Raw genomic sequence first — 72,089 nt, 5'->3', positions numbered from 1 at the left:
TTGGTCGATGAACTGAATGATGTATCAAACCTTTTGTCAAACCTTCAAGGGATTTTAAAATGAATTAGTTTTATTTTTCTGATTTTTTTGATATATAATTGTATTTTTAAGATTTTAAAATGAATTAGTTTTATTTTTCTGATTTTTTTGATATATTATTTGTATTTTTAAGATTTTAAAATGAATTAGTTTTATTTTCTGATTTTTTTGATATATAATTGTATTTTTAAGATTTTAAAATGAATTAGAAACAAAATAATATAAACTTTAATAAAATATATAAGTACAAACAAAATAAAATAAATTTTGATAACATAAATAAAATTTATGAAACTAAAATTATCAAAGTATTTTCTGTTCAAAACATTATAAGCAACCTCTAGTATTTTTGAAACTAAAATTATATAAAATTGATTCAACTAAAATTATCGAAGTATTTTCTGTTCAAAATCATTGAAAGCTAAAAGAATTTTCATAAAGAACTTTTTTTGTTAGAAACTTTAATAGCAAAAATAATTTTCATAAAGTAAAATAAATAAGTAATTAGAAACAAAATAAAATAAAATAAAATAAATAAGTTTTTTGTTGTAAGTAGAAACAAAACAAAATAAATAAAGCAAAAAAGAAAACAAAAAACAGGCAAAAAATAAAAAATATGCCACCTACTGGGCGACCACGGCCTGAATACGACTAGAAACCCATCGACGGGCCAGGATTCAGGCCCGCAGAAGGCCTAGTAGGCCCATCAGGCATAGCAGTGACAATTAGGCCCGTAAGCCTGCAATGGAGAGGAGCTCAAGAGAGGAGCGGCAGTGGGGCTTATAAACCACTGCGCGCCCCTCTCAACTAGCGAGGTGGGACTAAACTTTCGACGCGGGCGTAGCAGCACAATGCCTTTAGTCCCGGTTGGGGAGGCGGACCGGGACTAAAGGGTACCCTTTAGTCGCGGTTGTTGTCCCCAACCGCGACTAAAGGCTCTTTCTGCGCGGGAACGAAAGCGGCGCCAAAACCCTTTAGTCCCGGTTGGGGAGGCGGACCGCGACTAAAGGTACCCTTTAGTCGCGGTTGGTGTGGCCAACCGCGACTAAAGGGTACCTTTAGTCGCGGTCCGCCTCCCCAACCGGGACTAAAGGTATGTGTATATATACTGCACTTAGCAGTTTCCGCCACTTCCCATTCTCCTCTCTCGACGCCGAAGCCCTGCCCCGACGTCGATCGACGCCGAAGCCCTGCCCCGACGCCGACGCCGACGCCCTGCGCGCCGCCGCCCCCGTCCCCAGTGAGCGCCGCCGCCTCCCGTGCCCTGCCCTTAGCGCTCCGCCGCCGCCGCAGCGTGCCCCTGCCCTTGCCCGCCGCAGCCCCTGCCCTTGCCCGCCGCCCGCCGCCCGACGCCCTGCGCGCCGCCGCCCCTGTCCCCAGTGAGCGCCGCCGCCGCCCGTGCCCTGCCGCCCGCCGCCGCCCGCCCGCTGCCCTTGCCTGCCGCCCGCCGCCCGCGGCCCTGCCAAAAGAAACCAAAAAGAAAGAAGAAAGAAAGAAGAAAGAAAAAGGAAGAAGAAAAAAGGAAGAAGAAAGAAAAAGGAAGAAGAAAAAAATAAAACAAAACAAAACCAAAAGAAAGAAGAAGAAAAAGGAAGAAGAAAAAAAGGAAGAAGAAAAAAAGAAAAAACAAAGAAAGAAGAAAGAAAAAGGAAGAAGAAAAAAATGAAAACAAAACAAAACCAAAAGAAAGAAGAAAAAAAAGAAAGAAGAAAAAAAGAAGAAGAAAAAAAAGGAAGAAGAAAAAAAGGAAGAAGAAAAAAGGAAGAAGAAAAAAAGAAAGAAGAAAGAAAGAAGACAGAAAAAGGAAGAAGAAAAAAAGAAGAAAGAAAAAGGAAGAAGAAAAAAATGAAAACAAAACAAAACCAAAAGAAAGAAGAAAAAAAAGAAAGAAGAAAAAAAAGGAAGAAGAAAAAAAGGAAGAAGAAAAAAAGAAAGAAGAAAGAAAAAGGAAGAAGAAAAAAAGAAGAAAGAAAAAAATGAAAACCAAAAGAAAGAAGAAAGAAAACCAAATGAAAACCAAAAGAAAGAAAAAGAAAAAGGAAGAAGAAAAAAAAGGAAGAAGAAAAAAGGAAGAAGAAAAAAAGGAAGAAGAAAAAAAGAAGAAGAAAGGAAGAAGAAAGGAAGAAGAAGAAAGAAAGAAGAAAGAAAAAGGAAGAAGAAGAAAGAGGAAGAAGAAAGGAAGAAGAAGAAAAAAAAGAAGAAAAAAGGAAGAAGAAAGAAACCAAATGAAAACCAAAAAGAAAAACAAAGAAAACAAAACAAAATACTTGGCAGTGCTCAATAATCTTATTTTTTAATTCCTCCTCCTCTATGTCCCCTTAATCTTATTTTTTAATTCCTTTATACTTAAAGAATTTTTACTACATGCAGGAGTGACATATGGCGGACGATAGAGCCGAGCCGCTTAGGGATCCGGAGGCTGAACGTTATTTAATGGGCATCATCAACAACGAGATTCCTTATGTGCCGGGCTCAGAATATGAGCAAGAAGAGGATGTAGTCTCTTCTTTTCTGAACCTTGACGGTGGAACAGAGATTGTCGATGATCAAGAAGGTGAAGGAACGGACATTGTCGACGGAGGTCAACCGTCAACAAACGACGATCTCGAATTGCAAGTAGCAGCCACCTCCGGCGAGGTATATATATACATTGAGCCTCTCGTGATACAAACTTACTGAAATGTGAATACATATGTATTAACGCACGCGACTCTCTTTCTTTTTTTAGCCCTCCGGATCGAGTACGACAAAGCGTGGCAAATCCAAGACGATGAAAACAGGAGAAACATATGCCATTGAGTTTGTCAGTGAAACCGGCAAGCCCCTACAGCACACCTCAAAGTTTATCAACCAATGCGGAGTCGTTGTTAGAGACAACGTCCCGATCACCGTCCAGGAATGGAAGGAGCTAAAGAAGGCACGTCTTGGTTTCAGTTTTGTCGACAAGAGAACGAAAAAGGATTGCTGGAGAAAGCTTATGGAACATTTCATTCTACCTCCGGAATACAACAAAGTCGATGAATTCGGTAACGAGGTTCCGGGTGGACGTCAGAGGAGGAGGCTAGTTAAAGAGTTCGCTCTTCAGAAGATGGGCGAAGCATTCCGGAACTTCAAGAAAAATTTAACCCGTGACTATGTCAACAAGGGCAAGACTCCGGATTTCAATGGACAACATGAGAAACTGAAAGATGATTGGCCAGAATTTGTGAGGCAAAAGCAATCGGAGCATTTCAAGGAAATATCGAAAAAAATAAGGATAATGCGAGTAAGAAAAAGTTCCATCATATTATGGGGCCAGGAGGATACCGCCTTTCGGAGCCTAGGTGGCAGAAGATGGAGGAGGACCTGAGGGTGCGAGGAATCCCTCTAGGTACAGAGGGATGGGACCCAAGGGCCAAAAGCTGGTGGTACGGGCATGGGGGATCGCTAGACCCGGAGACAGGGGTGTGTGTTCACCGGCAGAGACAGTTTGCTCCCACCCAAGCCCTTATTGACGCAATGACCCAAGCTCAAGAGGGCTTGATCAAGTTCAACAGAGAGAAAGACGCACTGACAACAGCCCTCGGGAATGATGAACACGGAGGACGTGTACGAGGCAAAGGCAAAGTTCCGTGGAAAGTAGGGTTTTCCCAGGACAATGACCCGTACTGTTACAGAAGCCGTAAGAGAAAGACGGACCGGGATGCAGATCTTATGACGAAGTTTGCATCGGAACTCCATGAGTTGAAGCAGACCGTGCATGAACTAGTAAAAGAAAAATCGGCTGCAGGGCCGCATGAAGATCATGAAGCGGATCGCGGAAGCCAGCAGCGGAGAAGCAGCGTGGCTTCCACGGATGCCCCGCCTGGTGCTAGTGCACCGATGATCGAGATTCGTGCACCGGAGCCTCACTACCCCGTGGATGATGTAAAGGAGATGAAAGAATGTGATCTGCATTATCCCGTGGGGAACGTTTCCACGAAGGTAGCTAGCGGCAGTGCTTTACCCTGTACACCTGGAGCACTCCACCACAACAACCCCATTGCATATGGCTATGCTCGTGTCACGGTGGAAGACATAGTCCAAGGGTTTGAGGACCTGGAGATTGACAAACCTACACCCGAAGGGGAGAGAAGACTTGGAGATGTCAAGCGCCAGATCATTCTATGGAAAAAGAAGTACATAGTGTTTCCAGGCGAGGCGCCAAGGCTAGCAAGTCCACCCCCCTCCGATGGTGGTGGTGGTGGTGGTGGCGGTGGTGGCGGTGGTGGTGGTCGTGGTGGTTCACCTACACCTCCTTCACGCCATTCGACGCCGTCCCCCGATCCACAACCTCCGGTGGGTACGACGCCCCCCAATCCTCCTCCGGCGGGTACGACGCCCCCCAATCCACCTCCGGCGAAGAAGCAGAAGCAGGCGGACAACAAGGAAACCCGCTCCTGGACTATTAACCCGGACCCTTATGTACCTAAGACCACAAGGGTACCGGAGCCATCACTGAAGCCTCTCCTCCCAAGGCCTGGGGAACTTAGTGAAGCTGAAACCAAATTGGCCGCGTCTGCTGATTATGAGAAATGGAAGGCGGATATGAAGGCGATAAAAGAGCCTGAGCCCAAGCAAGTATTCACTGAGAAGCAAAAGAAGTGGGCTAAGGATCTTTTGACGACACCGTCCCAAGCCGAGCTGAATATGCCTGACGACTATGGACATGAACTTCGTAGGCAAGCAAAAATATTGAAGGAGGAGAAAGAAAAAGTAAAAAAAGCGGGAAACAAGTTGACCAGCTCGGGATGCAGAAGAAACAATCGATCCCCCCGCTCATAGTGAAAGCCGGTCCGGAAGAGGACCCCGAGATCATAGCAGCTGCGGCAGCACTTGGATTGACTGTAGCGAGTGCCATGAAACAAGCGTCCGAGATGGGTTTGACTCTTCGTGCCTTCTTAGGCCTTGAGGATGCGCCAGTATGTGAGATAGCATTACAATATGTGCGGAATGGGCCTCTCGTCGAGCCTGCGCGGGAAAAGAGTCTACCACCACAAATGTGAAATCTGCTACGTTGGCCGACAAAGAATATGTTTATGCGGATGTTACAGATGAGCATCACACCAAACGGTACTCTGTACAAGTTCATATGAGTGAATTGTTCCAGCTGTTCAATCTGCACGACCTCGACAAATCTATGCTGAGTTGCTACGTTCTGTAAGTGATTTATTTCTACCTCATCTCGTTCTTCATTGCCTGCACTATATATATATATTGTCCTAACTATATTGTTGCGTACGCTATTATGCAGATTGAAGATTTGGGAATGCAAAATAAGAAACATCCATGATGTTGGGTTCATTGACCCACATATCGTTAATGGACATGTGTTACAACATCACCCCGAAGACGTGGACAAAGACTTGTACAAGTTTCTTAGAAAGCATCAACTCAAAAGTCATATTCTATTCCTTACCATTTTGGGTGAGTCTTTCTCTCTTGTGCCCATTCTCTTTTGTTTACTCCATGCATGGTATGTCTAATCGATGAGTTATGCATGACTGTGCATGTAACGTGTCCGCAGGTTCCACTGGATTCTGCTAAATATTGAACTTCACACCTCCAGAGTTCTAATCATGGACTCTATGGATTCGGATCCAAAGCGTTGGGCCGACATGAGAAAAATGCTGCAGCAGTACTTATTTTCAATCATTTATGCTCTATATCGATCGGTCTCTTTCGTTCATTTCCTAATATCAGGTAACTAATAACTCCCTTGTTCATTTAATTTTCTTTGCCATGTAGGGTTTGGAGACAGTTCTCAGAAGAAATTGTCGGTGAATTCAAACATGAGCTAGATTTCAGAAGGTTAGTTAATGTGGATAAGCAGCCACCGGGGACCAATCTATGTGGATACTATGTTTGTGAGAACATCCGGAGACACACCTCTGAGCGGAAGGCATCGGATAGCGTGCGGAACGCGACGGATAACTTGCGGAGGAGGCTTAGTCCAGAAGCTCGCTTCCGACCAATTCAAGAAGAATTAGCAGGATTTTTCATGAGGGAAGTCATCAATCCTAAAGGAGAACACTATACCGAGGACGAAGAAATTTATATGCATACCCGAGATTGAAACTTGTTCAAAGTTGTATATGGTCATCCATCCTAATTGTGTATGGAAACTTGTTCGAAGTTGTATATGGTCACCCGAGATTGAATATATATTATATATTCCTCTTGAATTCTTCTTGTTTGAAATTTCATATGCATGTATATAGTAGCGTAGAATATGTGTACTGAAACTTCATCAAAATTAAAATAAAACACAAAATAAAATATAAAAGAAATAAAACACTCCAAACTAAAAAGAAACCAGGTTTAGGGGGGCTAAAACCCTAAACCTGCGGAGGAGGCCTTTAGTCCCGGTTGGCCACGAGAACCGGGACTAAAGGTCCTCCGCCCCGACGGACCACTGGCACCCACGTGGACGGGCCTTTAGTCCCGGTCAGCCACAAGAACCGGGACTAAAGCCTTTAGTCGCGGTCCGTAAGAGGCGCGACTAAAGGGGGGGTCTTTAGTCGCGCATATTTAGTCCCGGTTGCACAGCCGGGACTAAAGGCTGTTGCGAACCGGGACTAAAGGGCTTTTTTCTACCAGTGCCACCTACATCCCCTACCGATCTAGGGTTAGTGCAGTGTTGACAGGAAGCTCCGCCACCACCTCTCCTTTTCTCTGCCACTGCAGCCGCCACAACACACACACACAGGCTCACACCACCGTCACCGTCCCGCCATGGCCAACAGCGTGAGTTCATCAACCCAAGGTGAAGGTAATACCCCATCTGATCCCGCAACTACCATGGATAACCAACACATGTGATCCCGATGGATCTAACAATGGTATTAGAGCCTTTCTTGTGTTGATATTTTCGGTAAGTGAACAAAGAAAAGAAAGTTTCCTCCCCCCGCCCAAGAACCCTAACCCCAAAAACAAAAAAGAGGGGAAAAGAAGGGCAAAGAAATCTCGCAGTACAGAGCGCCGCCGCACCGGCCGCGCCGTTCCTCTCGATCCCGAATCGCATCGGCATGCTGAGGATCCGGGAAGAAGAACAATACCCCGAGAGGGGAAAAGAGCACCGCAGCTAAACCGCTCGACGGCGGCGCGCTCACCACAAGGGGAACGCGCAACCGGCGAGGGGGATAGCAATGGCGCCGCTGCAGGACTGCTCCGCCGTCGCCGCGGGCAAGGGGAGCACAGAAGGGCGCGGCTACGCTTCTCACTCTGTCTTTGTCACAGATGGAGAAAAGAAAAAGGGGAGGAAGAGAAAGCGCGGCGCGGTGGCCGTCGCCGCCATCGCCGGCGGCCAGGCGCGGCGCGGTGGCCGTCACCGCCGTCGCCGGCGGCTAGGTGCGGAGCGGCACGGTGGCCCGGCGACAGGGACGGATTCGAGCGACCGGGCGAGAGAGGCGCGTGGGCGGAATGGCGCTAGGGTTACGGGAGCACGCGGCTGCACTCGGTTTTACTCGCCCGATCTACGCGGATGGCCGTCGGATCGAGCGGCGCAACCCCCCAACGGGCTGATGGGCCAGTGTAAAGCAGGCCATTGGACCGGTTTCGGGAGGGGGACAAGCCGGCAGCCACGCGCAAGCCAAACGGGCTCCGAATGGCTGGGCCATTTTCGGCCAGCACAGGAAGCATTTCATTTTTGTTTTTTGTCCAGAGTTTTGGGCAAATTTCACATAGTTTTCTTTTTTCTATTCAAATTAATCCAACAAAAATCTATCTAGAAAATAGCAAAGTAACAGTAAATAAAAGTTTCTGAAAAGAATAAAGTTCATGAATTTTTTATTCATGTTTTTCCACTACAAATAAAAATAAAAGTGCTCTTTTAAAAGTGAATAGAACTAAAGTAAAAGATTATATTGTTGCTTCTCTAATGCATTTTTGAACCAACCAGTTAAAATTGCTTAGAGAGTAAAAGAGTACAGAATTGTTTCTGAATAGAATATTGTAAAGTTTCCGCTGCAAAGTAAAAGTTTTATTCTCCAATTAAATTGGAACCAACAGGAAAGTTTAATTGGAAGAACTGTTCTTAGCAATCTTTTTCCCCTGCGGGTGAAATAAGATGCAGATAGTTTCCGCTATGACAAAAGAAAGGTATTTGTTTTAAAGTTAAAATTTGGTATTGTTATTTTCTGACCAACGTTGATGATAACAGTACTATAATTCTAGGAGTCTTATGTTCAAAGCTTAAATCTCTGATAAATTTTGTATCAAAGTGTTCAACCTTCAGAGAACAGATAAAGATCAAGAAATGCTCTTGAGCAAGAGAAATGTATATTTCTTGTTCCCGTTGCAATAAAGCTGATGATGATGATGATTTCATAGCAAAGTTGTTTAATAGAAATACTGTCATCACATTGTTTATGAGTTATATGCATTATCTCCTTTTTCCCCCAACGGTGATATGGAATTAATGTAGAAGGATGATGTTTTATTCTAATTCTGCCCAATGGTGATTTAGAATATAAAAGAATTTTTTTAAAAGTTTAATGTGCATATTTTTTAACCAGACCAACATGGGGTTCTTTTTATGCTCATTATTGTTGACTATTGGCTAATATTTCTCAAACTAAAAGTTTTCCATGCTTTCATTCGTGAAAGAGAATGGCTGGGTACTTGTCACCCGAAAGATGACCAAGAAAGGTCATAACGTGAGGGAGTATGTTCTGTCTAAAGAATGGCTTCAAAAGAAAAGAGATAGATCATTGAGAAGTCTTGGTTGATGAATGTTTTCATGTACCCTCTATGAAGAAGATTTTTCAGTCAACATGATTTGAGATGAAACAAGCAACATGCGTGTTTAATTTGACCAACGTTGGATCAAGCATGTGTGTCAAAGAGCATTCTGATATATTCCTAATTTGATGATTGAATATGCAGTCAAAAGAGCCAATTCTGGCATTTATGTCCCTTACAAGGAATTACCCGCATGGCGAAAAAAGATGATTATGATAAAACCCGCATGGCGGGAAAAGTCTGGGAAAATGCCTGCGTAACTGGGTAAAGTTGACATAGTATTATGTCAAAAATCCTGTATGGCAGGAGAAATTTTGGCAAAGGACTTATCCTGTATGACAGGAGAAAGATATGATGACTCGTGTGCGTTTAATGTGTCCCACTTTGGGAGAAAAGTATGGAGTAGCTCTTATGCTTTCCTATTATCAACCGTACACCTTATGTGTAACGGTCATTAAGCACTCAATAAATTCAAGAGATTAAAAGTTACAAATGAACCTAAAGATAAGAATGATATGCAAGTGTGACTTGCAAAAGTACTAATGATAAAGAACTCTGTTGAGTTTCTGAAATGGAATGAGGAAAAAGTACTCCCATACCAGTTAACAGACAACTTCATTTTGTATGAAGTAATCAGATAAATGAAGTAGATAATCGAAGTTTCCTCAATTCACATGAGTTATAAATGATTTTTCGAAATTGTGGTAGAAAAATTCTTGCCACATTTCAAGGGGGAAGAAAGAAATATGAGATAAATTAAGAATTATGAAACTCCCCTATACTTTAGATAATGTGATGCACATAAGGTGTACGTCTGGAGGAGTACGACAGTCATAATAATACCCCTAAAGAAAAGAAATAACTGTATTCCTGGATCTTTTACAATTTCGAAAGCAGACTAAGGAATACTAAGACGGTGCTTAAAGTGCCATAAAGAAGAAAATTTTAACAGAATAAACCCAAATAATAAAGTTTAAAGATACCTCATTTTTAGTGAAGATGGAGTAATCTAGGGGAGCATGGTATGAAAATACCTAAGACTCGAATAGATTGTATCTGGGGGAGCATGTTGTATGACCTATACAACACATGTTGTTAGCTCTATAAAGGAGGAATGAGTAAACATGGATCTTGTGATAAAGGTCCCTGTAAAACCTATTGCCACATGGAAATGAAAGACTATATAATCAATTTGCCTCTTGGCAATGACAGAGCAACAACAACCCCATATGAAAGAAGTGTCAGTACCTGAGACACAAATGGTCTCAAGGAATGAGAAAATTAGATACTTCTGATTACTATAAAGTCTATGTTAGTGAAATTCAAATGGAGGTTGATCCCACCTCATTTAAAGCGCTCAATAGAGCTTTGAGAAGTGTCTGTTTGTCTAAATGACAAGAGACTATGTGACATGAAAAAAAATTGGTGAATCCCGACGATGTTTGTGACTCATAAGTAATTTCCAATGGAGCCAAAACAATAGGCTGTAAAGGGTCTACAAGGTCAATATGACTCCAAAGGAAATATGTAAAGATGTAAAGCGCGACTTAAATCGAAAGATTTTGTGCAAAGAGAATGAACAAATTACAATGAGTGTTAGTGGCACATCATGATCTGAGTTACATCAGATGAAAGTAAAGAAAACAAGGGATACTGCTTCAAGAAGTTTTTATGGACTAGAGCAAGTCTCTAGACAGTGGCATTTAAAGTTAAAAGAATCAGATGTTATTTTGGGTTAAAGAAAATGAGAGGACAATTGTATTCATGCAAAGTTATAGAATATGAAATTCATTCCAATCCTGTGCATGTGGATGACGTCCTACTTGCTAGTGGTCATGTCAATCTACTGCAGGAGGAGAAAAGAAGTTCTTGTCCTCAAAGCTCAAAAGAATGTTCTTGGTAGAGTGTCTCTCGTTATAAGTATCGAGATTCACCAAGAAAAGAATAAAAGGGGGTATTAGGAATGTCGCATGGGCATGCTAAGAAAGGTCTCTAAAGTATGCATGCGAGAAAACCTACGCCTGTTCTTATAGTCAAGGGTAATGGAACTGGAAACTTTGGTGTTCCAAAAGGTGATGAGAAAATATTGAAAATGGATATGGTGCCATATGCTTTAGTTGTTAGAAGCTCAATATATTACACAGTTCATGTATCCGGGTTGTTTTGGCAATGTCCAGTCCATATATAGATCACTGGAATAGAGTCAAAGATATCGGCCTCATGCTGAAAGAAATAAGTGCTCTAAAAAGATTGTGAGTACAAAGACAAGACTTGTGAAATCTATAGCGAAATCCACAATTGTTGCTAACTTTCACACTTGGAGTTTTTGTGTGGAAAAGTTCCAAAGAATGAGACAATTATCATCATTGTGATGCAAAAACATGTTATAGCTTGATATGAGGCTGAGGGACAGGCAAAATGGTTAAGGATACCTGTACCTGGAGTTGATAATGGTTGACAACAACGATAACCATTTTAAGTTTTTCGCTCATATGACAACGAGTCAAGTGTTGATGCCAAACACACTGACACAGAGTTATGCGTTGTAAAGGAGAAAGTCCGGAATTTTGTAGAAATGCTTGAAGCATAAAAAGCAACAGACAAGTGTTTGCAGATCTGCTTATTAAAGGCTTACCACCCAGTGTGTTCGGAGAACACACAGTCGGCATGGGTTTTATGGTATAGTATATGATTTCCGGACAATAAAGGGCTCAAGGTTATAGTATTTGTTTCAAAACAGAAAGGTACGTTGTGGCTGTCTGATTCTATCGGCAATTGAGCTGTGACGATGAAACATGTTCTATGTATTGATCTGTTATGAAATGAGTAAAGTAAAAGTATAAGGTCAAAAGTAAAAGTTGAGATTAAGGGGGAGAATTTAGGATGATCTCCATCGTGTGGGCCCAACGGCCCACCGGGCCCTTAGATCCGCGCCCTGATCGGGGGCGCTCAACCCACTATGGTTGACAGGCCCCTGTCACCTGCACTATATAAAGAGGTGGGGGCCGCGGCTCGCAATATGAGGTTCGTCGCGACGCCGTACACCCCACCTACATCCCCTACCGATTTAGGGTTAGTGCAGTGCTGACGGGAAGCTCCGCCACCACCTCTCCCTTTCTCTGCCACCGCAGCCGCCACACCACACACACACACACCGCCGTCACCGTCCCGCCATGGCCAACGGCGGGAGTTCATCAATCCATGGTGAAGGTAATACCCCATCTGACCCCGCAACTACCGTGGATATCCAACACATGTGATCCCGATGGATCTGACAATCCCATGTCATCAGCTGTCTGGCATCTTTTCTCATTTTGTATTAGGCTTAAGCTTATCGTGTTCGAGCCACCGCGTGGAGGTACCCCGGGTGAAGTCCAAGATATTTCTTCCGTAGTTCGATGTGATCCACTGCAACCCAATCGCCAAAACTCTCAAGGAGGGAAGAGGCAAAGGATGAAAGGATTATACGATCTAAACGTGTGTATATTTGGTTTGGTACATTGCATTCTGATGAAGCCAGCCGAGAGGGACACTTATTATATGGCACGACATTTCAGTCAGTTCAAAAACAAGCAATACTTCGTCGACGACTGTGGTGGCCCGGATATTACTGGCAAAGACCTTGAGAAGCTTTCTTTCACGTGTTTATTATGAACGAGATCATCTCGATTGAAATTTCTTTTGCGCAAGCTTGATGCAGCAGCTGACCCCCCGTTAATTCAAACACTAAAAAAACAGGCACCCAGCTGCAGCGCCCCTTCCAACGGGTGCCCGCGCGCCAGGACTGTGAGAGATCATCCGACTTAACTCGCCCAACATAGATGTGAGCCCCATATACAAGTTGGCTCCTTCATTTCCTTCAATCCTGGTGCATCTCACTTCTAGACGTTCGATCGCACCCTCAAACCACTTCTGACACTTTTTTTTTTGCGAATAAACCACTTCTAACACTTCATCAACATCCCCATCAGCCATCACTTCTTTCATCTGTTCATACTTTTCTATCTTATTAATAAAAATGGCAGCGCTTTTGGCGTTGTTACAAAAACAAAACAAAAAACATCCCCATCGGCCTCTTACATTGGCCACGCTCCATTCCAGTTAGCAAAAAATAGAAGTCCCTAAATTCACCATGTATGGTTCTATTTTTAGAGGGTGCTTGGATCCAAGGGATTTATTTTAGTCTGACTAAAAATAGTCTCTTTAAGAGGCTAAAGTTCCAAGCACCCCTGACTAAAGAGGGGCTAAAACTAGTTTTGAGACTAAAAAATTTTAGTCTGGGGTACCCCTACTAAAATGTGGATTAGTCCTCTCTCTCCTCATTTAACTCCTCTCCTTTAACACATGCGAGTTCTGGATTGGAGGGTTTGGAGAATAATAAATGCTCATTAACTTGATTTTAGTCTTTTTAGTATTTGGATCCAAGCATGGGTGATGCTAGCAAGTTTTAGTCCCACTACTTTTAGTCATGAGACTAAAACGTATCCAAGCACCCTCCAAAGGACTTATTTTAGTCTGACTAAAAATAGTCTCTTTAAGAGGCTAAAGTTTCAAGCACCCCTGACTAAAGAGAGGCTAAAACTAGTCTTGAGACTACATTTTTTTAGTCAGGGGTATCCCTACTAAAATGTGGATTAGTCCTCTCTCTCCTCATTTAACACAGCCGAGTTCTGAATTGGAGGGTTTGGAGTATAATAAATGCTCATTAACTTGATTTTAGTCTCTTTAGTATTTAGATCCAAGCATGGGTGAGGCTAGCAAGTTTTAGTCCCACTACTTTTAGTCATGAGACTAAAACATATCAAGCACCCTCTAACAAAAGAACAAACGAGTGTTGAACCAAAGTTATAAGACCAACCTAACACTAGTACAAAACAGGGCTTTTGTCCCGGTTGGTAAGGGCCTTTAGTCCCGGTTTTTGAACCGGGACTAAAGGGTCGTTACTAATGCCTCCCCACTTTAGTCCCGGTTCTTACACGAACCGGGACTAAAGGCCGTCCACGTGGATGCAGCCTGGAGCTCCAGTTACCAACCGGGACTAAAGGAAATTTTATGAATTTTTTTTTGAAAAAAAATTTTGCGAATTTTTTTTTTATTTTCAAATTTCTGAATTATTTTAACCTCTAATCTCTAATCACCACCCCTCATCACTGCTCAATTTATCCTCTAATCTCTAATCACCCCTCATCATTCCAAATCATCTAACTTCCCGGACGGTCACCCATCCTCTCACTACTCCAGCCTAAGCACGCTTAACTTCCGGGTTCTATTCTCCCTCGTTTCCAAGTCTGCACTTGTTGTTTTCCTGACAATAGTAAGATGTCCATTCTATTAACCCTCAGGAATTTAGCTCGAGCATGAAGTGCCACATTTCACTGTTTGAGTTTGAAACTATTGTTTTAAAAAACAATAATTATTTAGTAACACTAATATTTCTGAAATAATTAGTTTGACCATTGTTTGACCAATGTTTGACCACAGTTTGACCAGATTTGACCAAAATTCAAAAAACTGAAATAATTATTTAGTAACACTAATATTCTAGAATAATTAGTTTGACCACAATTTGAAATTTTTTGAATTTTTTTGCCTCTCCAGATCTTAAAAGCCCCGTATCTTTTTTTCTGTTAGGTTTTTGAGGATTTTGAAAATGTTTAACGGGGTTCCCCCCGTTAAAATCGGATGTAACTTTTCGAGTAGATGATTTTTCATATAAAAAACTTTTTCATCCGAGTTCGTATGCAAAAGTTATGCCCATTTTAAGAAATTCCAGAGAGATTTTGCAAATAAAGTCGAAATTCATATTTGTTAATTTTCCCAACAACTAGACCACATATCACATGGGAAACTTGTTTTATTTTATTTTTTTGACATTTCCATCATTTTCTTTTGTTTTTTCTAAAACTGAAAAGGCGATTCAGGGGGGAGAGAGTTTGAAAATGAGACCTTTAGTCCCGGTTCGTGCCATGAACCGGTACTAATGCCTCAAAGCCCATTAGTACCGGTTCATGGCACGAACCGGGACTAAAGGTCTAACCTTTAGTCCCGGTTGGTGCCACCAACCGGTACTAATGGGCATCGCACCCTTTAGTCCCGGTTCGGGCCCAGGTGAACCGGGGCTAATGCTTTAGCCGCACGAACCGGGACCAATGCTTACATTAGTCCCGGTTCGTGACTGAACCGGGACTAATGTGAAAACTGCCCTGTGACGAAAGCCCTGTTTTGTACTAGTGTAAATGGAAACTGACGCATCGCGAGTTTCGCATGGTTTGGCATTTATTAGGACATTGTTGCACACATGCCTGCACGGTTTTATGGAGGCTTACATATAGAAGGTTGTATATATATGAGTTAATTTCATTTTTTACTCCTAAAATGTATGCTTGTGACAAAAAAAATCACAAATCAGGAATCTGTCAATTTTTGACCCCCTAATTTAAAGATTTCTTTCACATTTCGCCTACATTCAATTCTTGAGTTCTGACTAGGTTCCCACGTATTACCTCCGTCCGAAAAAACTTGTCCCAAGCTTGTCCTTCAAATGGATGTATCTAGCACTAACGTAGTGCTAGATACAACAATTTGAGGGACAAGTTTATTCGGACGGAGGGAGTAGGCTATTTTTATTATTTTGTGCAGGTTTTCATTTTGAGTTTTTTCTCTACAAAAACCGGTGCAAATGTTTGGCTTGACATTTTCTCAAACTGGTTGAGGGCACCGTCGAAATTCCCGTGGACAACCTCCGTTAAGCGCACGACGCCAGTGCACCTCCTTCCGGAGCTACCGCGTTCAGATGCACGCGGCCGCCGCCAGACCCGGGTGATCTCCACAAGCCGCCTTGTGCCAGGAGTAGGACGGCCGCCATTGTGGCCCACAATGTCCTGTAGCTCGCGCTCGTCCATGGCGAACACCTTGAAGTGCCAGGTCCGCAACCCGCAGGGCGTTGCCGTCGATGCAGATTGCAACCGTGCCGAAGGACGGCGCCACCATCGCGCTCAGCGAGGTACCTAGCGCCCTCGTGGTATGCCTGCTGCCGGAACGTCTCTGTGTGGAGCTCCATGCACGATGGCAATTTTCACCGACGCAGCCTGGACGGCAGGGTGCGCGCCTGGGACTGCGGCATCGGGAATTTTCAGTGTAGTTGAATTGTGGGCACTGCTACACGTCGACCGACGGATCTTTTTAAAAGATTCGTCGCCTCACGAGACGTCAGATATGGCGGATTGAGCAGCGAGCGCCACTCTTTACCACTACAACAAAGGCCGTATTGCAGACATAGGTCATGTTGCAAATTTATTTTTGCAACAGGGCTCTTGTTATATTTTGTTCAACAGAGGTCATGTTCAAGTTTTTTTGTTTTGCAATAGAAGTCTTGTTACAGTTTTTTCTTGTTTGTAACATAGACCACGTTGCAATTTAATTATTTTTGTAACAGAGGTCTTGTTGTAGTTTTTTTTTTGCAACAGAGATGTTCTTGCAGAAAGGAGAGATCATGATGGGGGGTTCACCAATTCATGTGGGACACATGGCGTGCAACCAAGGCGGCAGACGCAAGCTTGTTATTCCGCCGCCTGAACCATAGCATTTCTCTTGAATTACTACAGTATTTTGCGAGCAAATGTTATTGATGTCCGTGATAGAAGAGATACGTTCGCTGCATTTTGTTCATGCATCGACCTATTTTCAAATCTGACGTGACAGCGGTCTTGCACCGAGATATGTGCAACAGTGGAAAGGAGGGTCGCTGGGACAATCTCCACAGCTGACGGTCGTCAAGTAACGTTTCCGCTCTTCAAAACCTTGCTCTAATTTCCCTTTTTTGACATCGCCAAACTGGTACATTTTTGCCTAGTTGAATCTCATATAAAGGTACATAAACAGAAGGAGCATTTTTATGATATAACGGTCTTAATATTTCACCACACACTATAATTCCTCTTTTTTATATGAAGACAGATGTTATTTGTTGAGATATAGATATAGCATATATATTTCTTGTACAACAAGCCCTCCTCTTTCCATGTATAGTTGAAGACGTGGCTCCCCTATGTACTTATATATATATGTGCATATTGCACCCGATCAATATATCGTGAGTTGCATAATATTCTACATGGTATCAGCCTTCCTACGATTCTCTACCCTAGCCGCGTCGCCGCCGCTTCCTAGCCGCCGCCGCTAGCCTCCTCGCACGCCCGCGCCGCTGATTACTCGCCGCCGCCGTGCTGCCCTCCTACCCAACTATGCCCGCGCCGCCCCGATACGCCCGCATCGCTCCGCCTCGCTCACGTCGCAACGCAACGCCCGCGTAGCCCCGATACGCTCGCATCACCAATCCCTGCCGCTGCCGTAGCCTGCCCTTCACCGCTTCCGCTCCCGCCTCGCGATCGCCCCTGCCCACCGCGCCTCTCGCCCCGCACGCCAGCTTCTCTCCCGCCGGTAGCCGTGCCTCTCGCCCCGCACGCCAGCTTCTCTCCCGCCGCTAGCCGCGTTCTGCCGCCTGCTGCCAAAACCCTAACCCTACCCAACCGCATCCAAACTCGCTGCTATGTCTGGTTCCGATCTTTCCCACCGATCCGCCGCCTCCACTCCTCCGGCCGTGCGTCCGCCGAACCCCTTCGACTCCTCCGCCGGCTCCTCCGCTGCCACCCTGCCCGACCCTGCTTACATCCGCGATGTTCCCATCGAACGTCGCGTTCCGGTCATCCTCTCCCACAAAGAGGCGAACTTTTATGCCTGGAAGACATACTTCAATCTCCTCTTTCGTGAGTATAACCTGCAGGATCATATCGACGGCACCGCCAACCTCTTCGTCCTGAACCGCGACGCCGACTGGCTGGCGATCGACGCCACCATCATTAGGTGGCTCTTCCTCACCGTGTCCAAGGACATCTTCCACACCGTCGTTCGCGACAAGGATGATGCATGCACGGTGTGGAACAAGATCGTCGGCCTCTTCACCGACAACAAGCTCCAATGGATCGTCTTTCTGCAGCAGGAGTTTTTCGGGTGTCACCGAAACGACTCCTCCGTCGACGACTACTGCATGCACCTCAAGACCCTCTCCGACGAGCTCAACGACATCGGCTTCAAAGTGGGCGACGAGCTGCTCCTCTCCACCCTCACTGCCGGCCTCAATAAGGACCTCGGCAATGCCGCCTCCAACTTCACCCTCATGGCAAACCCTACCTACGAGCGGGCGGTGGCATATCTCCGTCTCGAGGAACGCCGGTTGAAGCATCTTCGCTCCCGTGCCGTTCACAGCGCCTTCGCCGCCGGCTACGCGCGAGGCGGCCCTGCACCCGCGGGCGCGCCTCCCGGCTTTCCGACGCCGTTCCAGGTGACGAGGACATGTATTGGGGGTAGGGTAACAGGCCTGACCTAAATACCCTATCCATGGACACCGTACACTTTGTACTGGGCCCCTGGGCCAGATCGCCGTCCAAATGTATCACAACTTGAAAGTCACTCGGACGGCAACAACCACTCGGAGCACGGCACTCCACTCGACGAGCTCATTCCACTCGGCCGTGTAGCTCACTCGGATATGCGAAGACCAATAGCAGCATGACGGTTTTGTAGTGTGCAGGCATTATGGTATTGATGCTCCACCGTGCAACATAAGGGATGAGGGGGTGGCGCACTCTATATAAGCCAGCCCCACCACTGGACTAGGGGGCTTTTTTTTGCTGCCACCTCTATCTCTTTCTCACCATTAGTCTCAGAACATAGCTCAGGCATGGAGATCCGCTCTCCTCGCGCTCTCTCTCTCTCTCTCCCTCTCTCAAATACACCATGTAATCTCCGGATACATAGACAGATAAAACAAAGCCTCTCCGGAGCACGAGACGTAGGGTTGTTATCTCCACCGTGAGAGGCCCGAACTCGCTAAAACCACCGTGTCACCCATATGCATCTCGATAGATCATGCTCCTTTATCCTACCCCTCTCTTATTGTCGGAATCGTTCCCACGACAGTTGGCGCCCATCTTGGGGCATGGCGTCTATCGAGCCATGATGTAGATGGTTTTTTCTTCAATCGCGCGGTAGCCGTGACTCCCGCGCCTGGACTACGGCCACCTGCTCATCCTCCTCGTCGCCTCCTCTCGGCCGCCGTCCGATTCCGGCCAGACCGGCGGTTTCCGCCGCAGCGGAGCTCTCCCTCGGGCTGCCTCTACAGCTCCCCTCATTAGAACTCGCATCGCATGCAGAATCTTCTTTAATTCTTGCTTAATTAGCACTAATACCTCCTGCATGCAGGTCCTGGACGTGGGGCAACCCCTTCAATGCGTTGGACGTGGACAATCGCACCTAAATACCAGGCTTTATTGCTCCACGACTAACCGACCGAGCTCTGCACCAAATCAACCTGCTCGAGGGATAACTGCATGCAAGAAAAAAGGAAACGGAAGGAGTGGCTCCCACCAGTACGCCGCTCCGCTGGCCCCGCTTCGTCAAGGTATAATCGCCTCATTAAGCGGCTTATCTGGTGAGTATTTCCGGCACCAGTTACCTAATTACTGTGGCCAAAACTTCCACAGTTTCTTCGCCAGTTAATTGTGCATGCATGTATAACCATCCATGGTCTTTAATCCTTGCAAAATAGCATCCGTACATGGATACTTAGTCCAGCAAAAAATATCCGTGGGTGTATCGTGTACTTGCTAACTTGCAGGCACTGAGACGAACGTCGTCACCCGATCGACTCATCGTTTATTGCACTCGGCTGGTGGCGTGGCGACCGGATTTCAGCTCAGCGTGGTTCACTCGGCCGATTGACCTTTTCACTCGGCCGGCTAACAAACTGGTCCACTCGGCCAGCCCGTCCGGAGATGATTTATACACTCTGGGCAATTAACGTGTAAGTTATTCGGATGGTTGGCTTCAACATGCATCAGCCGGCGCCGTCCGCCAGTCGTCGTCCCCGGCTTCATCTGCAATGCCGTCATCGAGCCTCCACACATGGCCACCGGCGCCGTCTGCCAGACGTCGTCTCGGGCTTCGTCTGCAATGTCACTCCGCGGGACGCGTCTACATCATTCGGACGCCCCGCGCATCGTCTCCGCGGCACGCGCCTACATCACTCGGACGCCCCGCGCGTCGTCACTCCGCGGCACGCGTCTACATCCCCCGACGCTCCGCGCGTCGCCACTTCGCGGGACGCGTCTACATCACTCGGACTTCCCGCGCATCGCCGATGCGCGGCATGCGTCTACTTCAATCGGACGCCCGCGCATCGTCACTCCGCGGGACGCGTCTACTTGAACGGCCGCCCCGCGCGTCGCCATAGGTTAGTCACCTCATAACCACTCGGCCGCCCCGCGCGTCGCCATAGGTTGGTCACCTCATAACCACTCGGCCGCCCCGCGCGTCGCCATACGGTTGGTCACCTCATAACCACTCGGTTGCCCCGCGCGTCGCCATAGGCGCGTCGCCACTCGGTTGGTCACCTCATCACCACTCGGCCGCCCCGTGCGTCGCCACTCAGTTGGACACATCTACATCAATCGGTCGCCCCTCGCATTGCCATCGGTTGAACACATCTTCACCACTCGGCCACTCGCGCGCCTTCAGACAGCTAAGTCATTCTAGCACTACATTCTATTATTTCCCCATGCCTGAGTATCCCGTATTTCACAAGCCATGTTCACTCGGAGGCCACGCCATCGAGTGTGCCCCTACGCTCGGTTTCTTATTTTCACATACTTGCTTAGTACTCACTCCTGAGTCCAACTTCCATTTTAACGCATACGTCATTCACGAACACCATGTGTTCTTCATTTCGAGTTTGCATCAGTCCTCGGGGGCTGCAACTGAGTCGGAACACTACATTTCCGTTTTATTTGAGCCAGCACTCCAACATGTCAAGTTGGATCCTTCACTTCGTCAAGTTCGATTAGATCCTTCACTCTTTTAGAATCTTGTTGGTTTTGAACCAGCAAGCCCCTTGCACACCTAGTGGGTGTCTGAGTGTTATTTACACAAATCATTTCAGCACACATCAAATTTCCTCGAGAAATTATTTCGCTGGCTTGTGCCATTTTTCTTACACAAGTTACGCGATCACTCGACGGCCCTATGCGCCAACTTCATCGCTGCTCGAACTCAGTCCCCATACCGGTCCTAGCGCACCACAACACCGACCTTGTCACCTGTTGGCTTCAAACACATTCGGCCAACCCCTCAGAGGAATCCTCTTCATCATATCAATGACATAGACCTCGTCAGGCATGAGACTGATAAGTCCCTTTTATAATTAATCCGCACACTTCACTCCTTGCGAGTTTCCCTCTTTCGAGCATCACTCGGAAGCTTCTCCTCATCTTTACCCGAGTCCGACTCGATGAATTGAAAATTATCCATTCAAAACTATATTTCTCGTATTCCGGCACGTCCGTTGTCGAAGCCTATAGTACGCTCGGGGGCTACGCCGCACTCGGGAGCTGCAGCTCATTCGGAATGACACTCTCCTAAGTGGTCGAGTACTTCATCACCAGTCAGACCCTTCACTTCAACAAGTACATTCGATCCGTCACTTTGACAAATTTCATAATCACCCAGACACACTGCGCGCCATCTTCGTTCCTACTCAGACTCAGTTGTCGCGCCAGTCTTGTTGCACCGCAGCCACACTACACCGACCTCGTCGCTACATCAGCTTCGAAAGCATCTGGCTAACTCCTTCAAGGACCATTTTTGCCACATTGCTGGAGACTTAGTCCTTCACTCGGCCACCTCGTTTAGCACCACTCGGCCGCCTCGTGCGTCGCCACTCGGTTGTGCGCATCTTCACCACTCGGCCGCCCCACGCGTCGCCACTCGGTTGTGCGCGTCTTCACCACTCGGCCGCTCCGCGCGTCGCCACTCGGTTGTGCCCGTCTTCACCACTCGGCCGCCCCGCGCGTCGCCACTCGGTTGTGCGCGTCTTCGCCACTCGGCCGCCCCGTGCGTCGCCAGTCGGTTGTGCGCGTCTTCACCACTCGGCCGCCCCGCGCGTCGCCACTCAGTTGTGCGCGTCTTCACCACTCGGCCGCCCCACGCATCGCCACTCGGTTGTGCCCGTCTTCACCACTACACAGGAACAACTAAGTTACTCATATGTTCAAACCTCATATCACACTCTGTAGCAAGCTTACCCTTTTCGAGCATCACTCGGGGGCTTTGCACAGCCCTGGGCCATGTCTCCCTCATGGGTTACGCCCGTTTGGTCAACCTGTTGATCACATCAGGAATATTCTTCTGACCATACATGCTCGGTCCACCGAAGATCTATAAATGTAGCAGCGTCCACTCGGATGATCGCCCAAATTATTACCTAGAGTCATCTTCAGGACCACAAAAGGATGAAAACAACGCTCCTCTACGGATATACTTGGCCCTTATTCTAGGCTCCGCGTGAGTTTCACAAATTTGGACCGGAGATGGCATGTGCTGGTGTTCCCCCGGGATAATGAGTGGCCTCTCTCCGGACAGTCAGCCAACACACTAGCCTCACCACTCGGGTTTCATGGCACGTCCACATAGGACCACTAGTGTATCTCCTCCGGGAGACATACGAGTGCCACCAAGTTTTTCCATGCAGTCAACATACCCCGATCAGTCGGGAAACACGTGTACTCTTACAAATACCCCTTTCCTGCAAAAGCTAATGGTCAATATAAGAAGTACTACTAGAACGATTACTCCCTGGAGTGTCGAGCTTTTTTCTACAGTCGGCAGTTTCAAGGCCGAATTCATTCATCGTGCCGAGTGCACAAAGATCACTTGATTAATCCAGTTCCAGATTGAATTTATTTACACTGCCAAGTGCACGAAGATCAGTCCCACTGACTTAGCTCCAAGCTGAGCTTATTTACCATGCCAAGCGCTTGAAGATCCATCCGATTGACTCAATTTCAAACAAAGACATTTACCGTGCCGACTGCATGGAGGTTTACCGGGAGACTTAAACCCTCTGCCAGACTCATCTAGTCCGACAGAGGCTCGGGGACTACACCCAGTGGGTGCACTCAGCGTGCCCCCACTGGAAGAGAACTCAGAAAGAAACATTTTGCTCGATGCAAAACCAGCTCCAGAATTACTCGACCTCCGAGTCAGAGAAGAACAAGTTCGATCAGTACCAGCTAAGAAGATTTTTAGTTCTCTCAGACCCCCGCCGACTGCCCGCAGTCGACGGCGGTCTCGGGGACTACACCTAGTGGGTGCACTCAGCGTGCCCCCACTAGAGTAATCTCCACTCGGTACGGCCTTACCAGTCCGAGTGATGAACAACAACAAAAAAGATAGGCTCTAAGACTCCCGCCGACTGCCCGCAGTCGACGGCAGTCTCGGGGACTACACCCAGTGGGTGCACTTAGCGTGCCCCCACTGGAATGGTATCCACTCGGAACGGTCCGCCCGGTACGAGTGACGGCCAAACAACAAAAAAAGACACGTTCCAGGCGTGAAGAAATTTCCGAGTAATCAGTTACTCGATGCAGGACCAGCTCCAAACTCAGCGTGCCCCCACTGGAATGGTATCCACTCGGAACGGTCCGCCCGGTCCGAGTGACGGCCAAGCAACAAAAAAGACACGTTCCAGGCGTGAAGAAATTCCGAGTAATCAGTTACCCGATGCAAGACCAGCTCCAAATCACTCCAATTTTTTTTTTTGCTATAAGGTGAGTTTAACGCTCCTCCGCGGACCCGTTTGAGCTCATTTCACTCGGACACCATGCAGTCCAGAATCCGTCAAGGCAACACGCGGAGATAAGACCGCCGGGTGACCAAAGGGAGTTCATAAGTGCCTCCGTAGCACTCGACTCATCTGGGAATTCACCTCGACTCGACCCGCTCAACCTCGATCGATTCGGGGGCTAATGACGAGGACATGTATTGGGGGTAGGGTAACAGGCCTGACCTAAATACCCTACCCATGGACACCGTACACTTTGTACTGGGCCCCTGGGCCAGATCGCCGTCCAGATGTACCGCAACTTGAAAGTCACTCGGACGGCAACAACCACTCGGAGCACGGCACTCCACTTGACGAGCTCATTCCACTTGGCCGTGTAACTCACTCGGATATGCGAAGACCAATAGTCAGCATGACGGTTTTGTAGTGTGCAGGAATTATGGCATTGATGCTCCACCGTGCAACATAAGGGATGAGGGGGTGGCGCACTCTATATAAGCCACCCCCACCACTAGACTAGGGGGCTTTTTTTCTGCTGCCACCTCTCTCTCTTTCTCACCATTAGTCTCAGAACATAGCTCAGGCATGGAGATCCGCTCTCCTCGCTCTCTCTCTCCCCCTCTCAAATACACCATGTAATCTCCGGATACATAGACAGATAAAACAAAGCCTCTCCGGAGCACGAGACGTAGGGTTGTTATCTCCACCGTGAGAGGCCCGAACTCGCTAAAACCACCGTGTCACCCATATGCATCTCGATAGATCATGCTCCTTTATCCTACCCCTCTCTTATTGTCGAAAGCATTCCCACGACACCAGGCGCCTCGGCCCGCGGCTCCTCCTGCGCCACCCGCCGTCTATGGCATCCCGTATCAACAGCGGCCCCCGGCTCTTCCCCAACACCCGCCGTAGCAACAGCAGCAGCCGCGCCAGCGGCGCCACGGCCGCGGCAAAGGCCAACATCAGCAGCAACAGCCGCGCGCCGGGGCCACTCAGCAGCAGCCGACGCCACCGTGGGGGGGCACAACCCATGTACAGGGGTCGTGCACGCCTACACCATGCCCGTGCCACGCCCCCCGCTCCGAGTCTTCTAGGGCCCGGCCCCTCCGGCCATCAAGGCTTCTTCGCCGGCCAGCACCCCGGCCCGGCTGCCCCACAGCCCTACTACTCCCCGGCTCCGGTTGGCTATGGTGGGCCGAACCCGAGCGCTAGAGCGGCCGGCTACTCGGGCTACCCCGCGTCGGTCTCCTATGACCCGGCTCTACTCGCTGCACTTCATCAACAGCCTCTGACCGAGGCTTATTCCGGCGGTGGCGACTGGTTTATGGACACCGGCGCATCACCACATATGGCCGCTTATCCAGCTAACCTCTCTTCTGCGTCTCCTGTCAACACTTCCTCTCGTATCATTGTCGGTAATGGTGCTGGTCTCCCTATCACTCATGTTGGTTCCACTCATTTTCCTTCCACCTCTAGAGCACTTTACCTAAATAATGTTCTTGTGTCTCCTGAACTTATTCAGAATTTAGTCTGTGTTCGCAAACTTTCTCATGATAACTCTGTAACTGTGGAATTTGACGAAGTTGATTTTTCTGTTAAGGACACCCTCACCCGGATGGATCTTCACCTCTGTGACAGCCCTGGCGATATGTAGTCCGTCCAGCCTCCATCATCTACACTTGCTGGACCAGTTGCTCTTTCTGCCGGCGTCGATCTTTGGCACGCCCGCCTTGGTCATCCTAGCTCCAACGTACTTCGTCAAATAGTTAGAGATTTTTCTTTTACATGTAATAAAACGGATGCACACTCTTGTCACGCATGCCGTCTTGGCAAACATGTTCGTCTTCCCTTTAGTTCTTCATCCACAGTTGCGTCGCTACCTTTCAGTTAATCCATAGTGATGTTTGGACCTCTCCCGTTGCTAGTAATACTGGTTTTTATCTTGTTATCTTAGATGATTATTCTCACTTTGTGTGGACCTTTCCATTGCGTAAGAAGTCCGAAGTTGCTGCCACTCTCACCGCCTTCTACTCTTACGTGTCTACGCAATTTGGTCGTCCCATCCTTGCTTTGCAAACTGACAACGGGAAAGAATTCGGCAACACCACCATTCGCAACCTTCTCTCCACCCATGGCACAATTTTCCGGCTCACATGTCCTTACACTTCCCAGCAAAACGGTCGGGCTGAACGCATCCTCCGCACTCCTGACGATTGCGTCCGTACCCTCTTATTTCATGCTCACATGCCTCCCCGTTTCTCACCCGATGCTCTTGCTACTGCCACCCTCCTCATTAACCTTCGTCCGTGTCGCACCCGCTGGAATTTTACACCACATCACCTTCTCTTTGGGTCTCCACCCTCATATGACGGTCTTCGTATCTTCGGTTGTCTTTGTTATCCTAGTACCATCGCCACCTCTTCTCATAAACTTGCTCCTCGTTCCCTCCCGTGCGTCTTCCTCGGTTACCCGGCTAACACCAAGGGCTATAGGTGCTATGATCCGGTCTCTCACCGTGTCATCACCTCCCGGCATGTTTATTTCGACGAGTGTTCTTTTCCGTTTAAACAGGAACAACAGGCGGCTTCTCCTTCGGCGCCCGGCCCCTCCTTGGTCGACACTGTTCGCCCCGGCTCTTTGCCGCGGCGTGGGGCGCCCCCCGGACGTACGGTGTTACGGCTGTCGCCCGCCGCCTCTCCGGCTGTGCCTTCTTTGCCAGCCTCGCCGGCCTCGCCGGCCTCTGCGGGCTCGCCAGCCGCTGCCCCGGCCTCTGGGGCGGCCTCGCCAGCTGCCGCCACCGCTTCGCCAGCTTCTGCAGCAGCGACCTCGCCGGCTCCTTCGTCGGGCTCTACGGCCACCCGACTGGTCGTGTAGGCCTCTGCCGGGGCATCTTCGCCCGGCCCGCCTTCGGCTTCTCCGCCGGTGGCCGCTGCCCCTCCTGGAGACAGGTCCACCAGGGCCGCCGTGGTTCAACCACTCGCCGGCCCCGTTACTCAGTCTCGCATGGGTGTCTTCCGACCGAGTTCTCGGTACTCCCCGGAGGAGTATACCTGTGTGGCTTCGACGTCCACGCCATCACCGTCACCTCTGCCGACCTCTACCCGTACCGCGCTTCGAGACCCTCTGTGGTTTGCCGTGATGAAGAAGGAATTCGACGCGTTGCAGGGCAATCACACTTGGCAGCTTGTCCCGCGTCCCCCTCATGCCAACATCATTACCGGGAAGTGGGTTTTCAAGCACAAGTTTCATCCTGATGGCACCCTCGACCGCCACAAGGCGCGTTGGGTTGTTCGTGGCTTTCGTCGGCGCACTGGTGTCGACTTCACCGATACCTTTGCCCCGGTGGTCAAACCAGGGACGATTCAGACTGTTTTTCAGCTTGCAGTGTCCCGCTCTTGGCCTGAGCATCAGATGGACGTCTCTAATGCTTTTCTTCATGGTCATCTTGAGGAACAAGTGTTCTGTCAGCAGCCCATGGGATTCGTCGATGAGTCTTCTCCGGATCATGTGTGCCTGCTCTCCCGGTCTTTATATGGGCTTAAGCAGGCTCCTCGCGCGTGGTACCAGCGCATCGCAGCGTTTCTTCATCAGCTTGGATTCCTCTCTACTCGCTCCGATGCTTCACTATTTGTTTACCACCAGGGTGACGCCACTGCTTTTCTGCTGCTCTATGTCGACGATATCATCTTGACAGCATGCTCGACTGCTCTTCTTCGACAGCTCACTGGTCGTCTTCGTGCTGAGTTCGCCATCAAGGACTTAGGTCCTATGCACTATTTCCTCTGGATCGAGGTTATTCGCTGAGCAGATGGCTTCTTTCTTCATCAGCGGAAGTATGCTCATGAGCTTCTGGATCGTGCCGGGATGCTTAACTGCAAACCGGCTGCCACGCCTGTCGACACGAAGGCCAAGCTCTCTGCCCAAGATGGTTCTCCCGCTTCAGATGCTCCGTTCTACCGGTCGATTGTTGGTGCTCTTCAGTACCTCACTCTTACCCGCCCGGAGCTTCAGTACGCCATGCAGCAGGTGTGCCTCCATATGCATGCTCCTCGTGATGCTCACTGTACCGCGGTCAAGCGCATTCTTCGCTATATCCGAGGCACTTTGGATCTCGGGTTGTCACTTCAGGCGTCGACCTCTTTGGACTTGATTGCCTACTGTGACGCTGACTGGGCCGGCTGCCCTGATACACGACACTCGACCTCCGGCTATTGTGTCTATCTTGGGCCATCACTCATCTCCTGGTCGTCCAAGCGGCAACCCTTGTCTCCCATTCCAGCGCTGAAGCAGAGTATCGCGCCATCGCCAACGTTGTTGCTGAGTGTTCCTGGCTTCGTCAGCTTCTACATGAGCTCTTGTCTCCGGTTGACAAGGCCACGATTGTCTACTGTGACAACATCTCCGCGGTCTACCTCTCCGCCAACCCGGTTCATCATCGACGCACCAAGCACATTGAGATTGATATCCATTTTGTTCGGGAGCAGGTAGCTCTTGGTCATGTACGCGTGCTACATGTCCCTACATCTCAACAGTTTGCTGACATCATGACCAAGGGCTTGTCTACTACATCCTTTGAGGAGTTCCGTTCCAGTCTTTGCGTCGTCCATGGTGCCGCTTCGACTGCGCGAGGAGGGGGGTGTTGAGATATAGATATAGCATGTATATTTCTTGTACAACAAGCCCTCCTCCTTCCATGTATAGTTGAGGACGTGGCTCCCCTATGTACTTATATATATGTGCATATTGCACCCGATCAATATATCGTGAGTTGCATAATATTCTACATTATTGATTCTTGACGTGGGGCGATACAAACATAACACGTGACACCCAACCACCATGTAAGAGACGCTCTGTAATCTTAGTGAGGATTAAGTGGACCATGGGAATTACCTACCAAGTCATAGGCTCATAGCTTAATGGCTAAGATGATATTGCTGGTCACGGAGTTGTGTTGATTTGCCGTAGGTGGAGTTCTGTAGGGGCCACGATCGCAACAGGTTATCGTCTCCTCTAGTGCTACGACAGACCATCTTGATCCCTAGCTAACCCCATACTTCCTGGTTTCTTGCCTACTCCCGCTGTAAACTAATATAAGAGCGTTTAGATCACTACTAAACGCTCTTATATTAGTTTACAGAGGGAGTACATACCACTGCCATGTCCTCTACCTGAACTGCTATGTTAGTTCGCACAACCGCACAGGCCAACGGTGCACCTCCACCCACGCAGCATGGAAGCATCTTTGTTACCAACTACTGCAGCTACCCAACAACTCATGGTGGTCTCGCAACAAGTTTGTACTCCAACATGATACAAAATAGGTACTTGGTCACACATTGACATCGCTGGTTTACCTGTTTGGGTAGCTATTTCTTCAGTAATTTCTTTGGTGCAAGTTTCCGTTGCCTCTCATTCTCAACATATTTCTTGCCACTAAATCAACGATGCCACCCATCATCGTTGATCAACCCCTCCTTGCTGTTCTATCCATAGCAAATGAAGGAGACATACATTTCAAAGTTGCTTCATGTATTGGTCTCATATAAAAGGAGTGGCGTAGTGACCTGGCATTTTAGTGTCTTACCAACAAGCAAGGACGATTGTTTACCTCGTCAACTGATGAATTTTGTAGTTACGTTGTATTTGTAGGAAGTGGGCAAAGATCAAGACAAATCTAGCTATTTATGTAGCAGGCGCAACATGAGTACATATATCATTCAGAAATATATCAGATCAGCTATGTACAAAACTGAATTTCGGGTCTTGATTCAGCAAGATCTTTCAAACTTGAAGTCATTGCCCTTGCCGATCTTGCAGACAGACCTCATTAAACGTAGACCAGACATGTAATTATTGGCATAAATTCCAACTTCAAAACAGCCATGTGCTGCATGCACCCAGTCATCCCCACGTAAGAATTGGAAACTTGCAGACCATGCGGCTCTGAGTTCTTTAACCCAGATAAATTAGTACGACAAAATTGATATACATCATTTGTTAAAATACTTTTGATAACTGAAAAATAAATTTGTCTCGACTTCAACATCATAGGACACACATAACCATAATTTTGTTATCCTAGTGAGGAATAAATGATCCTAGTGAGGACTAAATGAACCATGGGAATAACCTATCAAGTAATAGCTAAATGATAAAGATGATCTCACATGTCCGAATTACTAGTATGCAACAGTCTTGTTTTTGCAAGCTCAAGGACGCAATAGCTCATGGTTTCCCGTTGTTGCTAGTGCAAAGCATATCACTGTCGCAGACACGTCACCACATCTTGGTGCCTAGCTTGTACCCCACGCTTCTGAGCTTCTCGCCTGCACCACTGAATCCTCGAGGTCACCAGTTATGTTAGCTCGCATGGTTGCATCATGCATGAGCCAACAGTGCACCTTGGACAGGGTAACGTGCTCCACTGACGTCGTGCACTGAAAGTCTGCTTTATGCTATAACACATGACCTCTTCTAAACGCTATAGTTGTGCACTTCGCTTGGTCACATCTATTGAAAATGTTTGTTCATGTGTTTGGACCAAAGCCCCATAGCGCATGGCCTCTCCTAAACGTTATAGCGCGCTATTTAAAAGCATGCAGCAAACACCCACAAAACCTACTGGATAATCTAGAGGGAAAGGGAGAGGGATAGAATAACGTATCGACGGACCACCTAATTGGTGGAGGAAGATATAGAGCGATCATAGCACAAACCAACAGCGGGCGAAGCCTACGGGACCACCGGCAAACCTTCTTCGGCCGCAAGTGCAAGAGCCGACGATGCCCGTCACCCCACTAAAGCCAAGGCGGCGCTAGTTCGCTGTCCCAAAGCCGCCCTTCCTCTCTCACCAGGAGCATAGAAAAACGCTACTCCCTCCGTCTAGGTGTATAAGTCACCTTACGAAAACCAGGTATTCCCAAAAGTCTTAGGCGCAATACATTAAATTCCTTCCTCGTTTCTCTCTTAGCCTCGTACTGCTGCCCACGAAAACCAGGAAGAGGAGGCGCCCGCAAGGAAAGGACCACTACATGCATCGTGGCTAGGTGTTGATTAGGAAAGAGATTAAAACGGTTTTGCATGCAATTACATACGCAGGCCTGCATGGACAGCTCAAACGGCAGCTAATAACTAGTGAATCAATGCTGGTTTTCCTTCCATTTAAAACAGCACTGTGATTGGAGGTTTCCTGGTCGAGGTGCTCCTCCTCGTCCAATCTCCAGCGACACGAGTAGATGGGAATTCCGTAGGACCAACACGCGAAACACAGAATTGGACCTGCCATAACCCACACCACTTCCTTGGCTGACCAAAAGGATCCACGAGGAAGATGACCCAATAGGAATCAGGCCCAGGCCTAGGGGGGTGCAACCTGTGCGGGCGCACAAGCCCCCTAGGTTTTTTGGCCCACAAATCTTTTATGCAGTAGGACTAGGCTTTGTTAGCGATCGATGAACCTACCGCTGACTGCTGTCCTAGCCTCCTGGCCCGCCTGTGCTCCGGCACATGCCCTGATCGCACACTACAAGAAATATGTCAACTAGTGACCTTCTGTCAGTGACCCTGGAAGAATTGGTCATAGATCTATGACCATTTCAGACCAATTGGTCAAAAGCTGTTCGGGGGGCTCCAAACCCTAAACTATAACGACTATTTTGGTCTGAAAGGTCATAATTTCCTTACACGAAATGGTCATAAAGCAGATAGCACTAGTCCGCTGCCTTATTTCTAACTGATCACGACCAATATAGATGGTCATAACCTTGTAAATTGTGGTGGATTGCTATGACTAGGCGCCACCTCATCAGTTTTTCCTATGTGTCATGTCCATGTGGCATTTTTTGCCCCAAGTTGTGAAGCAGCCTATATTTCTGTCATTCCCAAAATTCCCAAAAAAATATCATAAATTCTTTGGGTCATATCTTCGTCAAATATGTAAAAAAAACCTTCCTTGCCTAGTTCAAAAATAATTCAACAATATTCATTTTCCTATTCTGTTCAAAACAACACTTTGTGAAGGAAGTACCACTTTGGCATGTCCAAATAGTATCCATTTTCTACAGTGCTTTCCTATGCCCAAATAACCATCCTCCACCAAATGCCAGCTCAATCCATTCATTATTTTGAGCCAAGCTTCAACATTCGTATTTATGTCCAGTGTGGTACTTTGCAAAGCAAGTACCACCTAGGCTCCTCCTTTTGAGCTGAAAATTTGTGAAGACGGTCTTCTTAATAACTGATCATCCTCAGCCAAAACTCACGCCCATTAGCGATGTACATTTCCCGTACCGCTAATCAAATACTTGGCTGCTAATTCATGTTTGAGCATCGATCGGTCTCCTCGTGAGAATCTTATGTTGTAATTTTCTTCCTAGAACCTACCTGGGGAGTGCCCAACCCACTAGACATGCCTAGGCCGCCCAGAACACATGGCAACGCCACGGTCATGCAGCGGGCATGCGAGTTTACACGCTCTAGAGTTGGGGCCCTCGACCACCGCCCAAACCTCGACGTATCGCCACCAAACCATGTATTTATGATTAAATAGGTACTTATGTAACTAGAAATGATTTTTGGAAAAAATAAATAGCAAACTATGAGGCAGCTGCAGTTCAAATTTGACCCCCTTCCAACTGAATCGGCGGAAATTTGTCTTTTTCACGAGAAGCGGATCAAAACTTTTTACAACCAACCATTTTTTCAATTGTGCATTAAATATGTCTTAGTATTTTAGAAAATTGAGTTGGTCCAATTTTGCAACCGTTGTTTGGGAGGTCCTTCACAAAAAAGCTCCTTTTGGGCACTCGAAAAATGGAAAATGGTTTTTTCGTCCAAAGAAAATGAAAACTTCCTTAGGCAACATTGTTTGCCATTCCAATATGCACCCTTGTGCACAATATGAGATCATTTGAACAAACTATGCCATGAATGTGGCCATAAGATTGATCATTTGGCTTGAAAGCCATTGATCTCCACACGTGATAGCCCGTTTCTGAGAACACTTTTTAAAAATAATTGCCATATTACAAGTTTGTTATTTTTCCTGGGAACTTGGCCACATGTAATGACACAATGCGAAGGTTTCCCAATTTTTTGATTTTTTTAGAATTTTTTATGCCCGTTTCAAAATGCGGTCAAAACGGCGGGAATGACCGTTCCTAGCTAGTGGTTGAATCTTGGAAATTTTTTGGTGTTTCTCTAATTAAATAGATACTTATGTACCTATAAATGATTTTTGGAAAAAATAAATAGCAAACTACAAGGCAGCTACAGTTCAAATTTGACCCGCTTCCAGCTGAATCGGCGGAAATTTGTCTTTTTCACGAGAGGTGGATCAAAACTTTTTACACCCAACCATTTGGTCAATTGTGCATTACATATGGCCTAGTATTTTAGAAAAATGATTTGGTCCAATTTTGCAACAATTATTTGGGAGGTCCTTCACAAAAAAACCTCCTTTTGGGCACTCGAAAAATGGAAAATGGTTTTTTTGTCCAAAGAAAATGAAAACTTCCTTAGCAAACATTGTTTGCCATTCCAATATGCACCCTTGTGTACAATATGAGATCATTTGAACAAACTATGCCATTAATGTGGCCATAAGATTGATCATTTGGCTTGAAAGCCATTGATCTCCACACGCGATAGCTCGTTTCTGAGAACACTTTTTAAAAATAATTGCCGTATTACAAGTTTGTTATTTTTTCTGGGAACTTGGCCACATATAATGACACAATGCGAAGGTTTCCCAATTTTTTGAATTTTTTATGCCCGTTTCAAAATGCGGTCAAAACGGCGGGAATGACCGTTCCTAGCTAGTGGTTGAATCTTGTAATTTTTTTGGTGTTTCTCTGATTAAATAGATACTTATCTACCTAGAAATTATTTTTGGAAAAAATAAAGAGCAAACTATGAGGTAGCTACAGTTCAAATTTGACCCGCTTCCAACTGAATCGGCGGAAATTTGTCTTTTTCACTAGAGGTGGATCAAAACTTTTGACACCCAACCATTTGGTCAATTGTGCATTAAATATGGCCTAGTATTTTAGAAAAATGATTTGGTCCAATTTTGCAACAATTATTTGGGAGGTCCTTCACAAAAAAACCTCCTTTTGGGCACTCGGAAAATGGAAAATGGTTTTTTTGTCCAAAGAAAATGAAAACTTCCTTAGCAAACATTGTTTGCCATTCCAATATGCACCCTTGTGCACAATATGAGATCATTTGAACAAACTATGCCATGAATGTGGCCATAAGATTGATCATTTGGCTTGAAAGCCATTGATCTCCACACGCGATAGCTCGTTTCTGTGAACACTTTTTAAAAATAATTGCCGTATTACGAGTTTGTTATTTTTCCTGGGAACTTGGCCACATATAATGACACAATGCGAAGGTTTCCCAATTTTTTGATTTTTTTTGAATTTTTTATGCCCGTTTCAAAATGCGGTCAAAACGGCGGGAATGGCCGTTCCTAGCTAGTGGTTGAATCTTGTAATTTTTTTTGGTATTTCTCTGATTAAATAGATACTTATCTACTTAGAAATGATTTTTGAAAAAAATAAAGAGCAAACTATGAGGTAGCTACAGTTCAAATTTGACCCGCTTCCAACTGAATCGGCGGAAATTTGTCTTTTTCACTAGAGGTGGATCAAAAATTTTGACACCCAACCATTTGGTCAATTATGCATTAAATATGGCCTAGTATTTTAGAAAATTGATTTGGTCCAAATTTGAAACAAATATATGGTAGGTTCTTCACGAAAAAACTCTTTTTGGGCACTCGGAAAATGGAAAATGAATTTTTCATGAAAAGAAAATGAAAACTTCCTTAGGAAACATTGTTTGCCATTCCAATATGCACCCTTGTGCACAATATGAGATCATTTTAAAAATCTATGCCATGAATGTGGCCATAAGATTGATCATTTGGCTTGAAAGCCATGCATCTTCACACATGATAGCTCTTTTCTGATAAACATTTTTTTTGAAAAAAATGTCGTATTACAAGTTTATTATTTTTCCTGATAACTTGGTCACATATAATGACACAATGCGAAGGTTTTCCAATTTTTTGATTTTTTTTAATTTTGTATGCCCGTTTCAAAATGCGGTATAAACGACGGGCATGACCGTTCCTAGCTAGTGGTTGAATTTTGGAAAACTTTTCGTGTTTCTCTAATTAAATAGATACTTATGTACCTAGAAATGATTTTTGGAAAAAAATATAGAGCAAACTATGAGGCAGCTGCAGTTCAAATTTTACCCGCGTTCTGCTGAAACGGTGGAAATTTGTCTTTTTCACGAGAGGTGGATCGAAACTTTTGACACCCAACCATTTGGTCAATTGTGCATTATATATGGCCTAGTATTTTAGAAAATTGATTTGGTCCAAATTTGTAACAAATATATCGTAGGTCTTTCACAAAAGAACTCATTTTGGACATTAGAAAAATGGAAAATGAACTTTTCGTGAAAAGAAAATGAAACCCCCAAATCAACATTGTTTGTCATCCCAAGATACACACATGTGCACTATATTGATTCATTTTAACGAATTATAAGTGGTAAATATGTCGAATGTTTGCCCTGAATAAGAGAATAAAAACTATGAGAAAACAACAGATTTTTTTACACAACCTTAATTCTGATTGGTGGAATCAGCTAAGGCATGGATTGATGACATGGCGTACATCCGTCCATCCAACCATCCAACCATCCCGAGCCAGATCCACAGCCACCCCACGACCCCATGATCTCTCCTCACCCCACGATCTCTCCTCTCCTCTCCTCCACATCCACCGCACCCACCCACCCACCCCCGCCCGCCGACGACCTCCGCTCCACCGGCGACCTCCGCCCTCTGCCCCCGATCCTCTCCACCTCCCCTGACCTTCTATCCTCCGCCCTCCGCCTTCTGCCCTAGATCGAGGAGGCGGACGCCGTCAGATCCGCCATGCCCACAGCTCTCTCTGCCCCACCCCAAACCCTACCCACAGCCGCCACCGTGCTCCGTCACTGGCGACCTCGCCGCCGCCGCCCCTCTCCCCTCGCCCTATCTCCATACCACACGCGGGGGAGGGAGGAAGGCCCCAAATCGAAGCGAGCAGCAGCTTCCGGATCCAGATCGAGAGGGGCACACATCGTCACCTACCTCCGCCCCTTGGCTCCTCTGTGTCGCCCTACCCCGCGGCTCCCGCGACGCCGAGCCGGACGGGAGGAGCCACCGCCCCACAGCACGCGCGCGCCGGTAGGGCGAGGGGATCGATGGCGAAGCTGTATGTGCAGGCGGTGCCCCCGCCGGATCTGAACAAGAACACCGACCTGGTTCATGTACCCGGGGGTCTGGACCACCTACATCTTCATCCTCTTCGTCTCCTGGCTCCTCATCCTCTCCATCTTCGGCTGCACCCCCGGCATGGCCTGGACGCTCGTCAACCTCGGCCACTTCGCGGTACCTGGCTCTCCCCCTCCCCTCCCTCCCTCCCTTACACGTCCTTGACTCTCTCCCGGATTAGGATTGCGATGGGGATCTAATTCTCTATGCATTCAGGTTTCAGCTTACCATCATTTTGTTGTTATGTCTTGCATGTTCCTACCTTATGAGTATACATAATAGATAAGTATCACTACCAAGGATTGATATCTCTCATTTCCATCCTCAAAAGTGTTAGCAAACCGTAGTTATGCCCCTGTTGGGTGTATAGTAGGTAAAGTAGCAGAGTACACCGATTACCATTATGTCTGCTGACATACACTTTCAAAGACCTTTTAACATAGAGTTCATATAGTTATACAGTGTTTTTTAGCTCAGATATCATACAGTTATGCAGTGCTCCCTACACTATGCCTGTTTACTATATGTATCATTCATGTATTCTTGGATAGCACTGACTACATATGCAGTGCTCTGGGTTAGTTAGTTTTTTCTAGTACATCTACCATGAATTCAACTTTGATGATAGGCTAGACGTCTCTGGTACGCATATGTAGTGCCATGTCTCTTTATTTGTAAGTTGAATACAGTGCTCTCTTTGATGCTAGGTCAACCATGAATTCAACTTTGATGCTGAAGCCCAAGGAGCAGGAGGTCCTGGTGCTGGAGGATGCACAGGGGAAGACCCATCTCAAGGGCCTCTCTAAGGTACAGTACTAGTATCAATACTGCCTACTCTGCTCTCACAATGCAACCTCTTTTCAAATTACACAAATGATTACAAAAAATAAGCTTGGGTTAGCTTCATTGATGCCAATTGTTTTTACATCCCACCCGACATAACCATCTTAACTGCGTGGTGATCTCTCTCTATTAAGAGGTTTTTATTTGTCTTCCTTTGCAGGTTCATGTCAGGTCCATTGAGGATTTCGCGCAGTTGGGCTGTTTCGATGAGAACCTGGACAAGCAGAAGGCCACCAAGGCTTCTTATACCCGGCAGCAACCTACTAAACCCTCTTCTCACCTGCAGCCACCACCCCACGCACAAATACCAGCTGGCAAAACAGTTGTCCAATGGGCACCTCCACATTCGTGCCTATGTTCAGCAATATGTTTAGAATTTGGAGCCTTGCACTTTGTAGAAGTTAGGCTTAGTATTCCAAGATAAACTGCATTGCTGTTAGATTCCAAATAAGTGTCTTGATTCCAAGATTCACTTGTGCTGATTGTCAGATAGTGTTGGTAGATTATTTTGGTAACTTTAGGCCTTCATTTTCTTATCTTCCGTTGACACAAGCACTTTTATCATGTTAGTAACGTCTGTAAATAGCATGATTACTGCCTAGCTGCTATGTGCCTATTTTCTCTAAAAAAACCGAGACATGTTTGAGCTGACGCTGACTGAGATAATATAGTAATCAGTAAAAACTGAGACCTTCTTCAGTTTTATATGAAACTGTACTGCTAATTGAGCGGCAACATCACGGGAGTTAGCCGTTCTTGAGTTTCATGAACTTGATATGAACAAATTTGATTAAGAAATCCTGATGCTTATTCATTTAACCTGATGGTCTTATATTGTTATGTGTCGCATGCGCCAAACGCGTCCAGAGTCTTCTTTCCTCCAGCAGCCACTGATCTACAGCTAGGCAATGAAGTTCCCTATAACTAAAATGGTAGGATGCACAAGTTTATAAGTCAGGTTTGTTTAGTTTAGGTCTTCTGGATGAAGCATGGCAAGTATATTTTATTAATCTCCAGTAATAATTTAGGATAATCTCAAGTACATTCATTCATGCGACATTTTTCGATTGTGGTGATGAATGATGTTTGTTTCGCATCTTTTGGCTTCATTGATGAGTGTTTGATTCTCATCTTCGAGCAGAGTTTGGTCCGAGCCAAGTTTACCTATACTTGGTCAGCTCGGGCGGCTTCGCTAGCCCAGCCGCTATTGTTTTTGCCCATTTGTGTTGTTGCTTTAGTAGCATCCTCTGCTTTCTTTTACGTAGCAACAGAGCACCACTCTTACCCTGCACTTCTCTCCAGATTATGCTACAATTACAAATTTACAATGCATTCATGCATGAGCAGTGCATGTGTTGGCGTCCATGAGATCAGGAATAGTTTGAACAAATGAGCCGTAGGGTCTTTTTGGAACTCATTGATGCATCATAACTCATTTGGAGAGCTACCTACTCATTTGGATGCAATATCATGCTTGCTCTTTTGAAATCGATAATGATGCTCTGAATGTTAGTTCTATTACCATTGTGGATTAGCTTCTGCCCCTCAAATGCTATCGACAAGTTGCATCCCTTGACTCCGTAGATCAGTGGAATTATCATAAGTAGTATACAACCTGAGATGTCCGATTGTATACAAACTGCACCTCAAAATTGATATGTTCCAGGCTGTGTCTCTGATTGCAAATGTTTCTTCACTATAAACTCTTCTACCTGTGATAAGTGCAACTAGAAGAATTTGTCCCATAAAAAAATCTGTAATCCCTATTAGCTGAAACTTGAGCATTACAAAGTTTCATTTCTAAGTTCAATTTGTTGATAAGACATCCTCCTCCTATTTCTGGGACTATTTTATGGTGTTGTTGATATACTTTGTGATTTATAGTTACTGATCTGTGCTCTGCTGTCATATTGTCTAATATATTTTGTTTTGACTCTTTCTCTGTTGCCAGGAAAGTGGTGAGGAGATGTTGATGATGCCTACTTGCTTGGCTGCTATGGTGCTGCATGCACCGGTGAAGCAAGCACACATGTAAGGCTGCCCCATGTATCTTCCTTGGCTGCGAACATCATCTACAGGTACGACAAATGTCCTACCTCTCTGTGTCGTTTTGCTCCTCTTCTCCTTGCATCCGAGAAAATTGGTGCTTAATATGCTATTGATTAGCAGTGTCTGTTCGTTAACATCAAGTCTAAATTGTCGCTTTGATTTTTCCTGTTACTTAGGATAGCAGTATGACTAGGACAAGCTACAAGCTCCCAGCGCGTCTGATCCAGGGTGTGTTAGGGCCAACCTGTTACGGAAGATGGCCATGCTCATGAGCCCCTCTAGATCAAAATCAGTATTCCTTTCTGCCTCTTTTTGAATTCACTCATATTTTGCCTCCTGGATTGATGGATTTGTCCTATGGTACTGTAATTGTAAAGTCTGGTCCTCATTTAATTTCTGTAATTGATTGCCTACTTGACGAGGCTATACCAACTGTCTAAATTTTGAATGCATGCTAGATAAGGCTTTATTAAGCCCTTGGTGTTGATTGAGCGTTTGCTCCTCTAATGTTCAAGATGTTAATTGTTATATACCTCTCATTGTAGGATGGCAAGTTGTGGCAGCTGGAGCATGTCTCACAAGAGAAAGCAATGAAATCCATTGTACTGTTCCGTTAAAAAAAGAGTACATTCTGCTGTTATGAAATATTCCTGTGTAAGGAAATGTATTTCTGAGATGATTTTTTGTGTTATGTAAACCTTGGAGATGTGTTATGTGATGTGATATGATGGTTGACATGAATTTGACCTGGAGTTTTCCTAATTTGAATGAAATAATGTTGGATGTATGTGTGTGATTGGGCTAAAGTCGGCTTGGGCCAAATTGGGCGAATAATTGGGCCAAAAAAGGCCACATCCCAACTAGCATCGAACAATTTCAAAAATGAAATCAAAAGTCTTACAAAAAAGGAAATGGACTACAAAAAGGCCGAGGGCCAAAAAATTGAAGGCCGAATTGATGGGCTAGGCCCATGTAGCTAGAGAAAATTAACAGAAAAATATATATTAGAAAGGCTGAATTACTGGGCTTGGCCCATGTAAAACACCAAACTGGACCGGGCTGATTCTTATCAACGACTTTTTCAATTGGTCGTAATTTTGCCACGTCAGATTGCCACGTCGGATCCGATGTGGCCTGGGCAGACAGCCAGTGACCAAAACAAAAGGTCATGGGTTCAACGACCTTCTGTTTTGGTCGTAAACGTCTACGACCTTCTCACAGAGAAGGTCGTTAATTTCAGTTTACGACTGCCAGCTTTTGACCTTCTGTTTTTGGTCACAAAAAGGTCGCAAATGAAAAACTATGACCTTTCAGCGGCCAATAGTGAGGGTCACAAGTTGACATATTTCTTGTAGTGGCAAGGCCTCCTCTCCGCTTCTCACACCTCAACGTATGCTTACAACAGTTTTTAGGGCCAGCTTTTTGCTGGCTTTTTTGGGCTTCCTCTTCGCTTCTCACACCTCAACGTACGCTTACAACAGTTTTAGGGCCAGTTTTTTTGCTAGCTTTTTTGGGCTTCTAGAATAAGCTACGCCCTACCCAGTTTATTCTAGAAGCCCAAACAAAATTATTTTCTATATGCGTAATAGTTAAGACTTGACTAGTAGGCTTCTAAATAAATGAATTTGATTGAACTTCTAGAATAAACTAGGTGGGGGGACAGAGCTTATTCTAGCTTATTCTAGAAGCCAAGAAAAGATTTTTCTGCTGATTGAATCTCGATCCGTCGATCGAGCGCTAGGACGCTAGGGCCAGTTCTTTTCTTGGCTTCTAGGAGCGACCAAGCGAGCAAAGCGACCCTTCTCCCTTCCCTTCTTTTCTTCGTGCGGCGGCTAGGGGCAGCATTCCAGCGAGGCAGTGACGCAGATCTTGACATCAGAGATAAAAGGATCGATAAACGAAGGAGGGCAAGACTAGGAAGGCAGGAAGGCAGGGAAAGTTCGCATCATCCCCGATTTTCAAGCATCACTATGAGTTCCAATTTTGATGTTGTATGTAGTTTTACTGAAACATTGTAGCTAATTATATTTCAAGGAACAATAAAAGAGTGATATAGATTAAGGCCCATCTTAATTATAAAAGAGTGATATAGATTTACAACCAAGAATAGGTACGATTCTTGATATTTCCCATTGCTATGAAAAAAACACTATTTTAATTATATTTATATAGTTTTCTTTAGTGATGTAAGGCCCATTTTAGAATTTAGCACAGGGCCTCGGATTTTGCTGGCCTGGCCCTGATAGGAATCCTGTGAGCTGGCCACAGGGACCCACAAAGTGGAAGACCTAGTCAAAATGGCGAGAAAAATCGAAAATTGGAGACTTCAATTGACCTTGAAAGCTCCGAACTTATCGGAAGATTCCCTACTATCACGATGCATCTCAGTCCCAGGCGATCAGACGCTCAATACTGTGGTGGGTTAAGGGGGACCATGAGGGTTATCTATCAAGGTATTAGTTAACAAATTGATTAATACAATTTTTTGTTACTTAAATGAGCTTATTTACACATGCTAGCACTTGCAATCTGAAGGAAAACCATTTGCAGAAGAAATGAAATGCCGTGCATGATAAGTAAGTTACGTTGACAACATTCATCTGGGAACGGACGATCTACCTACGTGCCAACTTTTCTCAAAAAAAAACTACATGCCAACTTTGACTATGTTGCAACAATCCATTGTTGACTTTGAATGACACTGAGCTAACAAGTACAACGACATTATGGCCAGTTTCATCCAGGTAGGCTACAACTCAAATTACCAATGCTTCCCATCCCTAGTACGTAGATGGTAGATCTCTGCATCCTACCTTTGGTGCCACTCAACATATGCATGCCTCTCATCATTGCTCGCCTCAACCCTCATTCTTCCCCAAGAAAATACGTAAACAAGATGACCTTGCGTGCCTACTTCTATGTATTGCACATCATCGAAACTTAACAATCGAGCCTATGCTCCTTCTCTACGTACTACAGTTTTGAGCGTTTATTCCCCTGCATATAGAGAAGCCAGTTATTTATGTGGCAATTGAAGGTTTATTTGGGACCTGGCTAGCTGGTATCGATATGATTACTGTGTCTTGTATTCGTATTGGAATGTTGAACGTGCAGTTGCCCAGTCACAGTATATATGCATCAATATATGACTGAATTATTCATGAAAAATAGGACTGTGCCATGAGGATCAGATATATACAAATTAATAGCATGGTGTTGTGTCATGTTCAGGAAGTCAATTGAACATACCTTGAATTACTTGAGCAAAGAAGATTGTTGCGGAGGGAAGTCCAGCCCTTGTCTTATCAATTGTACCATTATTCCTCAGTCAGATGTTGCAAAAAATGGCCATCCATCATCTATTGGTTCCATATTAAGAATCTAGACAGACATGCAGGTCTCCTCAGTATTGTTAGACAATCCATTTGACAATTATCATGCTCCAAAATGTGCACGGTTAATAAGACAATACATGTGCAATGCATGCCTTCTATTAGCATTGGTTTCCATACTTGCCCATTATATGAAAGAAACAATATAGATATCAATTAAAATCTGAAAAGACCGTACTCTTCCTAAATGTATCAAATGGAACCACCTGCTTAAATGATGTGCAGAGAGAAATATTAAATATGCATATATTGGAAAAGGTAATAACCGAAGTTGTAACAGTAAAAGTTGGAACTATCAATCACCCTTTAATTGCTACATAGTGAGTCCGTGAATTAGTGTAAAGCTTGGCAAGCTGTTCCACTTGCCCAAACAAAATAGAAACCAAATCAGTCCTAATCAATCTGCTAAGAAATTATAAGAACATAAAATTCAAGATTCACATCTCAAATAGTTTCAAATGAGAACACGTGTGAATCAAGAGAGGCCCTTTGCTTAATCCATTGCAAATATATCAAGGCCCTGCAAAGGCGGGACTACCACGTGCATGAAGATGGGATGAAATATAGACTCAACAGGTTCATGGCTGCAATAATCATTATCTGTGTTTACCTGATATATCAAGAGCAGTGGGCAGCATCAATCGGACACTGTGGTAGATCAGAGTACTCTGATGCTCCGCCTTCAGTCCAGTCTGCTACGTACCGGCGCCGCTGCCTCCTCTTTCCCGCGACACACCAACTCACATCTAATTGCAGATAATGATGTCGAAACTGTTGCAGTCTGAACAATGACCTGCAAACACTCTTAGAGCTCAGGTTGTAGTGTAAATTTCAAAATCAGTTCTTTGGGCCACTCTATTGAACTGAGAAAGCAAAACCGAACCTAAATTTGGGTTATGGTCTTTAAGTGGTCAGTCCTGTAGTCAAAATCGAAGTGAAGATTTGATGTCGACGCAAGAAAAATTATCAGACTTCATTAGCCGTGAATTCAATTACTGAAATAACAAGGTAGATAACAGAGTATATCTTGTTGCAGACTTTTCTGCACTTCATTTTCCCATTGATAGGACTATATAGCACGGAGTAGTAATGAAGGAGAGGATGTGGATACCCGGAACATCTTGTTGCAGTTGATACTACAAAACTATTCACCCGCATTGGCGTGTTGCAAATAATTCCAAGTACATTATCCAATAATAAACATTTATTTTCTGAGAGTAAAATATTGCCACTAATCCTGCATATGTAAGCCATGTTGTCAATAATACGGACTGTCCCAAGCATATTACAAACATGAAAAAAATACAAATCATACGTACAATTTTATCCAAACTCAGCAAAATAATTGTGGACTGTTTGAATCCACATCACCAACAGCTAATGGCAAGTAGTTCAGTACCTTACAAAAGGATGTCGTGAAAGTTAGGAACCAGCTAAAAATGTTCAGATTTCTTTGGAAAGAACACAATGAATCCAATGGAAATTATGCATCCTACTCGGTGTCATCCGGGAACTCACGTTGGTGTGGCAAACAAGCATTATTGATGTCTGAGTCAAAAGATTCAACAAACAACTGTAGGTTCTGAATGTACAGTCTAGGTATGAATACACAAGATATAAATCCATCAAGCAATATCGATGCACAAGAGTCTTGGTTTGAATAAGGTATAAGAAAATCATGTCGATTCTTACCAGTGTCATCCTCTCCGGGAGGCCAGCCATCTCCTGTGCACAGCGCCTTTGCGTGCTCAAGATTACACCGTGGTAAGAAAATCATGTCGATTCTGATCGGTGTCTTCCTCTCTGGGAGGCTGGCCATCTCCCTGTGCACAGCGCCTTTGAACGCAGCCGCACGGGTGGTCGCCTCTGGCCGTCGGCGCGATCTGCAGCCCCGCGCGGCCAAGGACGACGGCGCAGGGTCTGCACCATGGAACGGCACGGTCCCTTTAGACTCCAAGCTACTGGGGCCGAGGCGGCGCATGGACTTGGCGGCGCCCTCGTTGTCTCCGTCAACACGGCCAACTGCGACGGCGGCGTAGCCCTCTCGCGCCAAGAACGGACGGCGCGCGGCACAGAAAGAACGATACCTTGTTCCGGCCCGACGCCCGACCGGCGTCCTGAACGGAGAGGAAGCAGCCTCGATGCTCTTGCCGGCCATGGCAACGGCGACTGTGCGGTTATCCTGCGCTCCCTGTGGCGTGGACTTCTGAGGCGGACTACCCGCCGGGCATGCCCCCCGTCCCGCTCGCTCGGGTGAGATTAGATAGGAAGTTACCGTTAATTGAGGGTGGGATTACGTGGTTGCCCAGCGAGCCTTTTTTTTTTACGTCCGCTCGCTCATGGCAGAGTTTTCGTCCGCACCTCAAAATTGCTAAACGTACTGTTGACGAGGTTAGTTGTTATGTTAACCGTTAGATCTAAATAAGTGAGTCTCATCGTGAGGCTATAATTGCTTTGATTTGTTGTGTGTACATTAGCTGGGGGTGTTTAGAGAAGAAAATGTTCGCTTGTTTAATAGTAGTATAGATATGGAACTGCAGAAACGATATGATCTTTAACCGACAACATTTTTAACATTCTTGCAGGTCATCTTCAGAGCTACTGCCTAGATCCGTACGTGGTCCTTACTCACTTCTATGGAGTCCAGGGAGCCTTTGGTTATTGGGTGCATTCAATGAGAGACGGTAGCACGCGATATTTTCAACCGGTTTGATGGCGGTCTTTTCATAGAATAGGCGGTTAGTGTTCTATTCTTTTACATATGCCGGTTGTGGCTTTGAGAGCTCTTTTTTATTTTCGCTCCTCTTGCGAGCTGTAATGGAGTTAAGACTACCTTTGTTTTGAACCTCGTGTTTAATAAAGATGGCCGCATGCATTCTTCGGATGCAGAGGCCGGAGGTACGCCTTCTTTTCCAAAAATAAAATAAAATTATATGGCAATTGCGTAGAGTACCGGGGCCGTACCCCACTGCTTCACCTTCCCACAGCTGTTGGCCAGTTTATTTCCATGTGAATAGTGTACTTGTGAGTGACATCTCTAGGACACTGACACCTTACACATATGTGCATGCTGGTTATTGGCTTGCGGCAGTGTGATAATAACTTGGTATAATAATGAAGTCTTTGTGGAGAACGGCGATAGCGCGGACGAGCTCGTTTGCTCCCGTTACGTGGGCCAATGGTACAGCGTGCACATGGGCCCGACATTAATACGAGGTGGGTTTAAAAGTGTAGATAATACTCCCTCCGTTCCTAAATATTATTCTTTCTAGAGATTTTAAATAGTTACCACATAAGGATGTATATAGATATATTTTAGAGTGTAGATTCACTTATTTTGCTTCGTATGTAGTTATTTGTTGAAATCTCTAGAATGACAAATATTTAGAAACGGAGGGAATAGTTGATATACGGCCCTTTGCCCGTATAGCGGGGTTACGGCGCCAGGCCTTGCCGTGACGGGAACTGACGAGCCGTTTCGTTGGGACCACACACATCAGGGAGACGCATGCGCGGGCGCATCGCCGCCGCCGACCGGCGAGGCTGCCACAACCATGCAGAAGCAGAAGCGGGCAGAGCAGGAGGACTGGAGGAGTACGCAGCGACCGACGTGCTGGACCTCGGCCGACCAAGCGGCTGGTGTTGGGGTTCGAGCGCCGCCTTCAGGACAACCTCGGCGCCCGGATGAAGCACCCGGACGAGGAAGACCCGCCCTGTTCGCCGGCTCAGAGCTCACCCCCTCCATGCCGAGGCGTATAGACTTCGTCTCATCACGACATGCCTGAGATCTTCCCCGATCTCATCTTGCTCTGCGTCGCATCGTCCCTCTCCAGCGACCAGCGGCGTCATCCCGCCGCCTCCCAGTAGGCTTCCGAGTGGTAACAGATGTAGAGCTCCATGGGATGAGGTACTTCCTGTTAGAATTAATGGGCTAGGCCCATAGCAATTTCTGAAATCTCAAAGCCCATGTGTAAAATGGCAAGTTTAGTCCCACCTTGGAAGTTGAAGAAGAGTTGGACCTCTTTATATAGTGGGTTCTCTCCACCACTCTAAGTGGTGTGTGAGAAGAGAAAGGGAAAACCACACGCGCGCGCTCGCTCGCCTCGCCTGGCGTGGCGTGGCGTGGCGTGGCGAGGCGAGGCGTACATGCGACATGCGCGTGAATGGTCCGCCGAAATCCGGTCCGTCTCCTTGCAGGAGCGCAGCTTCCTTTTGCCGTTTTATTTTTATGTCTTGGCAGACAAGTTTTTAATTTCTTGTCCGGTAAGTATACGAATTAGAAACCGAGTCGGTTTGGGATTGTGGTCGCGACACAATACCGCCTCTGGTCCTAATATATATACAGCTACCGGCTGCGGCCAGAGACACACCGAAAAACACCTAGGGTTTTGCCTCATCTCACAACTTGCGCCGCCATCGTAGTCTACTCCATCCCAAACGCCGGCGTGCATCGGCGCGTGGGAGAGCAGGTCTCCGGAACCGTTCGTCTTTGCGATCCTGCACCGGGAGAGGACGAATTAGGTTTTTGGGAAGCGCTGTGCGCGACTGCTCGAATTCGTCATCACGGGTCGTCTTCCGTCCAAGTCGGGCGGTGCTACTCATCGTCGTATTCATCGCCGTCAGCAGCAGATCGTTGCCAACATCGTCATCAACCCTGTCGCACCCATAATAGCTAACTATCAGTACGTCCAACATCCTCTGTTCATGTCTGTTTCTACAGCTATAGTTACGTGTTTGCTGCTGTTATGCATGTCTTGCTGTTCTTCTAGTTTGCTAGATTTTTGCATGCTAGTATCTCTTCTAGTCATGAATTATTTACTGGAATTAATCATGAACTTGCCTAATATTCCAACAATCCAAAAACCTAAATATAGGCAATTTCCTGAGTTAACTATGGCTGGATTCGCTGATGCACTGAGGCCGGATAAGTTTACCGGTGTGCACTTTAAGAGGTGGCAGGTGAAGACCACGCTCTGGCTTACTGCTCTGAAAGTTTTCCATGCTAGTGTTGGTGCTCCAGAGGGAATGACCGACGAAGATCGGAGAAAATTCCAGGAAGCCAATACTATGTTTGTGGGATGCATTCTGAGTGTTCTTGCTGACCGTCTGTGTGATGTGTACATGCACATAAATGACGGAAAGATTCTGTGGGATGCACTGAATGCAAAATTCGGTGCAACAGATGCAGGCAGTGAACTGTACATCATGGAGAGTTTTCATGACTACAAGATGGTGAATAACCGTTCTGTGGTTGAACAAGCTCATGAGATACAGTGCATTGTGAAGGAACTTGAACTCCTTAAATGTGTTCTACCCGACAAATTCGTGGCTGGGTGCATGATTGCAAAGTTGCCTCCTTCATGGAGGAATTTCGCCACAACTCTGAAGCATAAGAGACAGGAGATATCAGTTGAAAATCTGATTGCATCTCTTGATGTTGAGGAAAAAGCTCGGGCTAAAGATACTACTGAAAAAGGAGGTGAGGTTCAGCCTACTGCTAACATGGTGCAGAGGTACCCACAGAACAAGAACAAAGGGAAGAACAAACCTGTTTTCAACAAGCCTACCAAGACTACTACCTTCAAGAAGAAGAAGTTCAACAAGGCTGAGCTAGAGTGCTACGCCTGTGGGAAGCCTGGACACTTTTCCAAGGAATGCCCTGAACGTGCAGACCGCAGAGGGAAAACAAGCTCCAAGACTGTCAACATGGTGACCGCTAGCAATACTGATGGGTATGGTAATTTACCTATTGTGCTTTCAGTATTTCAATCATCTTCGTGGTGGATTGATTCGGGTGCTAACGTTCATGTGTGTGCTGACATCTCCCTGTTTACTTCTTATCAGGTCGCAAGGGATTCTTCCGTCCTAATGGGGAATGGGTCACATGCTTCTGTTCGTGGCATTGGCACGGTGGATCTGAAGTTTACTTCGGGAAAGATCGTGCAACTAAGGAACGTGCAGCATGTCCCTACTATGAACAAGAATCTAGTTAGCGGCTCCCTTCTATGTCGAGATGGATTTAAGGTAGTTTTAGAGTCCAATAAAGTAATCGTGTCAAGATTTGGACAATTTATAGGAAAAGGCTATGAGTGCGGAGGCTTGTTCCGCTTTTCTCTTTCAAATTTTTGTAATAAGTCAATAAACCAAATTTGTGCTAGTGCTAATGATGATGCAAGTATTTGGCACTCTCGTTTATGTCATATTAATTTTGGTTTAATGTCTCGGCTATCCAGCATGAGTTTAATTCCGAACTTCACAGTTGCCAAAGGTTCTAAGTGCCATAGTTGTGTGCAATCTAAGCAACCTCGAAAGCCTCATAAGGCTGCCGAGGAGAGAAACTTGGCACCTCTAGAACTCATACATTCTGATCTTTGTGAGATGAATGGTGTGTTGACAAAAGGTGGAAAGAGATATTTCATGACTTTGATTGATGATGCGACTAGATTTTGCTATGTTTATTTGTTGCAGACTAAAGATGAAGCATTAGACTACTTTAAAATCTATAAAGCTGAAGTTGAAAATCAACTAGAGAGAAAGATCAAGCGTCTTAGGTCCGATCGTGGTGGAGAGTATTTTCCAAAAGTTTTTGATGAATTTTGTGAGGAACATGGTATTATTCATGAGAGGACGCCTCCCTATTCACCTCAATCAAATGGAGTGGCCGAGAGGAAAAATCGCACATTGACTGACTTGGTGAATGCCATGTTAGACATTGCTGGTTTATCTAAGGCATGGTGGGGGGAGGCTCTATTGACTTCATGTCATGTCCTGAATAGAGTTCCCAACAATAATAAAGAGAAAACCCCTTATGAGGAGTGGGTTGGGAGAAAACCATCACTTTCTTATTTGCGCACTTGGGGATGTTTGGCAAAGGTCAATATTCCTATTCCTAAGAAACGCAAACTTGGACCAAAGACAGTGGATTGTGTCTTTCTAGGGTATGCTCAACGGAGCATTGCTTATAGGTTTTTAGTGGTAAAATCTGAAGTACCTGATATGCATGTTGATACTATAATGGAATCTCGTGATGCAACATTTTTTGAGAACATATTTCCTATGAAAGATATGCATAGCATTGCTAGATTTTCTTCTGAGATAATTCCTGAATCTAGTACAACTGATGAATATTTCGAACAATCACATGAGGAAGTCCTTGAGAAGGATAACAATGAAGTTCCTAGAAGGAACAAGAGACAAAGGATTGCAAAATCCTTTGGTGATGATTTCATTGTATATCTTGTGGACGACACACCCAAGACGATTGCAGAAGCATATGCATCTCCGGATGTAGATGATTGGAAAGAAGCTGTTCATAATGAGATGGACTCAATTCTTTCTAATGGAACTTGGGAACTAACTGATAGACCATATGGTTGTAAACCTGTGGGCTGTAAGTGGGTGTTCAAAAAGAAGCTAAAGCCTGATGGTACTATTGATAAGTACAAGGCGCGGCTAGTGGCTAAGGGCTACACTCAGAAAGAAGGCGAAGATTACTTTGACACCTATTCACCCGTTGCTAGAATGACCACCATTCGAGTGTTAATTTCCTTGGCTGCCTCTTATGGTCTTATCATTCATCAAATGGATGTAAAGACAGCTTTTCTCAATGGAGAGTTGGAAGAGGAGATCTATATGGATCATCCTGACGGGTTTGTGGTAAAGGGTGAAGAGAGAAAGGTGTGCAAGTTGTTAAAATCTTTGTATGGTCTGAAACAGGCACCTAAGCAATGGCATGAGAAGTTTGAAAGAACTCTGACTTCTGCAGGATTTGTCATTAACGAGGCTGATAGGTGTGTTTACTATCGCAATGGTGGGGGCAATAGTGTCATATTATGTTTGTATGTGGACGACATACTGATCTTTGGTACAAACATTAATGCAGTTAATGAGGTCAAGTCTTTTCTATCAAAAAGTTTTGACATGAAAGATCTGGGAGAAGCCGATGTAATTCTAAACATCAAACTTATTAAGGATGAGAGTGGGATTACATTAACGCAATCTCACTATGTTGAGAAGGTCTTGAACCGATTCGGTTTTATGGATAGCAAGCCTTCTCCAACACCTTATGATCCCAGCGTGACACTCAGAAAGAACAAGAAAGAAACGAGAGATCAATTAAGATACTCTCAAATTGTCGGTTCACTCATGTACTTAGCTAGCGCTACAAGACCAGATATCTCTTTTTTTGTGAGCAAACTGAGTAGGTTCATGTCCAACCCGGGTGATGATCATTGGCATGCACTAGAAAGGGTCTTACGCTATCTGAGAGGTACTATGAGTTACGGAATTACTTATTCAGGGCATCCTGCTGTGCTAGAAGGATATAGTGATTCAAATTGGATCTCCGATGTTGATGTACTTTACGCAACAAGGGGGTATGTATTTACTCATGGTGGTGGCGCAGTGTCATGGAGGTCTTGCAAGCAAACCATATTGACGAGGTCAACTATGGAAGCAGAATTAACTGCTTTGGACACAGCTACTGTTGAGGCAGAATGGCTGCGTGAGCTCTTGATGGACTTGCCGGTTGTTGAAAAACCTGTACCGGCTATTCTTATGAATTGTGATAACCAAACGGTTATCGCTAAAGTGAACAATTCTAAAGATAATGCAAAGTCATCAAGACACGTGAAAAGACGTTTGAAGTCTGTCAGGAAGTTGAGAAACTCCGGAGTAATAACTGTTACGTATATACAAACAGACAAAAACCTGGCAGATCCCTTTACAAAGGGACTATCACGAAATGTGATAGATATTGCATCGAGGGAGATGGGTATGAGACCCATAGATGTTACACCATAGTAGTAACCCAACCTTTATGATCGGAGATCCCGTGAATTAGGATCTGGGAAGAACAAGCTATTGGTTAACTGAGGAGAGTAATAACTTATGATCGTCTCCAAGTGAAGATGCAAAACTCTCAGAGCTGTAAGGCTCAGATCTGTAAGGCAGGTTGGCAACATGCCTTAATGTGGTTCTATTGGCTATAATTAGCAAAGATGCTGTCCTACAGAGCAGTCTTGAAAGAACACACCTATATGAGTTCTGACTGTAAACGTCGCAGTCTATGAGATTTGGGTGATCTCTAGTAAGCTCACGAAGAGACCAGGGAGTATGACGTATAAGCTCCAAACCGCGGGGTAGCCTACTGGCGGTCAGGTACTGGTTAAGACTTTGAGTGAAACCTGTTCACACAAAACTAGCAATTCAAGGCATAGTCCATTGTCAAGTTGTGAATGGATGTAGCTTAAAGTTCTAGGCAGAAGTTCAACTTAACAGTCTCTGCTGAAACACTGGTATATTAAACAAGTGGTGAGAGAAGGCAAATCTCTAAATGGGTATTTGAGATCTGGTGGGGGATTGTTAGAATTAATGGGCTAGGCCCATAGCAATTTCTGAAATCTCAAAGCCCATGTGTAAAATGGCAAGTGGTGGTGCTAAGTTTAGTCCCACCTTGAAAGTTGAAGAAGAGTTGGACCTCTTTATATAGTGGGTTCTCTCCACCACTCTAAGTGGTGTGTGAGAAGAGAAAGGGAAAACCACACGCGCGCGCTCGCTCGCCGGGCCGGGCCGGGGCGTGGCGTGGCGTGGCGTGGCGGTTTTATTTTTATGTCTTGGCAGACAAGTTTTTGATTTCTTGTCCGGTAAGTATACGAATTAGAAACCGAGTCGGTTTGGGATTGTGGTCGCGACACAATACCGCCTCTGGTCCTAATATATATACAGCTACCGGCTGCGGCCAGAGACACACCGAAAAACACCTAGGGTTTTGCCTCATCTCACAACTTGCGCCGCCATCGTAGTCTACTCCATCCCAAACGCCGGCGTGCATCGGCGCGTGGGAGAGCAGGTCTCCGGAACCGTTCGTCTTTGCGATCCTGCACCGGGAGAGGACGAATTAGGTTTTTGGGAAGCGCTGTGCGCGACTGCTCAAATTCGTCATCACGGGTCGTCTTCCGTCCAAGTCAGGCGGTGCTACTCATCGTCGTATTCATCGCCGTCAGCAGCAGATCGTTGCCAACATCGTCATCAACCCTGTCGCACCCATAATAGCTAACGATCAGTACGTCCAACATCCTCTGTTCATGTCTGTTTCTACAGCTATTGTTACGTGTTTGCTGCTGTTATGCATGTCTTGCTGTTCTTCTAGTTTGCTAGATTTTTGCATGCTAGTATCTCTTCTAGTCATGAATTATTTACTAGAATTAATCATGAACTTGCCTAATATTCCAACACTTCCTCTCCTCATCTTTCTCTTATCATGTTCTTAGTGCTGACTGCAATGTGAAGCGTAGTAGTACTGTCAAAATGTGAGCATACTCACGTTTTTCTCTATTTAGGTTCAGTCCAGTTCAGTTAGGTTCAGGTTCACCTTACTGGAATGACAACATGGGGCTCTGAAGATGGCATCTGAAGCATAGTAGTGATGTGTACGCTACCGAGCTGTATCTACCTTGGCCTTTTTTTTAAACGCCTTGTAGTGGTCAATGGCATTCGTGAGCGAATGTTTTTTCCTCTTGAACATGGCAAGTTTGAAAGAAATTTCTATTGGTCGCACAGAAAATTCAGAAAATTATGTTCCCCAACACATGGCGAATTTTATGAAAAATTGTATTTGTCACACGGCAATTTACGAATTCTTTTTTCTAAATCATGACAATTCTTGAAACAAATTTATAGCTGTCTCATGGCAATTCTCGAAACAAATTGTGTTTCATAACAAATGGCCATTGTGGAAACAAATTGTGTTTTCTATAAAATGGCCATTGTTGAAACAAATTTATTATATCTGACCATGGAAATTTTATTTTATTGGCCATGTCATTTTTATTTGTGGTTAACATCACAAACGATTTTTTTGGAACCTGGCATGTAAAATTTATTGTACAAAATTTACGAATTTTGCTATGTCATTAGTTGCCATCAGTTTAGAAAAAATAGGGAAGTGAATTTTTCATCACATGAAAAGATAACAGAAAATTTTGAAGTTGCCTTGGTCCACTATCTAGTTTTACAAGCAAAGTCATAGAAAAAATAGTTGCCATGGTGTAAAAATAGTACGGGTGTTTCGAGAATTGTCATGTGTTATAGAGAATTTTTGTTCATGAATGCCATGCGAGCACTACAAAAATTGCCATGTGAACAAAAAAAATGAATTTGTGCGCTTGTAGAGAAATAGCAATTTTTTTTTTGAAATTTTCCATTTGAGCATTGGAAAAGTTTTTGTTATTATTTTTGCCATGCTTTTTCAGAAACCAAAATCTTCTTAACTTGCCATTATAAGTACAATGGGCTCGTAGGTCATCTGGGTCGCCCTAACATTAACGATTTTTATATAATGTTTATGGCACCTTTGTATGTATGTAGCATGACATTTTTATTTTTAAGAGCATGGCTATCTATAATATCTAGATCATCTGGCATTGTGGCGTCGGTGAAAAGCAGCTACTATTTGGCTAAAACTGGTTTCAGTTTGATGGAAAGTGATTTCTATTTAGTGTAAAGTGGCTTCTATTTTACACGCAAAGCGGCTTGACAATTTTTTTTAATAAAGACGGATACTGGAGGTATGAGGTTGGATGACCGGCTTCCGCATTCATGTCCACGAACGAGTCCGCGGATGAATACTAGTTCTGTTTTGCGGCACCCCGTTGGAGATGCTCTTATTGCCCGCTCATGCACAAGTTGATGTATCAAATCTCCTGATCTATACCCTTGAAAAGAATTCTCCTGATCAGTAGTTGGTGTGCCAAATTTTCACAAAAAAGAAAAAGTAAGGTCAATTGGATGTAATGTGATGTGTGCATGATCACCTACATTTTCATTTTAATGTGTTTCAGTTGGAAAAGAAAAATCGTTTAGTGCGTTGCCATGAGGAATAATTTCAGTTGGTTTTCCATCAGTATGTGCGTCTTGCTTGTCGATCAATTTCTTCTACTCCGTATACGTATGGGCAGTGACAACGCATTGCTTTTAAGTGAACTAGGTAGGAAATGCGGCTTGCCGCATCCGACAGCGGTGCTGCCGGGTATAGTCATATCCCACCCGGATATAACAGAATGCGTGTTTATCAATCTAAAACACGCATTGGCACGCAGTGCGTGGCTCAAGTAAACAAAGTACATATTGTTGCAAGAATAGTTGCCAAGAATAGATCATTTTAATGCATGAAAGCATGAAATTGCTTTTATAGATAACATAATTGTATCCAATATAGGGAGTTTTCCCTGTCCAACCCTATGTTCGAGCACACATATATAAAATTATGCATCGGTGACATAGTGTAACGCCCCGAGACCGATGCTTCAGAAGACTTCCAGATGCTCTGAGTTTCGTCGTGTGATTTGTTTTGTTTGTTGCATCTCTTGCATTGCATCATGTCATCATGCAACCTTTTTAAAAAAACTCAGATAAATAAATTGTATGGATCTTTGATCCATTTAAATCCAGGGAATTCACATGGTGTTTTCTCTTTATAACATATCCTCCCAATATTATTAGGGAGCTATAACAAAGTATTCCATTCTTTGGGAATCACCATAACACACGTGCAAAATTAATCCTATGCCTTTTCTGCTTTGAGTCGATCTCTCTAACCTTGCCAATAATTCTTTTCCCATTTATAGAGGCTCTTCCTAAATTCCCAACATTTTTGGACTCCTCAATACCTTGAACTTATTCAAACCATTTGAATTAAATTCAAATGAGTTTGAATTTAAATCTTTTAATCATGGCCTTTTCTATTTTCTCGGAACAAGCACATTTTTGTGAGTCCGGAAAAATAATCCCCATGTCCAACTTCTTTTCCTAACCCTCTCTTTCTTTTCTTCTCTCTAATTTCTTTTCTATTAAAAGAAATATGAGGGGGAGAGAGAGAGCGCAGCCTTGCAGCCCAGCCGGCCTCTTGGGCCTAACCAACCAGCGCCGGCCCACCTAACCCTCCTAACCCTAGCCGCTTGACCCCTCAACCCCTCTCGTTCCCCTCCGCCGCCACCCACACACGCATGCATCGAGCCAGGAGAGCCCTGCTCGATCCCCCCCCCCTCTCGATCTCACCCCATCTTCCCACAGCGCCCCTCTCCCTCGATCCCCTCCTTCTTCCTTGAGGAGCGAGACCCCGCGCCTGCAGCCGTCGTCCTCCGCGCCCAACAGGAGCGTCGCGCCCTCGTCCCGATTCCCCAGCGCCGCCAGCCTCCAGGAGCTCCCCCCCCCCCCCCGCGCGTCCTTGATCCGGCGAGCCCTGCTACCGGATTGCACTGCCGCCCGCGTCCGCCACTGCCTCCTCTGCTTCGCCTGTCCTCTGCTCCTCCTCCATCGCCGGCAACCACGACCAACGCCCGCCTCTCGCAGCCCGAGCGCCACTGCCAGAGCTGCTCCGTCCGCCGCACGCTACCCTCCGTCCCGGCCGTCGTCAACCTCGTCTCGGCCTCGCCCGTCGCCTCTGCTGCCCTCCTCGACGTCCTGCTCGTCCTCGCGTGGGCCATGGACGTGCGCCGCCGCTGGCCTCTGCTGTGCGCGTCCCTTCTCCCTCGTAGACGCCCTTGCTGCTGCTGCTAGACCACCTCGGTGCCATCAGGGAGTGCCATGGCCTCCACCGAGACCCTTGGAATCATCAAGACCGCCAAGTACCACGACATACGGCGCCCGAACGACCACCGCACCGAACACCAAGTACAGGTTGATGACCCGCGAAGCCCTGGACGCCATGTACCACAACCGTTGCGTTCCGTTTCATCTCTGTCGAGACCAAGAGGACGCCAAGTACCAGGATGACGACCACCCGTCAAGTTCATCTACGGGCGTGTACCACTACGCCGGAGTCCTCGGATCCGTCAAGTTCCACTATGAAACGTACAACTAACGTCGACCCCGAAGACCTCGGATTCATCAAGTTCCCACGACGACTTAAGTGTACCCCTCCGGTTCGTCAAGTTCGACTACCGTCGCTACCATGTACATCTACTTCCACTACGCCGCCACGTGTGCCACCACTTCCCACGACGACCCGTGAACAACTACTTCCACTTCGAACCCGTCCGCCCCGAAACGTATGCTTCGAAGGTATACCGCCGAGAACGACCGCCCGTGGACGAATGCATATGTTGCATGAAATGCTCGCGTTTGCAACGTGCCTGACGTGTTTCTTGCATGTTCCCGTTGCCATGGCATCGACCCATGGGAACCCGGTTGCCGGGATCACCCCACCATCTTGCATAACACGCTCACGCCACGCTTCCTTTTGCACCGGTATCTCCATGAGCTACCGGAACCGATATGATGCCGTGGCATCATTTTCGGATTCGTTGCCGTGGCACCCCTTTCTTTCCGCCACGATGACAAATAACTCGTATCATGCTCATGTCAACATTTCCATAAAATTGCTTAAAACTTGCATATGTCATCCGCATCATGATAACAACATTTAATATGTTTAAAATTGTTGTTTGCTTTAAATTGCTGTTGCGTATGAGGATTTTCCGGAATTGTTATTTGTTGTTCCGGCCTCATTTAAACTTGCCTAAATAGTTAGTTTACTTATGCTTCACCTCTTACCATGTTAATCAACATTTAATATTGTTGGGTACATAACCGAGAGAGAACTAAACAATTGATGTGGCGTTTCGTCAATATGCAACTCGTTGCATATTGAGCTCCACTTAATTTGTAGTATTGTTTGTGCACTTTGCCATGCCATGCCTCTTTAAACCGGACATGCATCATACTTGGTTGCGCATCATGCCATGTTTATGTGATGGTTGTTTACTATGTTGTTTGTTTCTTTCCGGGTTGCTTCTCTCGTTAGCTTCGGTTTCATTCCGGAGTTGTGAGGATTCGTTCGACTCCGTCCGTTTGTCTTCTTCATGGACTCGTTCTTCTTCCTAGCGGGATCTCAGGCAAGATGACCATACCCTCGAAATCACTTCTATCTTTGCTTGCTAGTTGTTCGTTCTATTGCTATGCCGCGCTACCTACCACTTGTTATATCATGCCTCCCATATTGCCATGTCAAGCCTCTAACCCATCTTTCCTAGCAAACCGTTGTTTGGCTACGTTACCGCTTTTGCTCAGCCCCTCTTATAGCGTTGCTAGTTGCAGGTGAAGATGAAGTTTGTTCCATGTTGGAACATGTTTATGTTGGGATATCACAATATCTCTTATTTAATTAATGCATCTATATACTTGGTAAAGGGTGGAAGGCTCGGCCTTAGGCCTGGTGTTTTGTTCCACTCTTGCCGCCCTAGTTTCCGTCATACCGGTGTTATGTTCCTTGATTTTGCGTTCCTAACGCGGTTGGGTGATTTATGGGACCCCCTTGACAGTTCGCTTTGAATAAAACTCCTCCAGCAAGGCCCAACCTTGGTTTTAACATTTGCCACCTAAGCCTTTTTCCCTTGGGTTTTGCAGACTCAAGGGTCATCTTTATTTACCCCCCGGGCCAGTGCTCCTTCGAGTGCTGGTCTAAACCGAGCGATGTCCGGCGCCCCCTAGGCAACCAGGAACTATGCCAACCCGACGTCTTGCTCATCCGGTGTGCCCTGAGAACGAGATATGTGCAGCTCCTATCGGGATTTGTCGGCACATTCGGGCGGCTTTGCTGGTCTTGTTTTACCATTGTCGAAATGTCTAGTAAACCGGGATTCCGAGACTGACCGGGTCTTCCCGGGAGAAGGATTATCCTTCGTTGACCGTGAGAGCTTATAATGGGCTAAGTTAGGACACCCCTGCAGGGTATTATCTTTCGAAAGCCGTGCCCGCGGTTATGTGGCAGATGGGAATTTGTTAATATCCGGTTGTAGAGAACTTGACACTCGACTTAACTAAACGCACCAACCGCGTGTGTAGCCGTGATGGTCTCTTTTCGGCGGAGTCCGGGAAGTGAACACGGCTTTTGGGTTATGTTTACGTAAGTAGGAGTTCAGGATCACTTCTTGATCATTACTAGTTGACGACCGTTCCGTTGCTCCTCTTCTCGCTCTTATTTGCGTATGTTAGCCACCATATATGCTAGTGCTTGCTGCAGCTCCACCTCACTACCCTTTCCTACCCATAAGCTTAAATAGTCTTGATCTCGCGGGTGTGAGATTGCTGAGTCCTCGTGACTCACCAGATACTTCCAACAGTTGCAGGTGTCGAGGATACCAGTGCAGGTGATGCAACCGAGCTCAAGTGGGAGTTCGACGAAGAACTTGGTCGTTACTATGTTTCTTTTCCTGTTGATCAGTAGTGGAGCCCAGTTGGGACGATCGGAGATCTAGCATTTAGGGTTGTCTTCTTTTATTTCGGTTCCGTAGTCGGACCTATGTGTGTACTCTAATTGATGTATGATTTATTTATGTATTGTGTGAAGTGGCGATTGTAAGCCAACTCTTTATCCCATTCTTGTTCATTACATGAGATTGTGTGAAGATGACCCTTCTTGTGACAAAACCACAATGCGGTTATGCCTCTAAGTCGTGCCTCGACAGGTGGGAGATATAGCCGCATCGTGGGTGTTACACATAGCCACAACAACATAATACTACTTTGGGGCGCGCTGCTTGTCTCAGGTTGATCCAACATTTGATATTTTGTAATGAAAGAGGTAGGAGCAACCAGAATACATGCATCTCATAGACAATGGTACCGTAGTACCAAGTCGATTACATATGGTGGTAGGTTTTCTTCATCCAGTTCAAAAATACACTGATACACCAAAAAGCAAGCCACTGGCAGTCCAGGATAACAGATTTATATGGGTTCTTCTATGCCATATAGTGATAGCAGTACATTATATAGTAGACTAAATAAAAATATGGCTTTGTTTGAACGCCATGCCATCTGGTTCACCCTGCGTGTTGCGCTGCAAGGATCTGCTGATGGAGATTCATATAACACTCTGTTTAATTGGACAGCGAGAATATAATTTATGACCTCAAAACTTATGAATAGAATTTACGCACCACATGTCCTCATCACGGGTGTTATAAAATAAAATGTCTATCATGTATTATTCCTAATTGAGCAATCGATTCAAAAGAAATTCACAGGATTCTGCCCTCATGAGTAAATCTACATACTTTTTAGCGCACATTCAATATTCTGCGAGCAAAAGTTTGATCTTACACTGCAAATATTGAGTGTTCCCAATAGAATCAGAAAACAGAACAACAAGTGCTGATTACTTACTCTTATGATAACTTCAATTAGAGCCAAGTCTGGTGGGATTTGTCCTGAAAATAAGTAAGAAAAACATAGAAAATGGCATTAGATACAAACAGAATCATAAGACCATTGCTCTAAGAAAAACCTGGACAGCAAATGAGAAGGATGAGACATCACTGAAATTATAATTTATAAATTGCATGGAATCTCTAAAAGGCACGGAGTGAGTATATCCACAAGCATGGCCCAAAAAACACAACATTACTAAAACGTCTTCCTAATTTTGATGGAGGTACTGCCAAAAGTAGGGCAAGAAATCCCAAATTAGAACACCAGGAAGCAAACCTTTAAAATGAATATTTATATTGGAATAGAGAAAATAACATAAAACAGACCTGATAAATAAACCACTCGGTGCAAGGGTGAAAAATAAAAAGGAAAAATATGCAACAAACATGTCTCAATAATGATCTGCGATCAAGTAATTTTAGAGATGTCATTTTGAAGAGAATATCTTAAGTAGAGCACTGCATGTATTTCTCATACTACGTGAAAAGAAAAGGCCATACTATGCAAACTACATATGGGCATATTTTTAGAAGGAAACTTTCTCAGGTTCGAGCAGACATAATTTCATTTTGTTCTTAAGACGACATATGGATATATTTTAGAAGTAAACTTTCTCAGGTTCGACCAGTCATAATTTCATTTTGTTCTTAAGACGACTTCCATTCCAGCAAAAAAATTGGCGACAAAAGAGACCTTATTTTGGTTCTAAAATACACACAGAAATAGCAAGTATATAGCAGCTGAAGTGTTCCTTACCTCCTCCCAGTAGCTATTCAGAAATACATCGACGGCGATTGCAGCTTCCAGTATCACAAGCAAGAATACAAAGATCACGTGCTACATACATGGCAGGTTAAGGCAAAATAGTCCATATCACCAAGACACAGTACATCTAAGGTCACAGAGCTCCAAGAACATAACTGGGACTTAAGGTTTCAGCAAACTATTATTAGGAGTTAACAGTTCCAGTTCGAAACTTAACTGCTAGAGATATGACCCTCTTTTTGAAATATCATTATATTTTTGAAATGGATATATCTGGAAAAAAGCATGCAAGGTTTGGTCTTTATGTGACAACGCAAAAGGCTTTGAGGAATTTTGTTAAACCAGTAGCAGCTGCCATGTAAGCACACTTAAATAGGCTAACGCAACTCCTAGTATGAGACGCTTTCAAGGATACACAAGACAGTCAGGGGCTGTTTGCAGCTTCAGCGGCGATGCGGCCCGAGCAGGTCAGCAAGCACATGATGATTCCCAGGCTGAGAAGAGTGTAGATAAACCTGCATAAAAATTGATCACTTAATCAAAATAGCCATCCCATATTACATACAGTATATTCATAAGAAATCCCTAGAATACCCTTGGCATGGCAAAGAGGCATGAATTCTCTAGTTTCTCAGACCCAACATAAAAAACATGGTAGTAGTATAAATCATCCGGTGCGTAGCGCCGCGTCGACATCTTAACAGCGAAGCGAGAGGAAGATGCTGATCACCACAAATATTTTTACCCCAGCCATAAGTTTTGTTCGACCTACACCATTTGGATTGGATAAACTATCTTCGGCTGTAAGCTTACTTGCTGGAATGAAACAACAGAAGGTTGTCTTGAACACTAATTTGTAAAAGTAATAAGCAAGATACAATGAAAAATGAGATATCTAATTTAACTGCCCTGCCAGCAAGTTGCACCCAGATAGTAGTTATTCTGATTTCTGAACCAGTGTACTATTATGATATCTGAAGCTAATTTACTCTGAGATAAGAGTCCAATTGCCAGCATCAACCAGCTTCTACACCTACATGTTCTTCTATTGCCAATTTATCATCTTTCATAGATTTCTTCTTACTCTTCCTTTTCGTATGAGCATCACATCACAGATGAGAAAAGGGGAATCAGGAAACATGCATAAATATGAACAAGAGCATTCAAGGAAAGGCAAAAGCTGATCTAAACCACAATGGATGAGCTCGGTGCACTTGACCTTGGTACAGTGCTGGTTTCCCCACGCACGACAGCGACAGCGCTACCCCGGCAGTACAGTGGGAATTCGGTCGGCGGTGGGTGCGTCAGCTAGCCGAGCGACAGATTTCGCCGCGAATTCAGTCGGAGTAATGCGGAGCGGCAGCAAAAAAATGGGGGGTAAAACAGCAAATCCAGCAGTGAGCAACTGGGCGAGCCCCACGACGGAGTGCTGCTTGGACCAGGCCCGGAGCACCCAAAGCGCGTAGAGGATGACGTCCATGCCGGCGAGCCCCACGACGGAGTTGGCCGCCTTGAGCGCCGTCTGCACGCAGCTCCACACCGCAAAGTTGTCACACAACAACCTGAAAAACTACAAATGGCTGAAAGTTATTTCTAGAACTACACCACCCTCTACCATAGGATTCCTAGAACTAAAGAGGACAGGCTGCACAGAATGGCCTCCTGTTTCAGTGCGCGTTGTATTTCCTATATTAAACGATTGAAATGGCTAGGCATTTGATCGAGCAGGTGCTAGCCACAGAGAAACACATCTTCCGTTCGCATGAGATTGCAAGCCTGCTAGGAGTTCTGTTGTGCACTATGTAGGCATGGATAAAATAGAATTTGCACATAGCAATCTGAGGATTTGTGGGGATTAAGTTAAAAGAGACCCGGGCAACCAAACTCTATTGCAGAATGAAAATTAATTAGGAGGAACTGAGGAAAGGAGGAGCTCACCAGGGGGAGATGCAACCAGGAACCAGGAGGGTGCGTCGGGGTCAGAGCCTCCATGGCAATGTCGGGCGTGCATCTGGCGCCGGAAGGATGAGGCAAGGAAGCACCGCCGCATCCCCCTGCGTCGTGTGCTGGAACCACCACTGTGCCTCGAACTCGCCCTCAGGTCACCGCTGCACCGCGCGCGAATAAGAGGGCGAAGCTCCAAGCCGAGGCCGCCGGCCGCTGCTCAGGAAGAAGAGGGGTGCGGCCGCTGCTCCCCTCATCCGGATCGAGGCTGCGCCCTCCCCTCCATGGCCGTCCTCCTCGGCTGCGGCCGTTTCTCCGTCGTCGACCGGCAGAGACGGCATCTGTCACGACCTAGGGTCGGCCAGGTTTCGACGGCGACGAGCCGGAGTAGCAGATGGAGGAGCAGGGGGAATCGGAGACGAGAGAGAGATACAGAGCAGGGGAGGATAAGAACAGAACGAGAGGCTAGAATGCTTTCGTTTCAAAGTTAGTGACCGTCACGGCATACACGCTTACTTATATATTGCAAGTCTATTACACGGCCCACACGCTCATCACCCGAGCCCACAGCTCCTAGGCCCAACGGATCGTCCCATTTAAATCTCCTTGCCTCTTCTGTACGCGCCGCTTGTGTTCTGAACTGCATCATCACCGATCGCCTGTGAGCCGCTGCTTACAGTACCCGCCTCTGAAGAACCAGCTTGTCCCCAAGCTGGTACGCTCGGAAATCTAGCCTTGAGCACCTCATAATCTTCCCAGGTTGCGGATGCAGCAGGTACAGTAGCCCATTTGACTAAAATCTGCAAATGCGCTGCATTCCCCTTCTTGACCAAGCGACGATCGAGAATGTCTTCAGGAATGACACCTGGTGCTGACAAATCCATCGGTACTGGTAATGTGGTGAACACAGGAGTGTGATCTGGCACATGGCCCTTCAATTGGGATACATGAAAAACCGGATGCACTTGACTTCCTTGCGTCAGTTCCAGTTTGTAAGCTGCAGTCCCAATCTTCTCCACAATTTTGTACGGTCCAAAATACTTGAGCGCGAGCTTGTGACAGGGTCTGTTTACCACAGTCGTTTGAGAATACGGTTGCAGTCGCAAATACACCATCTCCCCTTGCATGAACACCTTGTCTGAGCGCTTTTGGTCTGCAAAATGTTTGTACTTGCTCTGGGCCCTTGCCAAGTGATCTTTCAGAGCAGCTGTGTGTTCAGTGTGGGTGGTCATCCATGCCTTAACATCTGGATGTGGAGACACAGGATGTCCTGCTAACTGACCTATGTTAGGAGCATGGCCATACAAAGCTTGATATGGTGTACACCCCAGAGAAGAATGATATGTAGCATTGTACCAGAACTCAGCCTGTGGCAGCCAGGTTGCCCACTTAGTAGGGCAGTCATGCACTGCACATCTCAGGTACATCTCCAGACACTGATTTACTCGCCCGGTCTGCCCATCTGTTTGAGGATGGTATGCTGTACTCATCTACAACTCTGTCCCCCATACTCTAAAGAGCTCTTTCCAAAATGAACTGGTGAAGATCTTGTCTCTGTCTGATACAATGGACAGGGGTAGTCCATGCAACCTGACAATGTTGTTTAGAAACACTTTGGCTACTGAAGCTGCTGTGAAAGGATGTTTCAGAGGTAGAAAATGACTCACTTTAGTCAATCTATCTACTACCACTAAAATGGCACTGTAACCATTTGATTTAGGGAGCCCCTCAATAAAGTCCATACTGATTGCTTGCCAGGGACTGTCAGGGACAGGCAGAGGTTGCAACAGGCCTGGTTTCTTGCATAACTCATGCTTGGCCTGTTGGCAAATGGCACATTGCTTGACAAAATTTTCCACAGCTACTTTCACCCCTTCCCAACTGAGCAGTTGCTTCACTCTATGATAAGTTGGAAGAATACCAGAGTGTCCTCCCACAGGACTTGCATGAAAAGTCTGAATTAACTTTGTTTGGATACCAGCATTTGCTCCCACCCAGATTTTGTGATCCTGTTTCATCAATCCCTCTTGTAACTGAAAACCTGGACAAGCATCTGGATCCACTGCTAGTTTTTGAAGCATGGAACATGCAACAGGATCAACAACATAAGAATTCAGGATCTCTTGCACCCATACTGGCTTACTGGTAGATATGTTCTGCACAGAGAACAAGTGTGCTACTCTGGACAGAGCATCAGCAATAGTGTTTTCCACTCCTTTTCTGTATTGGATAGAGAACTGCAGTCCCACTAGCTTGGTCATAGCTTTCCTTTGTAAATCTGAGGTCAAGTTCTGATCTCCCAAATGACACAGGCTTTGGTGGTCAGTTTTGATCACAAATGGTGCTCTAGACAAATAAGATCTCCATTTGTCCACTGCCATCATAATTGCCATAAACTCCTTCTCATAGATGGATTTCTTCTGGTTAGCCACACCTAGAGCTGTACTGTAGAAAGCAACAGGGTGTCCTTCCTGAGACAAAACAGCACCCACTCCAGTGTTACATGCATCAGTCTCTACAGTAAAAGTTTTGTCATAGTTTGGCAGTGCCAAAACTGGAGTGTTGACCATAGCTTCCTTAAGATGTTGGAAAGCTTGTTGAGATGCTGTGGACCACTCAAATGCTTGCTTTTTGAGAAGAACGGTGAGAGGTTTGGCCAGCAATCCATAATTTCTCACAAACTTCCTATAATATCCAGTCAGTCCCAGGAATCCTCTTAATTCAGTTACATTAGTGGGTGTAGGCCACTGCACCGTTGCTTCAGTCTTTGCAGGATCTGTAGCTACTCCTTTGTCAGAAATGATGTGCCCCAAATACTCCAAAGATTGCTGGGCAAACACACATTTAGATTCTTTCACAAACAGCTGATTTTCCTTGAGGATGTCAAACACAGACTGGAGATGTTCCAAATGATCTTCCAGTGTCAGACTGAATACCAAGATATCATCCATAAACACTAGCACATACTTTATGTTTGGGCCTGCAAACATGAAGTTCATTACACACTGAAATGTTCCTGGTGCAGTAGCTAACCCAAAAGGGACCACTCTGAACTGAAACTGTCCATGGTGTGTCTTGAAGGCTGTCTTATATTCATCTTCTTCCTTCATTCTTATCTGATGGTACCCAGCTCTCAGGTCCAACTTGGAAAACCATTTACTTCCTCCTAACTCATCCAATATCTCATCAATGACAGGCATGGGAAACTTATTTTTAATAGTCACCTCATTCAGCCTTCTGTAATCTACACATAATCTCCATGTGCCATCCTTCTTTTTAACTAACAACACTGGAGCAACAAAAGGGCTCATACGGGGAGTGATCAGGCCAGCATCTAACATTTCCTTTACTTGTCTTTCTATCTCATCCTTCTGATGTGGTGAATATCTATACGGTCTGCAATTTACAGGTACTGTATCGGGCAGCAGATTGATTGAGTGATCAAAAGCTCTGCTGGGAGGGAGAGACTTTGGCTCCTGGAACACTTCTTTGTTTCTATCTATTACTTGTTGTACAGCAGGAGGTATATTAGTGACAGGTGCCATAACTATGCGATTTAATAAAGCTGTAGCCCACACTTCATTGCCCTTCTCCCACTTCAGCAGTTGTTCTGCAGAAACCTCCTCTATCTGTTCTTGTTGTTTGGGCAGCACACCTTGTAATTTGATTTCCTGACCTTTATACTGGAACTGAATCCACCTGTCAGCCCAATGGCACTTCATTACACCCCACTGTTCTAACCAGTCCATTCCTAGTATAATGTCATGTCCTCCTAATGGTAACACTTGCATGGAGTTACAGAAACTGTGGCCTTGTATCCACCAAGTGAGCTGAGGAACTACTTCAGTGCAGGTGATAAGCTCTCCACTTGCTACCTTCACTGGTCGAGGTCGTTCCAGTTTCTCTGCGGTAATTGAAACCTTGTCCAATAGTGACTGATCCACAAACGTATGGGTGCTGCCCGAGTCTACTAGGATCAACACAACTTTGTTGCCCACCAGTGCTCGAAGCTGAATTGTTCTAGGATGGGATGCACCTGACAGGGCTGTAGCTGAGATCATAGCACACTCTTCTGTATCTGCTGTAACTAGAGCATCCAACACTGCGTCTGAAATGATTTCATGTGGATCAACCATCTCGGCCGCTTTCAGTTGTGCTCCCCCTGGTACTGCTTGGTTACACGTGTGCCCTGGCACAAACTTATCTCCACATTTGTAGCACAAGCCATTTGCCCGACGGTACCTTTTAACTGCTTTGCTTTCCACAATTCGCTTGTAGCCAATCCAGAGCGTGTGTCTGATTTGCTGTACGTCGCTTTGGCATAACTAGGTTTGCTATTTTCTGTTGAAGCAGCAAACCCTCCTGTACTGATGCATACCGAGCTGCTATCTGTATCGTACTTGGTATCTGAAACTCGACAGCTGACCTGAGCTCTTCCTTGAGACCCATAACAAAGCGAGTAATCAGGAAAGTGTCACTGATTGTCGGCTCATACAGTTTAACTGTGTACACCAACTGCAGAAATTGCTGTTTATATTCCTCGACAGTGTCTCTCTGCTTCAGCAGCATCAGTTCCTTCATCTTCTGTCGATATACATCCACATCGAACTCCAACAGTATCGCCTGATAGAATTGCTCCCAAGTGTGGAACTCACCCGACTGTTTGAAAGCTTGGTACCAACGGCCTGCATTATCAGACAAGTACAGAGATGCGGACGTGACCTTGAAACTCTCCGGAATGTGGTACAACCTGAAAAATGCATCGCACTTGTCGAGCCAAATTCGAACATCCGTGCCATCGAACTTGGGGAAATCCATTTTCGGCATCCATTGCCGCTTGCTCGTGTTCTCCTCTACCACAGGAAGTACAGGCTGGAGATGAACAGATGCTACCTCAGGTATTTGAAGCGGGTGCGGTGGTGGTCGCCCCACCGGTGGTGGTCTTGCGCCCAGGATGCCGTCGGAGATCTCAGACGTAGTTGGGGACGACGCCTCCGGTACTTCCTGCTGCTTCTTCATCTGCGCCGCATGCGCCTGGCTCTGCTGCACCTGGCCGAGCGTGTTGCACGATAGGTCGACCTTGACTTGGACCTGGTTGAGGCGCGCTGCTTGCTCGGTCAGCTTGGCGTCCAGGGCCGCTAGCTGCGCGCTGAGGCCGTCGACGTTGGCCAATTTGCTCTGCGCGGCGCGGATTTCCGCGAACTCCTTCAACATCCTTTCCTGGAATGACTCCATCTCGTCCGCGATGAAGCGCGACTGTGGATTCGGCTTGAATGTCGTCGTGGTCGCCGGATTTCCCCGAAACAGCCCACCTCAGGTCAGGGATTACGCAGATCGAACCCGAGGGTGATCCGCTACCGTCACCTCGGATTTGCTGGGCACGAGTCGGGAAAAAAATTCTCGGGCGATTCGTGGTGAAGCGGAGCGACGGCTCTGATACCAGACTGTCACGACCTAGGGTCGGCCAGGTTTCGACGGCGACGAGCCGGAGTAGCAGATGGAGGAGCAGGGGGAATCGGAGACGAGAGAGAGAGAGATACAGAGCAGGGGAGGATAAGAACAGAACGAGAGGCTAGAATGCTTTCATTTCAAACTTAGTGACCGTCACGGCATACACGCTTGCTTATATATTGCAAGTCTATTACACGGCCCACAGGCCCACCACCCGAGCCCACACCTCCTAGGCCCAACGGATCGTCCCATTTAAATCTCCTTGCCTCTCCTGTACGCGCCGCTTGTCTTCTGAACCGCATCATCGCGGATCGCCTGTGAGCCACTGCTTACAGCATCTTCTGCCTCTCCGCACCGCTGCGCGCCCCGCCATGCCATCCGCTCTAACTGCCTAGATGAGGAAGAGGCGACCAAGGAAGAGGAGAGGAAGGCCATGGCCGGCGGCGGGCAGCGGCTCAGCCTCCTCATCCATTGCTAGGGTTACGAACGAGGGTATGCGGGAGGAGGAGGACGGAAGGGGGGAAGGAATTGGCAAAGGCGGCAGCCGGCTGGACGAAGGAGATGGCGGTGGCGTGGGGTGCGCTCTGGCCGCGGGAGGGTTGGATGAGGAGTTGGGTCGTGGCTGCGCGAGGGGAAGGAGGGAGGAGAGCGGCGACACGAGGGAAGGGGCCGACGGACTCCGGTGTAGCAGGGCCGTGCGGGCGCGATGTGAGGGGAGGAGGACGGGCGGCGGCGGCGCAGAGGAGAGGAGGAGGTAGGGTTACGGGAGGGGAGGAGCGAGCGGGGTGCGCCCGTGCGGGAGGTGGCGGCTAGGTTGGCTTGCTGCACTTATACGCCACCAGGCGAAATGACGGAAGTGCCCTTGGCGGGCCACCAGAATTACAGGCGGTGGCATGCCCAGCCTCGATCCGACGGCACATATCGTTTCGTCTGAGATCCAACGGTCCAGATCGCTCCATCTGAACATCCGATGGCCAGGATCGTTTTGGACAGCCAATCCAACGGCTGAAAATCCAAACGCACGGGGAGGCTCCATTTTGTTCGAGACTCTAACAATGGAATACAGGCAAACAGGTGTTAATGCACTTCTGACGTTGGTACAGTACGTAAATGCCCGTCCCCTGTGTCTCCAACGTCCGTCTGCACGCACCGCGTCAACGTCGCTGCATCCGTCCACATACGCATTAATTTATCCAGCGTAGACACCCCGCAAGCGTACATCACATATCCATGACCAGTTGCGAGCCCGTCCGCGCCATGGAATTTTCGAGTCTGAGTGTTTCATAAACGAAGCAATGATGTAGTACTCACAAGTACACTATTCACATGGGAACTATAGTCAATCAGAATTCTAGAAACATGCATGCAATGAGACAAAGTTAGAACAAACGACCCTGCATGCATCAGTGATGTACACGAATCTCAGAGCATTATCAGTGATGTACACGAATCTCAGAGCATTTGAATAGATGTGATACGGGCGTGTACTATATCCGGTTTCAGCCACACTTTTTTCCAACAAGCATTTAGTTATTTATTGGCAAAACCCGCTTGAAGCTCAATTTTTTTTGTTGAAATAGCAATCTAGAGATGTAAATGAATCAACTGTGTCTCTTTATTGATGATGATGTTATATATATATACTGTTACAAGGGACACGAGCAAAGAGTCGTGTCTGTTGGAGAAGGGATGCGTCTCTATGAAGAGATAACCACATGACAAATGAAGAGATAACCGCATGACAGTTGCTAAACTAAGGCGGTTGTTAATTAAGCAGAGATTATTAGGATCATAATTAATCCTTAACAAGTTTCAACCCAACTTGTCCCTGTATTTATTCTACATTTAATGTTTTATTTTTATTATTTGGTTGTGAATATCGAGTGATGCATCCAATCTGCATTTTTTTTGTTCTTGGAGTATACTACTATTTTGATTTTTTTTTTTGCATAGACCGAAGACTTCTAGTTTGAAATCGCACAAGCTGAAGCTGTGCAAGAACTAAGAAATTCGAAAGCAGTCCTAATGTGCCAAGCAATGGTTGCAAGTCCTGCCAAGTATCATAAACCAGGACCTTTATGGTTTAGTGGCCGTATATTTTGACCACACACTTTATAGTTCTTTTTTTTCGATAAAGAGAGATGTTATTGACTCTTGACGTGGGGTGATACAAACATCAACACTTTTCATCCGATCACCATTTAAGGTGACACTTTGTAATCCTAGTGAGGATTAAGTGAACCATGGGAGTCTTGATGCCTAGCTGGCCCGATACTTCATGGTTTCCACCACCAAGTTCTCCAGCTCAGCTGCACCGATAGTTCACACAGCTGCACGCATGAGTCGGCGGTGCCCGTCCAGCCTCGCGGCAAGAGGTCAACCTTGCTACCAATTATCGTAGCTGAAGAGAAACAAGAAAGACTGAAGTGAAAGGATTGATTTCATTGATAGTGATTGCAGGTACTTTTATGTCCTGAGCCATCGTGTTTACATGCCGGTTACAAGGTTCGCGTCGTTTCGGAAAGACACGACGCCGGTTTGAAAAGACATGACGATGGTTCGCTATCTACTGCGTCTGGACAACGCCAGGATTCTAACCACCGGTTAGAATATTCTAAGGAATCTGATAATCGCCTAATTAGCCAAATACTAATACTATTAGATTCCTAACACTCCCCCTTGGACAACGCTGTTTTAATCTTCAGTGTCTTGAGGATCTACATATATCTTGAGTATCAAAAGCCTTGCGTCTTCTTGATAGTCCTTGATCTTGTAATTTTGAGAATCTTTAATCTCGTACTATTTATGTCCCTGTAGGAAATATAATAGAAACTATAGAAATTTGACATATCGTTAGTATATTTAATCACTTATTAAAACCACATGAGAAATCCGTTGGAAAGCTCATAAGTTTAGTTCTAGGAAATTTCTCCCCCTGAACATTGCAAATTTCGTAGTCGTCTCATACCAATGCCATGAATGCATTTTTGAAATGCTGCTCCTGGTAAAGACTTAGTGAACAAATCCGCAAGATTGTCACAAGATTTTATTTGCAAAATATCAATCTCTCCATCTTTCTGTAATTCATGAGGAAAAAATAGTTTTGGAGAGATATGTTTTGTGATATTACTTTTAATATATCCCATATGCATTTGAGCAACACATGCAGCATTATCTTCATAGATAATGGTTGGTGATTGTAATGAACCAATACCACATGATGTCTGAATATGATTTATTACTCTGCGGAGCCATACACATTCTCGTGAGGCTTCGAATAATGCAATTATTTCAGAGTGATTAGTGGAGGTAGCTACTAAAGTCTGTTTTGTTGAATTCCATGAAATAGCGGTTCCACCATATAAAAATACAAACCCTGTTTGTGACCTGGCATTATGGGGATCAGAAAGATATCCAGCGTCACAATAACCAATCAGGGTCATGTCTTGATTTTTCCGATAGAATAAACCAAGATCTTTAGTACCTTGTAAATATCTGAAGATATTCTTTACTCCTGTCCAATGGCGTTTTGTTGGAGCTGCACTATGTCGAGCCAGTAAATTTACCGCAAAGGCAATGTCTGGTCTAGTACAATTTGCGAGGTACATTAGTGCTCCTATGGCACTGGGGTATGGAAACTCAGGTCCCAATACCTCCTCGTTATCATCCCTTGGTCTAAAAGGATCCTTGTTCATATCAAGGGATCTGACGACCATAGGTGTTTTGGATGGATATGATTTATCCATGTTGAATTTTTCCAAAATTTTCTGAATGTAAGCGGGTTGATAAACGAGTATTCCTGAGGGAAAATGCTCAAGTTGTATACCTAAGCAGAATTTGGTTCTTCCCAAATCTTTCATCTCAAACTCCGTCATTAAATGATTGCGTGCTACAGTTATATCTGATGCGTTACCAATTATGTTGAGATCATCAACATATACTGAGATGATGCAAAATCCCTTAGAGGATTTGTTTATAAATACGCATGGGCAATCATTGTTATTAGAGTACCCTTTACTGAGAAGGAACTCACTGAGTCGGTTATACCACATTTTACCCGACTGCTTCAAGCCATAGAGTGACTTTTGTAGTTTTACACAATACATGTTATGATTTATATTTGGATTCGGAATTTTAAGTCCATCAGGCACTTTCATATAAATTTCCGCATCGAGTGACCCATACAGATAAGCGGTCACTACATCCATTAACTACATTGGTAGATTCATTTGTACTGCCAAAGATATTAAGTATCGAAATGTAATTCCATTCATTACAGGAGAATATGTATCGTCGTAGTCGATACCGGGTCTCTGCGTAAACCCTTGAGCTACTAGTCTCGCTTTATATCTCACCACCTCATTTTTTTCGTTCCTTTTTCGAACAAAAACCCATTTTGCTCCCACAGGGAAAACTTTATGAGGAGTAGGTATTATTTTAGAAAATACCTCTCTTTTATTAAGCGAGTGTAATTCTGCCTCAATTGCTTCCTTCCATTTAGGCCAATCCGAGCGCTTGAGGCACTCTTTCATAGATTTTGGCTCTGGATCCAGTTGAAGGGTTTCAACAATTTTCGAGGAGAAATCTGTGTCGACAACTGTAGTGCTTCTATTGTATGTTT

The 72,089-nt window shown here is 45.7% G+C and overlaps 1 protein-coding gene and 2 long non-coding RNA genes across 8 annotated transcripts; 1 reads left to right on the top strand and 2 right to left on the bottom strand.

Annotated features, from left to right (window-relative positions):
* The first annotated feature begins 35,392 nt into the window (after positions 1–35,392).
* On the top strand, positions 35,393–38,713 carry LOC123182476 (uncharacterized). 2 transcript variants are annotated; one of them, XR_006492182.1, is made up of 4 exons: positions 35,393–35,930; positions 36,521–36,620; positions 36,817–37,588; positions 38,608–38,713. It is a non-coding gene; the product is annotated as an uncharacterized lncRNA (long non-coding RNA). The 2 variants fall into 2 exon arrangements; XR_006492181.1 differs by lacking the exon at positions 38,608–38,713 and having other exon boundaries at positions 36,817–38,546.
* Positions 38,714–41,951: 3,238 nt separating this feature from the next.
* Positions 41,952–44,305, bottom strand: LOC123171788 (uncharacterized). 2 transcript variants are annotated; one of them, XM_044589055.1, is made up of 3 exons: positions 43,790–44,305; positions 43,417–43,496; positions 43,278–43,334 (listed from the first exon to the last, which is right to left on the bottom strand). In XM_044589055.1, the coding sequence occupies exons 1-2, from the start codon at positions 44,253–44,255 to the stop codon at positions 43,465–43,467; spliced, it is 498 nt and encodes a 165-aa protein (XP_044444990.1). In that variant the 5' UTR covers positions 44,256–44,305; the 3' UTR covers positions 43,278–43,334; positions 43,417–43,464. The 2 variants fall into 2 exon arrangements, with proteins under 2 accessions (XP_044444991.1, XP_044444990.1); XM_044589056.1 differs by lacking the exons at positions 43,278–43,334; positions 43,417–43,496 and adding an exon at positions 41,952–42,086.
* Positions 44,306–58,682: 14,377 nt separating this feature from the next.
* Positions 58,683–62,500, bottom strand: LOC123182475 (uncharacterized). 4 transcript variants are annotated; one of them, XR_006492180.1, is made up of 6 exons: positions 62,012–62,500; positions 61,293–61,643; positions 60,489–60,588; positions 60,065–60,145; positions 59,264–59,307; positions 58,683–58,950 (listed from the first exon to the last, which is right to left on the bottom strand). It is a non-coding gene; the product is annotated as an uncharacterized lncRNA (long non-coding RNA). The 4 variants fall into 4 exon arrangements; XR_006492177.1 differs by having other exon boundaries at positions 60,489–61,643; XR_006492178.1 differs by having other exon boundaries at positions 58,683–58,947; positions 60,489–61,643.
* Positions 62,501–72,089: the final 9,589 nt, after the last annotated feature.

The sequence above is a fragment of the Triticum aestivum genome, chromosome 1D, assembly GCF_018294505.1.
Source record: "Triticum aestivum cultivar Chinese Spring chromosome 1D, IWGSC CS RefSeq v2.1, whole genome shotgun sequence".
NCBI lineage: Eukaryota > Viridiplantae > Streptophyta > Magnoliopsida > Poales > Poaceae > Triticum > Triticum aestivum.
Note: the sequence above shows the minus strand (reverse complement) of the source record. Positions and strands in the feature narration are given on the sequence as shown.

What these genes read in the sequence shown, in the direction of transcription:
- LOC123171788 (XM_044589055.1), bottom strand. Translation starts at nt 44,255, where the DNA reads ATGGCCGGCAAGAGCATCGAGGCTGCTTCCTCTCCGTTCAGGACGCCG. An exon ending in TCCCGGAGAGGATGACACTG is followed by an intron (nt 43,497 to 43,789) that starts GTAAGAATCGAC and finishes TCCTTTTGTAAG; the next exon opens with GTACTGAACTACTTGCCATT.